The sequence below is a fragment of the Suncus etruscus genome, chromosome 11, assembly GCF_024139225.1.
Source record: "Suncus etruscus isolate mSunEtr1 chromosome 11, mSunEtr1.pri.cur, whole genome shotgun sequence".
NCBI classification, from domain to species: Eukaryota; Metazoa; Chordata; class Mammalia; order Eulipotyphla; family Soricidae; genus Suncus; species Suncus etruscus.
Window position 1 is genome coordinate 64,938,793 of NC_064858.1, and position 72,089 is coordinate 65,010,881.

Genomic DNA, 72,089 nt, shown 5'->3' on the forward strand with positions numbered 1-72,089 from the left:
TTATGTTGCCTAAAAGTTTTTGGAAATCATTAAGCGTTCTGAGGTATTTTTGATGACCAGAAAATTTTTGCAGGTGTATAGAAGTTCTCTCTAGACTAAAATCCAAGTATTGTTAAGGTGGCATAGTTTGTATTTTTGAAGCTATTTTTAATCCTGATGCTTGTAAAACAGTCAGTAACAAAAGAATACGATATCTGTAAATATGCCTCATTGTTCATTGTTAATAAAATATCGTCTGTATAGTGATAAATGATAGCCTAAGGGAACTTTTCACGAGCAGAGCACAAAATCTTATCTACAAAAATATGGCACATTGTTGGAGAGTTCAATATGCTCTGTGGGAAAATCTTCCATTGAAAACACCTACAGGGTTGAGTATTATTAAGAAAAGAAACTGAAAATGCAAAACGTGGGGCTGATGAGGTGGCGCTAGAGGTAAGGTGTCTGCCTTGCAAGCACTAGCAAAGATCCCTCGGAGTCCCATATGGTCCTCCCAAGCCAGGGGCAATTTCTGAGAGCTTAGCCAGGAGTAACCCCTGAGCATCAAGCAGGTGTGGCCCAAAAACCAAAAAAAAAAAAAAAAAAAAAAAAAAAAAAAAAAAAAAAGAAAAGAAAAGAAAAGAAAAAGAAAAAGAAAAAGAAAGAAAAAAGAAAAAAAGAAAATTCAAAAAATTTTCTATCATCTGGGTAGATAAGAATATGATAAAAACAGTCTTTTAGATTAATTATTATTAATGGTCAGTACTTTGGAATAATTACAGAAGAAGATAAACCAGTCTGCAATTTGCCCATGGGAATCATGGAAAAATTCACAGCTCTAATATCCATCAAAAGTCTCCATTTTCTGGATTTTTCTGTATTATAAATATGGGGGTATTTCACTGTGAAAAGGATGTTTCAATGTGTCCCAATTTCAACTGTTAATCCATTAATTCTTTCAGCACCTTCAATTTATCAGCTTGAAGGGGCAACTGATCTGTCCATATTGATTCATCAAACTTCCATTTTAATTTTATTGTTGCTAGATTTTTAATGACAGTTGCTTCTAGTAAAATTTTTGAGTTTTTCAATCAGAGGATGATTCAGGTTCTTCTGGATCTAGTGGGATATGGAATTCTGCATTCCACTATTTTTGTAGGTGACAACCCCACAAGGATGGTGAAAACAGGCCCACCTGAGGTCTAATTGTAGCTCTTTGATTTTCTGTGCCTTTGCACACCATAGTCTTTCTACTCAGCAAATGGGAGCTTAAACCTCCCACTCTCCAGAGAATACAGGATTTCCTGGAGAGGCCAAATTTATAGCCACTGTTTTTCAGAGATTACGGTAACCTGCACCACAGAATCCAGAATCCCTTCAAAAGTTTGCCTTAGCAATTCAAGTTTCAACATTAGATTTTAATCCCTCATTTTAGCAACCATAGCCACGAGTGGGTTGTGATGTTACCCAAATCAGTGCTTCCAAAACCTCTGATTCTTTTCTTATTTGATTTACCAGTCTTGACATAGTGAACTATCATGAGCATTCTTAAAAGTCCAAGTAACTAGTATGCTAATAACCACAATTATTTCTCCCATTGAGTCTGAATCAATGACTTTGTTAAAAACAGAAATTTTCTTGATACTGAGGCTGCTCCTGTCAAAAATCAAACCAACTGTCTTCGGGGATGTTGGGTCCATAATACCTGTTTTCAACATATAAGTACATTGTTCTCGGTAGATAATAATGTCTTCTGGACATGTTATGTCCAGACCACCACTTCCTGTGTTGTGAGAGTAAGATAATTTACAGTGAAGAATTTCCTTGGGCTGAGCCAGGGAGCATTATGGTTGAGGGGTTTTGTCCCTGATTTTGGTGGGGCTGAGGTGAGTCTCGATTCGTGTTTCCCTGCATCTGCATTATATACTGGTGCTCCTGGGCAATTGAATTTAAAAGGAGCCTGTAGTCTCTTATGAAATGCCCCAGCTTGGGTTTCCCACAATAAAAGTAGTTACTTTGCCTCCTGGGGTTTGTATTCAAACCTCTCCCCAGTTTGTTATAAGAGCAGTTTCTGGACTGGCAGTCTCATGCCCATTTTGGGTAAAAACCTGGTTTTCTGAATGTGTTTTGTTCTCTCTGGGGAGAACCCGTAATGCCCTTAGTCACTGTAAATATTTTTACAGGGTTTGTGTGAGTTGGGGGTTGAATTATATCTTGCACATTTTGAGAGGCTATGAGAAAATCGGTTATCACTTTTATCAATTAGAGGCAATAATACTGATTTGTACTAGCATTGTGGTTAGCCAATTTCTTTTCGAGAAATTTGCTAATATCCTCGTCTTTCACTTGCAATTTAAGTGCATCCTGGAGCCTTCCCACAGACTCTATATATGATCTACCAGTTTGCAGTTGGGGCTGGGTATGCATAGGTAAAGGCTCTTATTTTCTGTATTGGGAGGAGATTCACTATATTCCTTATCCTTTTATCCCTTAATACGCAGTAAATCAATAAACCCAGCAGGATTATATTAGTCAATTTGACATTCCAAAAATGATCATGGATATATACATAGTACAAGAGAGCCAATTATGTAATTATATACTTCTGTTTGCAATGTGGACCATGGCCAACTTAAAGTGAAAACTTTACACAACACAGAAGCAATCTGTTTGAAACAAGGTGGCATAATCTATGCAATTAACCACATAGACCATCTTAAAATTTCCGAGAGATTTCCAAGAAAGCATCTCACTTACTGTTGATGAAGGTTTGGTTGAAGTCTGTTCAAGTGACAGTTGAATAGTCATGTTCTCTAGGAGATTGGTTGATGCTTGATTCCCACTGAGATCTCAGACAAGAAAGGCAGTTCTCATTCCCCCGTCCAATTAAGACAACCGGAACAGTTCCAGTTGTAGAGATCTGCAGGAAATAATTCATGTAGTGAAGAGGTACAAGAATAATTCAGGAATCCAATGTTTAAGCAAGGAATTCAAACCACCAAAGCTTTCTGTTCCTAAGATGGAGTGAAGCTCAGTGTAAAAAATACTGAAGAATGAGCCTATGCTTTCTTCAGACCCCTACTTTTATTGACAAGAATCAGGTCCTACCATAGGGTGGGAGAAGAATAACAAGTAAAGAATAATTCAATATACTTTCACCAGATCATACCATAGGGTGGAGTACAATTATTGATTAGGGTAGGATCAGTAACCCAGCAGATATAAAAGCTCTTTATCTAAAAATAGTACAACACAAATGTTTAAAGGTAAACCTTGAAACTTAAGAAAACTATGACCTCTAAATTAAACTCCACCACTTTCTAAATAAATTACACCCCATACTATAAATCTCATTGATAACATTCTCTTTGTCCTATTTCTTTGTTCACTGGTAGATTTTTTTTTAATATCTACAATAAACTTGGAAATGAGCAATGAAATTTTAAACATTAGCAGCTGATACTCAATAGTGTAATTGATCCTATTGGGAACAGAAATGTGTATACTGTGAATTAGATTCTTTGTTATAATAAAAAATAAAATTCAATTTGTGATATGTAAGCAAATATTAATTTTTCTTATCACTTTAAATTTGTAAGACATCAAATTATTTTATCCTACTTTTTAAAATTTTATGTAATTAAATAACCACTATTTATAAAGTTATTGTTAGTTGAGTTTTAGACATATAATAATTGAATATTATTAGGTCTATTTCTGGCAGCCTAGTGATAAGACAAATAGCCCACATGATAATCTAAATAAAACAGTGGGGTTGATTATGCCAGCATACTGGGGTCCAACCACTCCAGACAAGCAAGATATAGGTTAGGCCCTGAGCTTGGGATCCATAGAGTTTTTATAGTCTCTGACATCATGAACATTATTCAGTTAGCCTCAGGAAACAGATAGCAAAGAATACACATTTCGCATAACACAAATAACATAATTCAAATAGATCAAGGCTGCCCTGGACAAGACATGTCCACCAGGTTCAGATGTGGGAGAGTAGACATAGATAAGTGTTATAGGGGCACCAAAGGTATCTATCAGTATTAGTTTTTGTACCAAATATACCACCCAATATCACAACAATCTAAAAAAGAATTCTGCATTAGGAGACATTAAATTATAGCCAATGAATAGAGGTCTGATTAGCCGTCGGTGCCATATTGTTGACCACTGGAAATTTTACTGTAGAAGTGATATTTATTATTTCAAGTTGTAGGATTCTGAGGTTCCCTCTTTCCCCATGAAAGCTTCTGCTTTTGCTAAATTAGTTTTGTATAACCCCTTATTAGCTTGTTAGCTTATGTGAATGTAACCTTCATATAAAAGTTTAAAACAAAGGGAGACACAGACCAGGAACATGGCACCCACATCCATGCACAGATTAACCTTGTAACATCTGAATTATGTATATTGTGGAATTAGTACTGTGTATCCTTTTAATCTTTTTCTGGATCTGTACATTTCACTCTGATGCATGAATGTTATGGCTTTTTAATCTGAGTGGAAAAATGACTCGGGGTTCTTGACTAAAAATCTGTTTCCAGGTGGAAGTGTTGGACTAAGACTAGCTAAACATAAAAAACACCATTTTTCTGTTGTCCTTTTCAGTTGACAGACTTCAGAAACTTCTAAAACTCCTCCTGTGCCTCCTTCCATGGGAGCAAGGGGTGTCTCGAGAGCATGCTTGAATCAGGTCCGTTAGGCTGGCACACTATGAGTGTTTTTTTAACTTGCAAAAAAAAGTGAGGTGGGTAATGGACCCTTTCACTGTGGGGTCAGATTAGACCAGCTTGCTGACTAGAAAAGTGGCTGCTTTGAGTGGTATACATTGGAAATTGGGGAACTTACTAAGTTCAAGTATGTCTAATGAATAAAAATACTCCAGAAAGAGAGAGAGAGAGAGTGAGAGAGAGAGAGAGAGAGAGAGAGAGAGAGAGAGAGAGAGAGAGAGCTGAGTAACCAAGAGGTAAGAACACTGAAATCTCTTTGTCCACTATTCAGAAATTTTTGAGCAATTTCATAATTCTTTTGTTAAGTTCCACCTGTAAAAACAGACTATCAGCCAAAAAACAACTTTGGACAGTTTAATTCCAGTGAGCTAAAAATGTACTAAAAATTGGGTATTTTGTATTTCCATTAAAGAAAATTTCTGATTTTAAAGGTATGTACAAATAGAAAATTGTGTGGAAAAGGTTTCAATTAGCTCTTTTTAGATTATATTGTTAATTTTGTGAAGATTTAACATTATTAAGATAACTAATTTCATGAGTGTTGCCACTAGGTATCAAATTTAATTTTGCTTTAAGATCTAAATGTGGAAATGCTTTAAATGTCTTTAAAATATATAATAAAGGACAATTTGATCTAGTCAAATGTAAGCAATTTGTTTTTCAAAATTGGAAGAGAATAAAATTATGAATATTTAGATAAAATGGAGGTTCTTCAAATTTAGAGTACAATTAGTCTTTTTCTATTTTCCTGAGACTTTACAACTTAAGATACTGTAATGTTTACATTTGAAGAAATCTACAGAGCTGTTTTCTAGTGAACTTTTTTTAGATCTATTGTTAGCAAACATGTTAATTTTAATTGTATAATTGTGTTACTTTTTTAGAAGTATTTATAGACTTATATGTATTGTCAGGGGGAAAGCAACCTCCTCTCTTCACATTGGTATGACATATTCAACTATATGCATTTATCAAATTTATCAATTTCCTAAGTGATAATGCAGTAGAAAGGCATTTAGCTTGCACATAGCTAATGCAGGATGGACCTCAGTTTGATACCCAGTGTCCCATATGGTCCCCCGAGCCAGGAGCGATTTCTGAGCACATATAATAATGACACAAACCCCAAAGTCCTATAAACAAAAATATATTGTCCTAGATATAGAGCCATAAAAGAACATGATGAAAAACCCTAGAAAAACCATAGACAACAGCCAACCAACTTTTAGGTCAAGACTTTCTGCTTTGGATTCTATGTAACCTGGCTTGTTAACCTGGGTTTGCCTGAGTTTGCCTCCTCTAGGAGATATACCTGATCACTTTGTAGTTTGTTGGTAGACAGAATAAAGCTTTGTTTTGCTTTAATATAAGAGAGACCAAATCTGGACTACAGGCACATTAGGTTGCCCTACCCTGAATCATTCTCTGTAGTCCCAGTGATTTTTTTTTTTTTTGCACAATTGCTGTTGTTGGTGTCAGGTGTCTGTAGTTAGAGATGCTAGTTTCTATGCTTATCCTACATCGAAGTCAGGATGATGTGGAGTGTCTCCAGTTTCACCTCACCATTACAGGGCAATGTGGATTGCCTTGCCCTGAAAGCAGGTTGATGCTGTTGCTATGTCGTCTGGGTGTTAAAAGAACTCTCTGTAGAATAAGGCAATGCCATGGCAGTGGTAGGGTCTTCCCTAATATAGGTTTGCTTTCTGATTATGTTATAGACAATTCTGGTTGTTTCTATAGATGGTATCTATAGTTCAGGGGTGAAAGGATAATGCTTGTTCTTCTGAGGCCTAAGTCAAGTCATTATGAAAATGTTCAGGGTGTAAGGCCCACTGCATTACAAAATTTGTGTGTTCCTATCTCTATTAGATAAGAACTTGCTGCATATGTAATATTTTCCCATTTTAATGTGCATATGCAAAAAAGGAACAATGCCACAAAATATTATTGGTGCATATGGGGGCCACAGGAACAAGTCTAACAATCCCTATAACTTGGTTCTAACATAAACTCTAAATAGAGGAACTTTTCTACCAGAATTCCTTATTGAACATATCACAAAGAAAAGGAGGGGGATTGCCACTATATAAGAGGATATTCAATAAGGGTTACACCTCTAAAATAATTAAGGCAGATATACATGTCCCACTTAAGTATTTAGAAATACTCAGGCAGGGGTGTGTAAAATCTTGAGCACCACCTTGATCTGTGATTTGGCCTTGTTGAGTAAAAAATTGCTCCCAGCAGTCCCATATCGGGAAATGCCTTCAAGCAGGGGACTTCTCAGTTACAGAGTCTGTTAGCAAGCAAAGGTACACAGTGAAGGGAGATTGAGGAAAGGAGGCCTCTGAGAGTAAATCAATAACAACAGATTATTCGTTTTTTCTAGGTCTGAGATTCTATCTTTTCTCTTTGGGAGTTGGTTGGCAGCTGGCTGAAGTGAGGATAATGATCTTCTTCATGAGGAGCCAAGAACTGAGGGTAAAAAAATGTGAGGTAATAGCAGGTGGGATGTGAGGGAATGAAAGACTAGAAATGAGCTAGCAAGTTAGTGAGAAAAAAGGTTAAGGACAATATATAATATAGGCATTCTGTATATTGAAAATGTATATTAAATAGACAGGTATGGTGAACCTGTATGCTCATGTGTGTACATCATCAGACCATGGGTTACAGTCGAATTGCTGACCCAAATAAAAAAATTACCGAATGCCTAAAAAATAAAATAAGATAAGTAAAAGCTGGCAAGTCCAATATAAAGATTTTCCATTTTCTAGGGCAGTCATGTTGGTGATGGTAGACTATACTAAAGAGAGGCTTTATGGATTAGATTGTGTATTGGTCTTTTCTAGAAAAAAATCATAGTATTTGTATCTAGAAAGCTAAGTGAAATGGTAATAAGCACTTATGTGAAGTGAATACCATGGAATAGACATATGTCACAGAGGACATTGGACAGACATTGATATGGCAAACTTATAGTGGCATACACTGAAGATAAATCCATAGGTTACAGTTGAAAAACGGACCTAGGTGCAGTAAAAAAAGGTCACTTTTTTCAAAGAAAAGAGTAAATGAAATAAAAATTAAAAATAAAAAGATAAATAGTTTGGTGAAATAAAAAGATATATAGTTTGGTGAAATAAAAAAGGTATATAGTTTGTCTAGTTTGGTGTAACAGTTTTCCATCTTCTAGATCAATCATGGTTAGTGATGTTAAACTTTACTGAAGAAGGCTTTATAGATTAGATTGTCTAGAATCTTTTTTTAAAGAATAGCCTGACACATTTCCAAAGTCATATATTTTCATGTGATAAAATTCAGTTTTAAGGTAGTTTTTAAAATGGGGTTTATAAAAACCTTGTAGAGCAGCTGGAGCAATAGCAGAGCAGTAGGGTGTTTGTCTTACACACGGCTTACCCAGGACAGACCTCGGTTCTTTCCCTCAGCATCCCATGTGGTCCTCCAACCCAGGATCTATTTCTGAGTACATAGCCAGGAGTAAGCCCTGAGTGTCACTGGGTGTGAATTAAAAAAATCTTGTAGAATGTTACTTTTTATATTTAGGCAAAGTTTTTACTGGTAGAGTTTTAGCCAGGCTAATGTTTGCATTATATAATCTTCCTCATGACCTTGGGCTGGGCTCATATCCTTTGGGCTATAGCCCTAGATGGCCAGGCTGGGGGGTCTTGTTGGCAGATGGACTAAAGTATTAAGCTTTATTCCAGTTGTGTGGTATTGTCCTTCTACTCTAGAACCCTACAGGAGTATGATTTCTTCCTGTTGTACATACATATACTTTGATTAGTAGAAAATGTGCATCTTTGTCAGTTATAAGTTTTATGAGTCTAAAGTTTGTGTCATCTAATACTAATATGACTCTCCAACTTTTTTAAGGGAGTTGTTTGCTTGCATGATTTTCCTCCAGGCTTTTTACTTTGAATATATATTTGTTCTTATTATTCTGTATTTTATATTATTCTGTATTTCTTGCATGCAGAAAAGGTTTGATTCAACTTTTTGATCCATTTTGCCACTCTGTGTCTTTTAACTGGTACATTTAGTTCATTGATGTTGAAAGAGATAATTGACATGGGATTTATTGTCATCTTTGTGTAGAAGTTTGGTGTGTCTGTTGGTTTGTATTATTATCTAAAGTAGAGAATTCAGTTTTTCTTTTAAGGCCTGTTTTGAGTCTGTAAAATTTCTGAGCTGTTGTACACTTCCTTTAAACCTGAAAGTGAGTCTGGCTGGGTCCATTATTTTAGGGGATGTGTTCATTTTGTTGAGTTTTGTCACTATATCCCACCACTGCTTTTGGCTTTGAAGGTTTTTGTGGCAGGTCTGCTGTAAATCTTAATGATGCTCCTTTGAATATAATTTCCCTTTTACATATTGCTGCTTTCAGTATTCTATACCTATCTGGGATAGGTATACTTATTATTATAGGTACATTTATTATTGTGACTAGGATGTGTCTTGGGGTGCTTTTATTTGGGACATTTAAGAGATATTCTTGGGCATACAGGATTTGGTTGCATGCAGTGTTTAGCTCTGGGAGTTTCTCTGTAATGATGTCCATGACTGTTGTTCTTTCTGGGGATTATCATCCTGGATCTCTGGCACTAAAATGATTCTTATGTTGTTCTGTTAAGTTTATCAAAGACTTCTACCTTCATCCGCTCACATTCTTTAAATAATTTTTTCAGGGGCCGGGAAGGTGGCGCTAGAAGTAAGGTGTCTGCCTTGCAAGCGCTATCGTAGGACGGACTGTGGTTCGATCCCCCGCTTTCCCATATGGTCCCCCCAAGCCAGGGGCAATTTCTGAGCGCGTAGCCAGGAGTAACCCCTGAGCGTCAAACGGGTGTGACCCAAAAACCAAAACAAAAAAAAATTTATTGTATGATCATTTGTTTTAAGGTAATTTTCCAATCTCTTCTGCATGATGTCATGTGGGGGGAGGTCAAACCCCTTGTTGATGGTCTCCAAGTCAAAGAATGATTCCCAAAAAGATAAATTGAATCCCATTCTTCTGTCCCCCCTTTTGGGGGAGACTTTGATAATAATATCCGACGTGAATAATCAACGAATGCAAAAGATCAGGGGACCAAAGGTTCAGCAAGGAAAGTCTTTTGTCAGTTGCAGCCAGCTCCAAAAAGCAAACCGAACCAGCAGTCAGTTCTGGCAAAAGAGCTCCCTATGCCTCCCCAACAAGCTTTTTATTTCATTCCTTAATCACCCCCACCTGGAAGATCCAGGTGGGATGACAGGCAAAAACAATATTACAACAATTACTCAACATGACTAGGATGTGTCTTGGGGTGCTTTTATTTGGGACATTTAAGAGATATTCTTGGGCATACAGGATTTGGTTGCATGCAGTGTTTAGCTCTGGGAGTTTCTCTGTAATGATGTCCATGACTGTTGTTCTTTCTGGGGATTATCATCCTGGATCTCTGGCACTAAAATGATTCTTATGTTGTTCTGTTAAGTTTATCAAAGACTTCTACCTTCATCCGCTCACATTCTTTAAATAATTTTTTCAGGGGCCGGGAAGGTGGCGCTAGAAGTAAGGTGTCTGCCTTGCAAGCGCTATCGTAGGAGGGACCGTGGTTCGATCCCCCGCTTTCCCATATGGTCCCCCCAAGCCAGGGGCAAATTCTGAGTGCGTAGCCAGGAGTAACCCCTGAGCGTCAAACGGGTGTGACCCAAAAACCAAAACAAAAAAAAATTTATTGTATGATCATTTGTTTTAAGGTAATTTTCCAATCTCTTCTGCTCTATGGAGTTGTTTTACATCTCATCTTCCAACTTGCAGGTTCTGTCGTCAGCTGCTTTTTTATGAATCTATATGGTTTTGTCTGTTTCTTCCTATTATATAGTAGTAGTTAATGTATATCTCTAACAATTTAAAATCTTTATTAATATCTTTATTTAAACACCTTGATTACAAATATGATTGTAGTTGGGTTTGAGTCATGTAAAGAACACCCCCCCCTTTATCACTGCAACATTCCCATCACCAATGTCCCAAATTGTCCCGTCCTGCAGGACTCTGTTATTCCTCAGGTTTAGAGGGGACCCAGCCTGAAAAGAGAATGGGGGAAAAGAAGAGACGGAGGCCAAGTAAAGTGCCTTATCAAGGTCTCGCTTTATTGATTGGTACAGGCTCTTTTAAGCATGATTAAACAGGGGGTGAAGAGGAAGCAAAATGGAACAGCCAGCATTACAGACAGTCTCTACAGGGAGCATACTGTGAGTGAACTTTACATTCTATCTTTACACAGGAACCATTTTCACCCTAAGATAGTAAAGCTTCAAAAATGTCTCAAACTTCCTGGAATGTGTGGCTGATAGGATGCTGCAGCATTTCTTTGAGCTCTTGGGCTAGTTAATAGCTAATGCCTAGGTTACATATTCAGGCCACACAAAATAGCTTGTCCTGAAGAATTCCATATCAGGTTTTGGTCAGTGGCAGTATCTGGCACTAAATGTCCCTCCTCCCCACTCCCCTACCTGTACTCAAGACAGGCTTTTTATATCCCTCATCTATTCATATTGTTATGATAGTTTTTGATGTAGTTACTTCTTTAACTGCACTCATCACTCTTTGTGGTGAGCTTCATATAGTGAGCTGGAACTACGAGCCCTCATCTCTTTTGTCTCAAAGAATTATTACAAAAATGTCTTTTATTTTTCATAAAACCCTTGGTGCGGCTCATCAGCCAGCCTGCCTTCCTGTGAGCTTTCCGGGGAGTCTGCCTTCCCGTGAGCCTTCCGTGGAGGTGAGTTGACACGCCCAGAAAGGGAGGAGCCACTGAACTTCGCTGGATCTCAGATGCCAGCACCCTTCTGCCTCTCAACTCTGCTGTCCTGCATTTTCGGCCTGATTTCACCCTTGGTGCGGCTCATCAGTCAGCCTGCCTTCCTGTGACACGCACAGAAAGGGAGGAGCCACTGAACTTCGCTGGATCTCAGATGCCAGCACACTTCTGCCTCTCTACTCTGCTGTCCTGCATTTTTGGCCTGATTTTATCCTGGGTGAGGCCCATCTGCCAGCCTGCCTTCCTGTGAGCCTTCCGTGGAGGTGAGTCGACACGCCCAGAAAGGGAGAAGCCAGAGGAGCACGGTTGCTCCGCTCCCCTTCGCGACGGTGCACAGCATTTAGCCGATGAATACAATCACAACACGTAGAAAAACACGCAGTACTAGTGTGACAATGGGGAAACAACACGGGCCAGTGCCAGACATAGAGAATGAAGATGGCAACTCTGATGACTTGAACATGACCAACCACCTAGTCAGTCTCTCAGATAAGGAGTTTAGAGTTGCAATATGGAACATGTTCAAAGAACTCAAACAAAGTATAGAAGAGAAAACTAAAAAGAATCAGGAGAATATGAAGATAGAAATGAGAAAACTCCAAACAGAAATTTCAGATCAAATAACAGGTCTGAGAAACTCAGTAGATGAATTGAAGAAAAACATGTTTGAGATTTCCCACAGGTTAACAGCAGCTGAGGATAGAATCAGTACACTGGAAGATGAGGTACATAACAATTACATACAGCAGAAGAAATTGGAAAAAAGCCTCAAAGCAAATGATCAAACAATAGAAAAATTACTCAAAGAATGGGAACAGATGAAAATAGAAGTCTATGATAAGCTCAACAGAAACAACTTAAGAATCATTGGAGTCCCAGAGACTCAGGAAGAAAATCTCCAGGAAGAATCAACAGTCAAGAACATCATTAAAGAGAAACTACCAGAGATAATGAATACATGTGATCAAATCCTGCATGCCCGAAGAGTGCCAACTAAAAGAGACCCCAGAAAAAACACCCCAAGACACATCCTAGTCACAATGACGAATCCCATAGATAGAGACAGAATTCTGAAAGCAGCAAGATCGAAAAGAGAAATTACATTCAAGGGAACATCCTTGAGATTTACTGCAGACCTGTCACCAGAAACACTCAAGGCCAGAAGGCAGTGGTGGGACATAGTGACAAAACTCAATGAAATAAATGCTTCGCCTAGAATACTGCACCCAGCAAAACTCACTTTCAGGTTTGAAGGAACAATACATAGTTTCACAGACAAACAACAGCTCAAAAACTTCACAGACTCAAAACCATTCTTAAAAGAAAAACTGAACGGCATACTTTAAGACAAGGCTTACCAACAGACACACCAAACTTTAATATAAAGATGGCACTAACTCCCAGGACAATTCTTTCTCTCAATGTCAATGGACTAAATGCACCAGATAAGAGACACAGAGTGGCTAAATGGATCAAAAAACTCAATCCAACTTTCTGCTGCCTACAAGAAACGCACCTGAATAGTCAGAACAAACATAGACTCAAAATAAAAGGCTGGAGGAAAATCATCCAAGCAAACAACACCCAAAAAAAAGCATGAGTGGCCATATTAATATCAGATGATGCAAACTTTATACTTAGGAAAGTTGTAAGGGACAAAGATGGACATTTTGTATTAATCAAGGGATATGTACAGCAGGAAGAAATCACCCTCCTAAACATATATGTACCGAATAAGGGGCCAGCAAAATATTTAATACAACTGTTGACAAATCTAAAAAATAATATCAATAACAACACAATAATTGTGGAAGACCTCAACACGGCATTGTCAACACTAGACAGGTCAACCAGACTGAAACCCAACAAGAATATACTAGACCTGAGGAGAGAAATGGAAGAAAGAGGCCTAGTAGATATATACAGGACACTCCACCCCCAGAAGCCTGGATACACATTTTTCTCTAATGTACATGGGACATTCTCTAGGATAGACTACATGTTAGCACACAAAACATACCTCCATAATATCAAGAGGATAGAAATTTTGCAGGCTGCCTTTGCTGACCACAAAGCCCTGAAATTATATATAAACTACAAAGGGACACAGAAGAAAAATTTTAACACCTGGAAGTTAAATAGCCTCATACTGAATAATCAGTGGGTCCGAGATGAAATCAAAGAGGAAATCAAAACCTTCCTGAAAACAAATGACAATGGAGACACAAATTATCAGAACCTATGGGACACAGCAAAAGCAGTACTGAGAGGAAAATTTATAGCTTTGCAAGCACACATCAGGAAAGAAGAAGGGGCATACCTGAATAGCTTAATGACGCAGCTCATAGAATTAGAAAGTGCTCCACAAAAGGATCCAAAAATAGGGAGGCAGAAGGAAATAACAAAGCTGAGAGCAGAAATCAATGAAGTGGAAACCAGAAAAACCATCCAAAAGATCAACGAAAGCAGAAGTTGGTTCTTTGAAAAAATAAACAAGATTGATAGACCACTGGCAAAACTAACAAAGAAAGAAAGAGAGAGAAACTTGATAACTCGTATTAGGAATGAAAAAGGAGAGATCACTACTGATATGGTAGAGATTCAAAGGGTAATCAGAAACTACTTTGAGAAACTCTATGCCACTAAAAATGAAAACCTGGAAGAAATGGATAAATTTTTGGAATCTTATAATCTTCCACGATTGAATGAAGAGGATGTAGCATATCTAAACACACCCATTACTATTGAGGAAATTAAGAAAGTAATCAAATGTCTGCCCAAAAACAAAAGCCCAGGCCCAGATGGATTTACTAATGAATTCTTTCAAACCTTTCAAGAGGAACTACTACCAATCCTGGCAAGACTCTTTCATGAAATTGAAAAAACAGGAAAACTTCCAAATAGCTTTTATGAAGCCAACATTACCTTGATACCTAAACCAGACAGAGATGCTACGAAAAAAGAAAATTACAGACCAATATCGCTGATGAGTGCAGATGCAAAGATCTTCAACAAAATCCTGGCAAATAGGATTCAATGCCTCATTAAGAAGATCATCCACTACGATCAAGTAGGTTTCATTCCAGGAATGCAAGGCTGGTTTAACATCTGTAAATCTATCAACATAATACACAACATCAACAGCAAGAAAAATAAAAATCACATGATCATATCAATCGACGCAGAGAAAGCATTTGACAAGGTCCAACACCCATTCTTGATCAAAACTCTCAGCAAGATGGGAATGGAAGGAACCTTTCTCAATATAGTTAAGGCCATCTACCACAAGCCAGAGGCAAATATTGTCCTCAATGGAGAAAAACTGAAAACCTTTCCTCTAAATTCTGGCACAAGACAAGGCTGTCCTCTCTCACCACTCCTATTCAACATAGCACTGGAAGTACTCGCTATAGCGAGTAGGCAAGAAAAGGATATCAAGGGAATCCAGATAGGAAAGGAAGAAGTCAAGCTCTCACTGTTTGCAGATGACATGATACTCTACTTAGAAAACCCCAAAGACTCTACCAAAAAGCTTCTAGAAACAATAGACTCATATAGCAAGGTGGCAGGCTACAAAATTAACACACAAAAATCAATGGCCTTTCTATACACCAATACTAATAAGGAAGAAATGGGCATTAAGAAAACAACCCCATTCACTATAGTGCCACACAAACTCAAATATCTTGGAATCAACTTGACTAAAAATGTGAAGGACCTATACAAGGAAAACTATAAAACTCTGCTCCAAGAAATAAGAGAGGACATGTGGAAATGGAAGCACATACCCTGCTCATGGATTGGCAGGATTAACATCATTAAAATGGCAATACTCCCCAAAGCACTGTACAGATTTAATGTGATCCCCCTAAAGATACCCATGACATTCTTCAAAGAAGTGGACCAGGCACTTTTGAAATTTATTTGGAACAATAAACACCCTCGAATAGCTAAAGCAATCATTGGGAAAAAGAATATGGGAGGAATTACTTTCCCCAACTTTAAACTTTACTACAAAGCAATAGTTATCAAAACAGCATGGTATTGGAATAAGGACAGGCCCTCAGATCAGTGGAATAAGCTTGAATACTCAGAGAATGTTCCCCAGACATACAATCACCTAATTTTTGATAAAGGAGCAAAAAACAAAGAAAGCCTCTTCAACAAGTGGTGTTGGCACAACTGGGTAGCCACTTGCAAAAAATTGAACTTAGACCCCCAGCTAACATCATGTATGAAGGTAAAATCCAAATGGATTAAAGACCTCGATATCAGCCCCAAAACCGTAAGATATATAGAACAATACGTAGGTAAAACACTCCAGGACATTGAGGCTAAAGGCATCTTCAAGGAAGAAACTGCACTCTCCAAGCAAGTGAAAGCAGAAATTAACAGATGGGAATATATTAAGCTGAGAAGCTTCTGCACCTCAAAGAAATAGTGCCCAAGATACAAGAGCCACCCACTGAGTGGGAGAAACTATTCACCCAATACCCATCAGATAAGGGGCTAATCTCCAAAATATACAAGGCACTGACAGAACTTTACAAGAAAAAAACATCTAATCCCATCAAAAAATGGGGAGAAGAAATGAACAGACACTTTGACAAAGAAGAAATACAGATGGCCAAAAGACACATGAAAAAGTGCTCCACATTACTAATCATCAGGGAGATGCAAATCAAAACAACGATGAGATACCACCTCACACCACAGAGAATGGCACACATCACAAAGAATGAGAATAAACAGTGTTGGCGGGGATGTGGGGAGAAAGGAACTCTTATCCACTGCTGCTGGGAATGCCGTCTAGTTCAACCTTTATGGAAAGCGATATGGAGATTCCTCCAAAAACTGGAAATCGAGCTCCCATACGATCCAGCTATACCACTCCTAGGAATATACCCTAGGAACACAAAAATACAATACAAAAACCCCTTCCTTACACCTATATTCATTGCAGCTCTATTTACCATAGCAAGACTCTGGAAACAACCAAGATGCCCTTCAACAGAGGAATGGCTAAAGAAACTGTGGTACATATACACAATGGAATATTATGCAGCTGTCAGGAGAGATGAAGTAATGAAATTTTCCTATACATGGATGTACACGGAATCTATTATGCTGAGTGAAATAAGTCAGAGAGAGAGAGAAAAACGGAGAATGGTCTTACACATTTATGGGTTTTAAGAAAAATGAAAGACATTCTTGCAATAATAACTTTCAGACACAAAAGAGAAAAGAGCTGGAAGTTTCAGCTCACCTCAGGAAACTCATCACAAAGAGTGATGAGTTTAGTTGGATAAATAACTACATTTTGAACTGTCCTAATAATGAGAATGTATGAGGGATATTGAGAACCTGTTTAGAGTACAGGCGGGGGTCGGGTGGGGAGGAGGGAGACTTGGGACATTGGTGATGGGAATGTTGCACTGGTGATGGGTGGTGTTAAGAAAAAAAATATTGTTATTCAATAATGGAACTCAATGTATATACAATATATTATTCTATACAATACATTGCATTATAAAAAAAAGAAGATTGTGAAGGAAAATAAAAAAAATAAAAAAAAAGAATTTCTTGACCCTTTATCAAAAATTAGGTGATTGTATGTCTGGGGAACATTCTCTGAATACTTGCCTATTACACTAATCTGAGGATCTGTCTTTATTCCAATACTATGCTGTTTTGATAAGTATTGCTTTGTAATACAGTTTAAAATTGGAGAAAGTAATGCCTCTCACTAATAAATTTTTTCAAACCTTTCAAGATAATCTACTGCCAATCCTTGCTAGGCTCTTTCATGTAATTAAAAAATGCGAAAACTTCCAAATAGATTTCCTGAAGCCAACATCACCTTGATACCAAAACCCAACAGAGATGCTGCCAAAAAAAAAAAATAATAACAGACCACTATCCCTGATGAACTCAGATGCAAAGATCCTCAATAAAATATTGGCAAATAGGATTCAATGCCTCATCAAAAAGGTCACTACAATCAAGTAGGTTTCATTCCAGAAATACAAGGATAGTTTAACATTCATAAATCTATCAACATAATACACAATATCAACAAAAAAAATAAAAACCATATGATCATATCAATAGATGCAGAAAAAGCATTTGATAAGTTAGTTCCAACACCCATTCTTGGTAAAAACCCTCAGCAAGATGGGAATGAAAGGAACCTTTCTCAATAGAGTTAAGGCCATCAACCACAAGCCAATTGCAAATTTTATCCTCAATGGTGAAAAACTAAAAGCCTTTCTTTTAAATTCTGGTACAAGCCAAGGCTGTCCTCTCTCACCACTCCCAAAAACATAGTACTGAAAGTACTTACTATAGCAATTAGGCAAGAAAAAAAATATCAAGGGAATCCAGATAGGAAAGGAAGAATTCAAGCTTTCACTGTTTGCAGATGACATAATAATATACTTAGAAAACCCTAAAGACTCTACCAAAGAGTTTCTAGAAACAATAGATTTATATAGCAATATATTACAGGCTACAAAATTCACACATAGAAATCAATGGCCTTTTTATACACCAATAATCATAGGGAGTAATGGACATTAAGAAAACAACCCCATTCATATTAGTGCCACACAAACTCAAATATCCTGGAGTCAACTTAACTAACGAGGTGAAAGACCTATACAAAGAAAACTATAAAACCCTGCTCCAAAACATAAGAGAAGACACATGGAAATAGAAACACATAACTTGCTCATGAATTGACAGGATTAATATCATTCAATTGGCAGTACTCCTCAAAGCATTGTACAGATTTATTGTGTTCCTTCTAAAGATACTCATGACAATCTTCAAAGAAGTGGATCAAACACTTCTCAAATTCATTTGGAACAATAAACACCCAAGAATAGCTAAAGCAATCCTTGGGAAATGGAGAGGCTGTCTTTTGAGTTTTTTATTTCATCTACTGAGTATTTTAGTCCTGTTATTGCAGTTTGAAGTTTTCTGATTTCTCTCTTTGTGGTCTCTCATCTCAATCTATGCTTTCTTTGAGTTTATGAACATTCTCCATATTTCTACTCAAAACTCCTTATTTGAGGTGCCACCTACCTGGTTGACACTTTTTGAGTCATCAAAGATGCCATCTCCATCCTCTATGCATGATATATTTCTCCATTGCCCCCCCCCATTGACCCATTTGTAGCATGAATTTTACTATGTGTTGTAATTGCGTTCATGGACTAGAAGATGCTCATGGCTATGAAGTGAAGCGGAGACCTGAAGAAATTAATTCTGTTCGGCTTTTCTTGGCGTGTGCTGGGTTCAGAAGATATTATGTCTTCTGGGACCTTTCTTGGCTGCCTTCCACATAAAAGCAGGAAACCAGGATGGGAGCAAAGCAGGAAACCAGGCAGGGAGCAAGCAGAGGGCTTTAATGTTTTTTGAGCCCAAATACATAGCAGGAATCAGGATCTGCCCTTCTTCTGTGGAGTCAGCCTATCCTGTGCAGAACTCTAAAGAAATTATATCCACTGGGACCTTTCTTGGCTTGTTCTGGGCCCTAAGGAGATTATGTCTGCTAGGCCCTTTCTTGGCAGCCTCATGCAGAAAAGCGGGAAACCAGGCAGGGAGCAAAGGAGGAAACTCCAAAGGAATTTTATTATGTTTACCACAGAGACTATCCATAGCAGAAGACAGTAGAGTGATAAATTCAAATTGCTGACTGGAAAGAACCTTAACCTAAGAACATAAATTCAACTCAGTCAGGTCATAAATCAAATACAAAGGAGGAATAAAGAACTTTGCATACACATTCCATTAGAAGAATTCATCAAAACCAAACTTGTGCCCCCCAAAATACTTAAAATGCTTTAAAAATAAAAAAGGAGGGGCCAGAGCAGTGTTGCAAGTGGTAGGGCGTCTGCCTGGCATGTGCTAACCTAGAATGGACTGCAGTTCATTCCCCTGGAGTCCCATATGGCCCCCCAAGCCAGGAGCAATTTCTGAGCAAATAGCCAGAAGTAATCCCTGAGTGTCACCGGGTGTGTCCCAACAACTTAAAAAATATTACTTACCTGTCATCTAACCTCAATAAAGTTAAAGAATTTAAAGTTTTAAATAATGAATCCTTTCAATTTGAAAATTATATTTATTTTTATAAACATATATATTCTCTGATTTAGTCAGATACACAAATTTCAATGCTACATATTTTCATTCCATTATTGTCTATGATTATTATTATGCTCGCTTTTTTTGTTCAGACATAATTGACTCAAATAATGTTGGTTTATATTGATTATTTTCTTTAGTGAATGAATGTTTTCTTAAGTCTTAATTTGTCAAATAATGTCATAATGATGGTATTTCTGACATTTTGTATAATTCCATTTGAGTCTCTAGAATCTTTTGTATTTCTAAATAAAATAAAATAAAATATATAGTGACAATTTCCTCTTTTCAATACTGACATTTTAGAATATACTTTCATTGCAATGACGTATTTAACTTTTTTATTTTGATTTTACTTTAATTTGATATGTATCTCTTAAAATTTTTCAATTTTGCTCATTCTTATTTGTAGACATATATTTGATTTATTTAATTTTTATATTACTCCTTGTTTCTCTTTTCCCCCTCACACCCTTTTGTAGTTGTAAAAAACCCCACCTAGGTCTGAGAAGGGACTCACCTAGGTTTAATTAACGTAAGTTCCCTCAGCTACATCAACCTGTTAATTTAAATGTTCTATTATCTCTCACTAATAAAGGCTGGCTGGGAAAGCAGGTTAGCTCAGCTTTCTGGCTGGCTCAGTTCGCTAAAAGATGCTGCTCAAACCTCTTGTCCTTATGCATCTCCTCTCATGACTTCATCTGTTTCTTGTGTGATGGCCCTGAAGCTGAGCTGTCCATTCTAAGATTGGAACAAACATGACAAATGTAGACTACAGGATGCAGGCAGCATCCCTCAGGAAACTAGCCCCCCCCCTCACTAAATCAATAAATATTCATAAATACAAATTTAAATTAAGATATTGTTTGAGGTAGAGGATAGTATAGTAGATTCCTTTGTGAGAGTATAGGGTACATTGTATCGTATCATTGTATGATGAAGCATGAGGATGATGACAATAGCAGGTATTACTCATAATGATCACGCTATAAAAATTCACTGATATTTTCTGCCTATATGATATGCTTCAATACAAGGAAATTTACAAATAAAAGAATAGTTTTTTTTACATCTGGGTTAAAAAATGGTGTGTAATGATGAGCTATACCCTTAATAATGCTTTATTCAAAAATGTTTAAATCAGTCTAAATTTGTATCAAGAAAATTTTTACAATAATTATCATATAGTAATATATAATTCTTATAAAATATTGTTAATTTTCTGATATGAACAATTATTTTGTGGCTATCTATATCAGATAAGTTTCCTTCTAAAAATATGTAATTTACAATCTTGTCCTCTGGTAAACAGACACCATGCTCCCAAATATTTATGATACTTTCTTCAAAGGCAATAAAAAGAATAGAAGCATATTTTAAAATGAGCTTTAAAATGTGACTTGGTTGAGAAATTAGGTGTTCGTAAAATGCCATCCTGTGTGGATTAGGGTTATCACATAATACTGGTGTAAAAATAATTTTATTTGATGTTGAATTCTTGATGAAGTTTTAACTTGTCAAGAGTTATGAGATTATAAAAGCATGTATATGGAGAAATTTTATTCAATTAAGCCTCATAATTCTCATAATTCGCAAGGTATTTTATTGTTGTGAAAAGGAGATCTCTTGAACATGTTGTTTCCTGTAGCTACAGGCTAATCCTTCCTGTGCACATTCATAACTCAACATTAGTCTACAATTTTCAAATAAATCTGATGGCACTTATTAGCTGAACGTGTTTTGTTTCCTATGTAATACAGCTTTTGTAGACATTTGTGGGAATATAAAATGGAATTAATGCCTTTTTAACACCTTTACTTAATTTAAGGATATAAAGAAACCTGACATTAAATAAATTTACCAGTGGATTGGAAATTAGTGAAACACTGTGAATGCATATGTACTTTAAGTTGGAAATATAGTGACCTTGTGTACTCAATATTATGCATGCATGTAAGTAATGTATATTCAACAGAAAAATTACTTGTAGATCTTTTTTATTCATCTCACTTTAAAAGAGCATTTCACCATAATGTAATTATTAAACAGTAGATAGATAATGTATACTCCCCATGTATTTAATTATGATATTTCATAATAAAATAATTGGGGCATTCAATTTTAAACCTTAACTAAATATGACTGACATTTGGCACCACATGGTGAAAAAAATAGCATCAATTCTTCTAATCAATGATATGTATCATGCAGGAAAACATTTCCCCAATCATATATGGTAAGAACAAAACCTATTGATGAAGTCCTTAAATCATATTATTACTATTTTAATTTAATAAAATATAGCCATTCTATACACTTTAATTACTTTATTATTGAGGGACAGACCCTGTAATCCTCCAGGCTTTTACTCCTAGCTACTCTCAGTGTTTGATTTTATTGGGAATCAAAGACCATTAGGGATGCTGGGGATCAAAGCTAGGTCAGTATCATGGAAAGCAAATGCCTTACATGTTGTGCTATTCCTCTGTTCTCAAGAACTTTCAAATGCTTTAAATTTGTGTTTATTTTACATAGATTTTACCAATCCTACAAGTGAGCTATATCACAATTTAAAACATTGTGCTAAAAAAGACAAAATAAACTATTCAAAAAAGAAATGCCTTATGTGAGGCACCTCAAAGCTTGAAATTTGAACCCAAATTTCACAGTACATAAAATATATCTTTAATATATAAGAATGTGGTCAGGAAGAGCTAAATGGGCTAAAATCCAGGCTTTGCTGAGAGGAGGCATGAAGTCTGCCTGCTAGTGTGGTAAGGTCCCTAGGTGCCCCTCATGGTGAACCTGTTGCCCTAAACACAGCTGAAGAAGTTTAATAAATGTATATGTATGCACATTTAGCCTATGTATACATAGTATATTTTAGACATATGTACATATAGTCATTAACTTTTTTATTATTATCGTTACATGATTTTAATAGTGTTAAGATTTAGAACATTGATGTATAAAATTGGTGTTTTCGAGTACAAATTGCCCTACACCTTCCACCATTTTGCCCACTAGTCTAGTCCACACAGTCTTCAATATTTTTACTGATAAACAATTTGTAATATAAGCTCAGACCAAGAGTTTGCTATTGTTTGATGCTTTCTCTTCTTTTATTTCATCTCTCAGTATTTGACAGATGAGTGAGACCATCGTGTACTCATTTTTCTCCCTCTGAATTATTTCCCTTAGCTTAAAGCCCTCTGATTCTATCCATATTGCATCCATTGCTTGATTTTTGTTTCTTTTTTCTTATAGATTTAACTGTGTATTATTTTAATGTACATATTTAACTAAAAGCTCTTTCTCCACTCATCTGTCATTGGACATTTGGGTTGTCTACATATTCTGGATATTGTGCTCAGCATTAAATTCTAAGTCAATCAATTTGAAATATGAACATCACAGTACTATATTGTTCACTTGAATTGAATACATGGATATCCAGAAGTCATCATGAGAAGCATCTGGGACTTCTAAGCTCTTTTTGAGAGAGTACCCCAACTCCAAATGATAATATATATAAAGATATATGAAGTATTTGCTAGTATATATCAAGTCCATGTTTATGACTATAAATAGTTTCATGTGAGCTAACATTTTATAATGCCAAAAATCTGTGGCTCATGATGTTATTGTAGCTATGAATAACAAGTGTCAGATCAGGAAAGGAATTGAAATTTTGGAGTTGGTAAAAAGAAAAATTAGCATACTTAGTTGAAAGAGATCAAGAATGACAAATGACTTACAAAACTACTGGAGTGCTAACCATTATTTTCCTAATTAACCTAGCATGGATTAGTTTATTAAATAAATATTTAGAAAATAAATCTTGCATGCTAGGTACTATGTTTAATGGAATCAAATATAAGGTAATAAAATGAGGTATTATACGAAGAAAAAATCCTGCATGTACAATAACAGGAATTAAATTATGGACATTATATAAGTAAAATAAGACAATCATGACATGGACAAATTTTGCATGCTTTCATTTGTGTACTGTTTCTATAACAGTCTTCTAAGTGGGGAAAAAAGTGTTAGGGTGTTGTTTGCCAGGTGTTGGGGCATCTGGAAGCTATTAATCAAAGCTACTTTCCATTAAATAAGATACATAAATTTTGGAGATCTAATAGACAAAATTAATGTATATGATTAAAAATTCTGTGTTCTTAATTTTGTTAAGGTATTATGTTTATTGGGGCCAGCGCTATAGCACAGCATTAGGGCGTTTGCCTTGCACGTGACTGATCAAGAACGGACCTTGGTCCCCCAAGCCAGGAACAATTCTGAGTGCATGCCCAGGAGTAATGCCTAAGTGTAACAGGGTGTGACCCAAAAAGAAAAAAATATTATGGTTATTTTTGAATATTTATAGCACACACATTACATACACATCTGAAAATGGAAAGGGTGGAGCAATAGCACAGCGGTACAGCATTTTCCTTACATGGTGTTGACCCAGGACAACCTGGTTCAATCCCTAGCATCCTATATGGTCCTCCAACCCTAGAGCAATTTCTGAGCTCAGAGCCAGGAGTAACCCCTGCGCATCAATGTGTGTGGCCCCAAAACAAGCAAGCAAAAAAAAATTGAGAATGGGGCCTTAGAACAACTTTTTGTGATCCTCTGCATCTTTGCTTTGGAAGTGTAATTTCTCTTCATTACTTTATGGAACTCTGATTTTTCTCTCTAGTCTTGTATTTTATAAGTCTAGTTTACTTTTCATAAGAGATGTATAATTAGTGCTTGCTTCGGCAGCACATATACTAAAATTGGAATGATACAGAGAAGATTAGCATGGCCCGTGCGCAAGGATGACACGCAAATTCGTGAAGCGCTCCATATGTAAAAAAAAAGAGATGTATAATTAATTTAAATGGAAGCATCTAACTTTCAAAACCATATCTGTATTGATAATAAAGCTTTAAAATCTGTATTTGTATCAATAACAAAAATACGCTTTAGTCAAAAGAAAAACTATCTTAGTATAGCTATGAAATTGGAAATTTAGGTGCTTATGACATGCCCAATAAAATAATTAACTATTGTCATTGTTTATTAATACATTTTTTATAAAGGAAGGCATCTTCTAAATAAACCAGTAAGTTTCGGTGAACACAGCACAAACCTATCTGAACTACCAATAGATTTTGGAGAGAAAGAAATGTAAAGTGTCTGAGCAAAGGAAACATGTATTTAGTCAAATGTCAATTGATAGTAGGATAAAAATTTAAAGTATGCTAAGAATCATCATTAAGGTACTAGGATTTTTTTCATTCATCTTTAAAACTGTCAATAATGTTCTATTATCTTTATATATTTTCATATTTTATATGAAAAACATCTATAATCATTTCAACTATTATCTAGGAAAACTCAACAAAAATAAGGATATTAAATATTACTGTAATGAGCAGCTTGGAAAAGAAAGAAAATAGCAGACACCAACCATCACTGATAGAAATAGAATGGTGGACAGCAAGGGGTGAGTAAATGAACATGAAAGAAGTCTATAGATAATCACATGACAATATATTCCAAGGGTAGAGAAACCCTGTATCTCTTAGGCCAAGGGGATTCCCGTTTCAGATGACCCCAATATTTACTGTACCTATGCAGGGGGGGAGACAAAAAAAAAACACTAAATAATCCTTTTTTTTTAATTTTTTACTTTTTTTTAATCTACTTTTTGTTGATTTCTTTGTTTTGGGGTAGATATTGAAGTAGTTGTCCATTTTTTTAATTATATATTTACTTTTTCTTTCTTCTTTTTCCTTCTTCCTCTTTGCACCTTGTCATATTTCCTATCTCAAGACCATGGCAACTATGTGGTGCATATTTTTATTGCTGCAGTGCTCACTGGATATCTTATTTGATTCCTCTTTTTGAACTGTTGTGGTGTTTCACCTTCTTTTTTTCTCCTTCGTCCCTCAAACCAAGGATGAGATCCTCTAGAATGACTCTGCTTATAATTGGCATAGTCGATTTTTACCCCATTATATTACCGTTCTCTTCCTCAAACAAAACCACATAACTTGAACTTTCTAGTCCTGGCTCTCAGTTAGAGGGGGCACCAAGACCAAACAGCTATAAGACCACTAAGTAATAAACTAAACACAGAAGGGACCACGAATTCTAGCAGCCCTTGGTGGGGAGAGTGGAGGATATGGGAGGCAGGATGGGAGCAGTTGTGGGAGGACAATTCGGTGGTGGGAATTCCCCTGATTCAATGTAAATATGTAACTGTACTATTACTGTGAATGATATGCAAGCCACCATAATTAAAATAAAAATTATATATAAAAAAAGAAATAGAATGGTGGAATTTAGAAGTGTATATTAGGAGAATTTGATTGTAACATCTTTTAGATTTTAGACTAAGAGTGTCAGGCAGAAATAGCCAAATGTTCTCAAATAAAAAGGAAAAAATCCTTCTATTTCAAACATAATGCACATTTCTGAGTAAAGTTGGCACTGGAGACAGGAACTGATGTGTAACTGGTCTTTCTAATGGAGTAGCCAAGGATTCTTAGGTTCCGTTACAGTTACTCTTTTTTGGTTCTCTGTTACTATAAATTAGGGATCTCAAACTCCTGGCCTATGGGCCGTTTGCAGCCCTCTATATGACATTTTGTGGCCCATGGCCAGCCTTCAAATATCGCAGTATTGGCGATTATTTGCTTACTGAATAATCGCAATACAAATCACATTAGTGATGGGGTTTGGGAAGACCCCATGTGGAAGGCCATCTCCCTAACTTGGGTGCGCTGGGACCCTTAATAGGCAAGGGGACTTCTGAGAATAATGTTACGGGTGATTGTCCTTCCACTGTAACTTTACATTGTTCTCTTTCTTTGCATCTTTGTTCTCATAATTAAAAATAAAAAATTGAAAAAAATCACATCAGTAAGAAAAAAAATCACGTTAAACATTGCATACCCCGAGCAGTTCCGTTTGGGATATGCAAATGTTTAATGCGATGTTTTGCAATTTTTTCTTACTAATATGATTTGTTATTGCAAATATTGGGTAAGCGAATAATCGCGAATACTTTGCACCTAGTGCAGACGATTTTCCGCTGCTCCTGCCCGCTGTCCCTTGCATTATCGGAGGCGTAAGGGAGAGAAGGGAGAGATGTTTATTACAGAATTAGATTTTGTCATACCTTCATCATGACTTCATCAAAGCCTGCAGTGAAGAGAAAGATTGATGACGAGCACAGACAATTTCAGGAAAAGTGGGAGATGCAGTATTTCTTTGTTGAGCACAGGGGCATTCCCACGTATCTTATTTGCTCAGAGAAAGTTGCAGTGCACAAGGAATACAACTTGAAATGCCATTATTCAACTAAACATGCTGAGGAATGTGCAAAATATCAAGGAAATGAGAGAGCCAAGCGGCTTGCAATCTTAAAGCATGTCTAATGAGGCAACAAGATTTCTTCAAGAACACAACAAAAGAGAATATTGCATCAGTCAAAGCTAGTTACATGGTTAGTGAGATGATTGCTAAGGCAGGGAAACCATTCAGAGAAGGAGAGTTTGTTAAAAAAAATGCATGTTACAGGCTGCAAGTATTATCTGCTAAGAAAAGAAAGGTCAGGTTAGCAAAATCAGCCTTTCTGCCAACAGTGTGGCAGAGCACATTTCTGCCATGTCAAGTGACATTTATCATCTACTGCGTGAGAAAGCCAAATGTTTTGATGCATACTCAGTTGCTCTTGAGGAGGGCACAGCTAACAGACACTGCACAGCTCACAATTTATGTTTGTGGTGTTGATTGCAATTTTGAATTGACAGAGGAGCTGCTCACAATAATTCCAATGCATGGCCAGACCACCGCTAATGAGATATTTGGGCATCTGTGTGATGCCATTGAGAATGCAGGTTTGCCATGGAAGAGGTTTGTTGGAATAATAACCGATGGAGCGCCATCAATGACAGGGAGGAAAAATGAACTGGTGGCACTTGTTCAAAAAAAACTTGAAGAGGAGGGTGTAGAGAAGGCCATTGCTCTTCACTGCATTATCCATCAGCAGGCCCTTTGCAGTAAATGCCTGCTGTGTGACAATGTGATGTCTGTTGTTGTGAAATGCATCAACCAAATCATATCCAGGGGCTTAAAGCACAGGAGGTTCTGTGCTTTTTTAGAGGAAATGAAGTCAGAATATGGAGATGTGCTCTGTTTCAGCGAGATACATTGCCTGAGCAGGGGAAATGTCCTAAAAATATTTTTTAAATTGAGAGAAGAAGTGAAAGCCTTGATGGAGAAGGATGAGAATGCTGTTTCTGAATTGAGTCATCACAAATGGCTTATGGACTTAGCTTTTCTTGTTGATGTCACACATAAGCTGAATGTACTAAACAAGAGGTTACAAGGCCCGGGGCAGCTTATCAGTGCTGCCTATGACAACGTGAGAGCATTCTCCACAAAACTTGTGTTATGGAAATCCCAGCTCTCTCAGAAAAACCTTTGCCATTTCCCAGCATGCAAGGAACTTGTGGATGCAGGCATACCATTCAGTGGTGAAAATATGTTGATGCTATTTTTGTTTTTGTTTTTGGTTTTGGTTTTTGGGTCACACCTGGCGGTGCTCAGGCGTTACTCCTGGCTGTCTGCTCAGAAATAGCTCCTGGCAGGCAGGGTGGACCATATAGGACACCGGAATTTGAACCAACCACCTTTGGTCCTGGATAGGCAGCTTGCAAGGCAAATGCCGCTGTGCTATCTCTCCGGGCCCTTGATGCTATTTTTAAGCTAGAGAAGGAATTTGATCACAGATTTGCAGACTTCAAAAAGCACAGAGCCACTTTCCAAATTTTTGTGGACCCCTTTTCCTTTGATGTGCAAGATGCCCCTCCTGTGCTTCAAATGGAGCTCATTGACCTGCAATGCAACTCTGATCTTAAAGCCAAGTTCAGGGAGATAGTGGAAAGGCAGACACGCATGAGCAATTTTTTAGAGAATTGCCCCCCAGCTTCCCTGAGCTTTCCCGAATATTCGCGTGCACCATGTTCCTTTTTGGGAGCACATATTTGCGTGAAAATTTATTCTCCACATTGAACTTCAATAAGTCAAAGTACAGGTCTAGACTTAATGATGATCATCTTCAAGCCATACTGAAGGTCTCAACTGCTTCCTCTCTAAAGCCGAATGTGGTTCAGATTTGTAAGAAGAAGCGCTGTCAAGTCTCTGGGAGCAAGGAATAGGCAAAAGATGCCATATTCAGAAGAACTGTTCATGATCTTCACTCATTGTTCTATTTATGTTTAGAAGAAATAATTAAAACTGTTAATAATGACGTTGGAGGATATATATATATATAATTTTTTTTTTAAATCCCTTATATGGTGCTGCCTCACCCTGACTTTGCCTCCTGAGGCCCCCAGGTAAATTGAGTTTGAGATCCCTGCTGTAAACTGTTTTTTTGTTTTCAGCTTTTAGGTGATAAGCAAATAGTTCCTGTCTTTCATGCATTTTACTATTGTGGCAGGCTGAGAAATTGTAGCAAAACTAGTTTCTCTTTCTTTGTTATAAGAATATCCTTTCTAAACTAGAACACCCCTTATAACACTTCCTTACCTTTTAGCTGGGGATTCTTTTCACCTATATCAGCTAGTTTTTTGATATGTAAATTCTAGGTTCTGGTACCATGTGTTGTTTCTCCTAAAGGTCATCCCCTTTGTTTTCAAGGAAATACTTTACATACCAGAGTTGTGCTTAAATGTCAGCAGCCTGAGAAGTAAAGTTGTCTCATGTCTATTGCATAGGCAGGTCCCCATACAATGTATTTTGTGTGGTGTCATTATTTCTTATTTCATATTCATTCATGTACCCGCTTTCCTTTCGTGAAAGAATCCGTCCCCACTAAAGATACTGAGATGCAAGATGCCTGCAGCAGAAATAAATAAAATAATTTTATTCATTGGTGAATTTGGTAACAACTATGCAGCACACCTACCTTTTAAGTCATACTATCATAGCTCTGGAATTTGCCTGCCTTTTCCCATGTGATGTTTGTATCATCTATTCAAGACAAACATTGTACTAATTTTTTACAAAAGAAGTTTTTATTTCTCTAAATTTTTATATAAATGAAATTATAGCATGGTTAATGTCTAGATTTTTAATTGTTGGAATAGACCATTGATATTTTATTGCTAAGTGTATTTTTGAGAATATAAGTATACTAAAATATCCATAATAATTGTGCATATCTGGAATATTTCCAGTTTGTTTTACCATGAGTACATTTGGTCTAAGCAAGCACTCCTGTTACACCACTTTCATTAACATATATTTCAATTTTTCATGGGAAAGTTTTCATGCGTAGAATTTCTCTGCCTCACAAAGTGTTTGCTTACATTTACTTTATGCATATGCTTAATTTCATAAAAATCTGATTTCACTTTTTCCCCAAGGAACTTGGTTTCAAATTCTTTACTCTCAGCCATATTGCTACAGAGTAAAATGGGCCTTACAAGAAAAATATAACTTCCAAAACGAAATAGTGAAAGGGACAAGAGTTTTTTGCTTTTCATAAATACATATAGTTTAAGTTTGAAGTTTCCCTAAGCTTACAAGGCATCCTGTTTCATGACCTTCAGAGACACAGGCTAGCATTGGCTGAAGGAGATAAGAATCTGTCTCTACTGAAGGAGGGCAGTATATGCCCAATTTGCTCATGCTTTTTGTTATCTTTGCTTGCAAAACTTTTAGTAAGGTGGAGTAAGGCGGCCACCCCCACCTCCAGCCTTTAAGGTAAAGAAATGTGACCTTAAGTTTAATATTTTTCAGTAGGATAAAAATGTAACTTTTAGTGGTGGTCTGTTAAGTTTTAGCAATTGTCTCTGTGTAACTTTTAGTGGTGGTCTGTTAGGCTTTAATGATTGTTTCTTTGTTTGCTAAATATCTCTTTCTTTTAACTGAGTTGTGCTGTATTCCTAATACTTAAAAAATACAATGTGGAAATGAATTTAAATATGGCAGGGAAATTAGGTATTTGTCATGGTAAGGATGCATAATTTAATATCATAAATGTGGAAGTCAGGGCCGGAGAAATAGCGTGGAGGAAAGGCGTTTGCCTTGCATGCAGAAGTGTAGTGATTCAAATCCTGGCATCCAATATGGTCCCCAGAGCCTGCCAGGAGTGATTTCTGAGCATAGAGCCAGGAGTAACCCCTGAGCGCTAATGGGTGTGACCCAAAAAAACAAACAAACAAAAAAAAAGTGGGAAGTCAATGGAATTCCTCAGATATCCTGAGCATCATTTGTGAGTTTCAAATCTCAAACACCCAATTAAAGAAATGAAAGGATTCGAGTATCTGAGGGTGAAGCATTTCCATTTAACCATTACTTCTGTGTTGTAACCATTTGCAAAATGACAAGATATGAAGCACTTATAGATTGCTACCATCATTGAAGAAGAAAAATGCTGAACAATGTAAGAGAAAAAGAATAATTCTAATCATGTATTTTGTGACTCATTGAATTTAATTTACTGAAAGACATCATTTATTAAAAAATTTAAATAATTAGGAAACACATTACCTTAACCATGACAGATAATTTGAAGAGCAATCAGACTAGGACTAAGGAGCCATTGAAAGAATGTGTTTTTGAAGACATACCTTTTAGTGAACATAGTAGTTCTCTAATACAACTACCTTATCATAAAAAATATATTTGTGGTCTATTATTATTGGATAAGTATACAAAAATAACAACAAATAATACAATCCACAAAATCAATTAAAAACAGGTAGGCTTTTCCAAGAAAAACGTAAAATGAGAAGAAATACATATAAAGGTGTTGAATATCACTGATGCATAAGTCTTCTGTACTAACTACAGCACCCAGAAATGTTGAAAGAGAACATTGACCAAAAAGGAACCCCCACTTCAGAGAACAAATTGAGATCAGAAGGTTTCTAAAAATTACAATGCTGACTTTGAATGGAATCAAGGGACAAGCAACCAAAATGCCTACAGTGGAGTCAGAATCCCTGGTCAGTAACATCATGGGGACCTCCCCCACATGAGCTGATAGAAGCTCTGGTGAAAGCCATTTTAGTTCCCTAGAACTATATTAAAGGACCCTAGGGGCAAATTCCTCAGGGATGCTCTGTCCATCCCTAGCAAATTCCTAACAGAGCTGGCCTGGCAGCAAAGAGACACAAAAATACAAACATTGCCTGCATCTTCAAATACTGATAGGCCTCCTTGAAGCCTCCCAAGGAGGAGGAGCACTGGAGTGTTAGCAAACCGCACTCTGTGAATCTCTCTCCACAGACCTCTCAATGCATAGTGATTGCGCAAAGCCTAAAATGTCCCTCTGTCTCGCCAGAGCTAATCTATGTTTGTGTCTGTGTCTGTGTGTGTGAGTGTGTGTCGCTGTATGTGTCTGTCTGTGTATGTGTGTGTGAGTGTGTGCCTGTATGACTGTGTATGTACGTGTGAGTGTGTGTGTGTGTGTGTGTGTCTCATGAGCGTGTGTTGGGGGACTGTGGTAGTTGGAGAAACACCAGTTGTGCTTGGGCTTTGCTCCTGGCACTGTGTTCAGGAATCTCTCCTAGCTAGATGTGGGGGACCAATATAACATGCCAAGGTTAGTCCTGCTTCAGATAAACCCCTACCTGTGTGTCCTTTCTCTCTCTGGCCAGTCTCTGCAATAGATAATCTCTGGGGTGTTGTTGCTATTTTTTTCTCAACAGTAGGGTCTGTGGCCCGAGGTAACAATCTAATCTAACACCCTCTTTTGCAATGCCCAGTCACTTGATCTCATAAAAGCTGCTGAATACTCTGACCTAGAAAATATCAGTCAAGGGATTCATCATACAGCTGCCATGGAATACCAGTGAGTGTACCCACATCCCCAGTCTGCTGATTTTGAACTTGTAGGAGTGAATGACTGTACTCTAGTGTATTTGCAAACTAATATGTTATCATTTTCTCATAGGGTGTGCGATCTGGCATTACACTCTTTTATTTCACTGTTAGGAAAGTTGACTGCTATATTTTCTATTAAAGCATTATACATAGTTATCTACTGCTTGGAATCAGCTAGATCTACTCCTCATTTTATGCAGCATTATAAAATTTTAGATTTAAATGATTTTTGGAAAGAAAGATATAGGTCTGGTGAAAGTTTAACAGCCAGGAGCATGTGTTTTGCATATAAGAGGTCTGAGTTTGATCTTTTATTACGATATGGTCCTCTGACTCTGCAGAAAAAACACTGAGCAATGTACTTGGAGTAGTTCCTGAGCATAGTCATATTTGACTTAAAATTGAAAGTATTTTTTCAGTTGAAGCTAAACTTTGTTTTCTTTTATGACAGAATTTATTATAACCAGAAACTTTAATGTTGAAATACTGCAAATTTTTTTCAATAAAACTTAGGGCAATTTAACCAGACAAGTGAAAATATTTATAATTAATAATGAGTAAATACTGGGTATGTATTATAATGATAATTATACAAGATAGTTAAGTATAGAACAATATGTATTTGAAAATTGCAAAGGATATAAATTTAAAAGTTCTATTATCACACAAAAATTTGATATCATGGAATCATTTTAAATATGCACATTTTACAAATATACTTAACAATGTTTACAAATATAAAAATATGTATAGTTAGGGACTGGAGTGGTGGCGCAAGCAGTAGAGCGTTTGCCTTGCATGTGCTAACCTAGGAAAGACCACAGTTTGATCCGCTGGCCTTCCATATGGTCCCTCAAGCCAGGAGCGATTTCTGAGCACATAGCCAGGAGTAACCCCTGAGCGTCACCAGGTGTGGCCTAAAAAGAAAAAAAAAAAAGCATAGATAATATGTTTACACATTAAACTACTATACTATACTATCTAGCAGTGGTAATCTAAATAAAAAAAGATGAAACATAGTAACTTCTTACATAAAAATTTGTTTTGTCTACAAAGCAAAATACCTGAAATATTTAACTATAAATTGTTATACTCTCTTTACACTTACAATTCTAATTAAATACTTTATAAAATAAATTTGTTATAAAATACATACAAGAAACTTAGATATAAACTCTTGTGTGTGTGTGTGTGTGTGTGTGTGTGTGTGTGTGTGTGGTTTTTGGGTCACACCTGGCAGTGCTCAGGGGTTATTCCTGGCTCCAGGCTCAGAAATTGCTCCTGGCAGGCACGGGGGACCATATGGCACGCCGGAATTCGAACTGATGACTTCCTGCATGAAAGGCAAATGCCTTACCTCCATGCTATCTCTCCGGCCCCAAATATAAATTCTTAATTTAAGAATTTAAGACAAGGTAACACATAATTTGTCAATGAGAATTCAATGTGCTGGGCCAGAGAGAGAGCATAGAGGTAAGGCATTTGCCTTGCATGCAGAAGAATGATGGTTCAAATCCCGGCATCCCATATGGTCCCCTGAGCCTGCTAGGAGCGATTTCTGAGCATAGAGACAGGAGTAACCCCTGAGCACTGCCAGGTGTGACACCACGCAAAACAAAACAAAACAAAACAAAACAGAGAATTTAATGTGCGATCATTTTTACAAATTACTTTGATAATCAACCTATAAAAAGATCTGTAAAATATGACAATTTAGGTTTCAGAAGAGAATCTATCTTACAAAAGTTCTGTCAAAATTGTCCCAATTAGGGACCAGGGTGATAGCGAAAGCAGTAGGGCAGGGGTCTCAAACTCAATTTACCTGGGGGCCGCAGGAGACAAAGTCAGGGAGAGGCAGCACCATATAAGGGATTTAAAAAAAAATCCTCCAACATCATTATTAACAGTTTTAATTATTTCTTCTGAACATGAATAGAACATTGAGTGAAGATCATGAACAGTTCTTCTGAACATGGCATCTTTTGCCTATTCCTTGCTGCCAGAGACTTGACAGCGCTTCTTCTTACAAATCTGAACCACATTCAGCTTTAGAGAGGAAGCAGTTGAGACCTTCAGTATGGCTTGAAGATGATCATCATTAAATCTAGACTGTACTTTGACTTATTGAAGTTCAATGTGGAGAATAACTTTTCACGCAAATATGTGCTCCCAAAAAGGCACATGGTGCACTCGAATATTCGGGAAAGCTCAGGAAAGCTGGGGGACAATTCTCTCAAAAATTGCCTCATGCATGTCTGCCTTTCCACTATCTCCCTGAACTTGGCTTTGAGATCAGAGTTGCATTGCAGGTCAATGAGCTCCATTTGAAGCACGGGAGGGGCATCTTGTACATCAAAGGAAAAGGGGTCCACAAAAATTTGGAAAGTGGCTCTGTGCTTTTTGAAGTCTGCAAATCTGTGATCAAATTCCTTCTCTAGCTTAAAAATAGCATCAACATATTTGCAACACTGAATGGTATGCCTGCATCCACAAGTTCCTTGCATGCTGGGAAATGGCAAAGGTTTTTCTGAGAGAGCTGGGATTTCCATAACACAAGTTTTGTGGAGAATGCTCTCACGTTGTCATAGGCAGCACTGATAAACTGCCCCGGGCCTTGTAACCTCTTGTTTAGTACATTCAGCTTATGTGTGACGTCAACAAGAAAAGCTAAATCCATGAGCCATTTGTGATCACTCAACTCAGAAACAGCATTCCCATCCTTCTCCATGAAGGCTTTCACTTCTTCTCTCGACTCAAAAAATCTTTACAGGACATTTCCCCTGCTCAGGCAATGTATCTCGCTGAAATAGAGCACATCTCCATATTCTGACTTCATTTCCTCTAAAAAAGCACAGAACCTCCTGTGCTTTAAGCCCCTGGATATGATTTGGTTGATGCATTTCACAACAACAGACATCACATTGTCACACAGCAGGCATTTACTGCAAAGGGCCTGCTGATGGATAATGCAGTGAAGAGCAATGGCCTTCTCTACACCCTCCTCTTCAAGTTTTTTTTGAACAAGTGCCACCAGTCCATTTTTCCTCCCTGTCATTGATGGCGCTCCATCGGTTATTATTCCAACAAACCTCTTCCATGGCAAACTTGCATTGTCAATGGCATCACACAGATGCCCAAATATCTCATTAGCGGTGGTCTGGCCTTGCATTGGAATTATTGTGAGCAGCTCCTCTGTCAATTCAAAATTGCAATCAACACCACAGACATAAATTGTGAGCTGTGCAGTGTCTGTTAGCTGTGCCCTCCTCAAGAGCAACTGAGTATGCATCAAAACATTTGGCTTTCTCACGCAGTAGATGATAAATGTCACTTGACATGTCAGAAATGCACTCTGCCACACTTTTGGCAGAAAGGCTGATTTTGCTAACCTGACCTTTCTTTTCTTAGCAGATAATACTTGCAGCCTGTAACATGCATTTTTTAACAAACTCTCCTTCTCTGAGTGGTTTCCCTGCCTTAGCAATCATCTCACTAACCATGTAACTAGCTTTGACTGATGCAACAATCTCCTTGGTTGTGTTCTTGAAGAAATCTCGTTGCCTCATTAGACATGCTTTAAGATTGCAAGCCGCTTGGCTCTCTCATTTCCTTGATATTTTGCACATTCCTCAGCATGTTTAGTTGAATAATGGCATTTCAAGTTGTATTCCTTGTGCACTGCAACTTTCTCTGAGCAAATAAGATATGTGGGAATGCCCCTGTGCTCAACAAAGAAATACTTTATCTCCCCTTTTCCTGAAATTGTCTGTGCTCGTCATCAATCTTTCTCTTCACTGCAGGCTTTGATGAAGTCATGATGAAGGTATGACAAAATCTAATTCTGTAATAAACATCTCTCCCTTCTCTCCCTTACGCCTCCGATAATGCAAGGGACAGCGGGCAGGAGCAGCGGAAAATCATCTGCACTAGGTGCAAAGTATTCACGATTATTTGCTTACCGAATATTTGCAATAACAAATCATATTAGTAAGAAAAAATCGCAAAACATCGCATTAAACATTTGCATACCCCAAATGGACTTCTCGGGGTATGCGAATGTTTAATGGGATTTTTTCTTACTAATGTATTTTTATTGCGATTATTCAGTAAGCGAATAATCGTGAATATTACGATATTTGAAGGCTGGCTGAGGGCCACAAAATGTTGTATGGAGGGCCGCAAATCGCCTTGTGCCTCGAGTTTGAGACCCCTTGTTTACAGGTAGCTGGCTGGACTCTTCTTGGAGTTGCAAATATAGTTAGCCAGCAGGGAACTTTAGCAGTTTTCGTACTGAAACTTCTTTGACTGCACATTGACTGAGGCTGAATTTTGGTCTGTAATTTTGCAAGGGAGACAAAGTCAAATACTGATCGAAAATGATATGCCAAGCTTCTCTTGGGAAATTCCTCAACCATCCATGCAGGGAAAAAGGCATCCACAGCAGGCCTTTTGAGGAACTCCGTGGTGGTTATTTCAGTTTTCCCTCCAGAAAAACCTGAGGATACATCTGGTGAGCTGAGCTTCCCTAAAAATTTATGTATGCCGTGGCATATTTCACTCTAATTTTTACTTAAAAAAAAAGCTATGAATGACTGATTTGTATGCCAAAAAGTTTGGAGGGAAATGTAATGATGCATACATTTAATTTTTTAAATGCTTCAATAAAAGTATATGGACTGATAATATGAATAAAATAATGGAAAGACTGATTTGTGAGAATTTAAGTGTAGGAAAGTTTTCATTGTGGATTATAGATATTAATTGATTAGTAGTCAAATTCTTTCAATATGTCTCAATTGTTTTAAATATTGGGAAACATTTTAACTATTTGTTTTAGATATTGTAGACAATTCTTGCAGAAATAAATTATTTATTTCTATTCTTTATTTTATTTTATTTTATTATTTTAAAAAACACAGCAAGTGGGCCCGGAGAGATAGCGCAGTGGTGTTTGCCTTGCAAGCAGCCGATTCAGGTCCAAAGGTGGTTGGTTCAAATCCCGATGTCCCATATGGTCCCCTGTGCCTGCCCGGAACTATTTCTGAGCAGACAGCCAGGAGTATCCCCCTGAGCACCACCGGGTGTGGCCCAAAAAACCAAAACAAAAAACAAAAAACCCCAGCAACTTTACATTTATTGGCAACTGGTAAACTCAAATTAGCAGTTATTCCCTCTTCCCCCCAGTCTCCCAATAGCTCTACTACCCTTCTAGATGATATGAACTAGAAACTCATAGTCGGGGCTTCCAGACTATTTATCACCAGCATTACTAAGAACAGACCCAGGTGGGTAAAGAACTAGGCCTGGAAATACATGCATGGTTTTTTTTTTTTTAATTAATATCTTTATTTAAACACCTTGATTACATACATGATTGTGGTTGGGTTTCAGTCATGTAAAAAAAATTCCCTTCATCAGTGCAACATTCCTATCACCAATGTCCCAAATTTCCTTCCTCCCCACTCCTGTACTCTAGACAGGCTTTCTACTTCTCTCATTCATTCACGTTGTTATAATAGTTTTCAATGTAATTATTTCTCTAAGGGCACTTATCACTCTTTGTGGTGAGCTTCATGTAGTGAGCTGGAACTTCCAGCCCTCCTCTCTTTTGTCTCTGAAAATTATTGCAAGATTGTCTTTCTTATTTTCTTAAAACCCATAGATGAGTGAGACTATTCTGTCTTTCTCTCTCTCTGACTTATTTCACTCAGCATAATAGATTCCATGTACATCCACGTATAGGAAAATTTCATGACTTTATCTCTCCTGATGACATGCAGCTCTTGACTGACATGCATGGTCTTAATAAATCGCATGATTATCCTTTTCTGATTATGACCAAATCAGAAAAGCAACAATATTTGCAGCCTATTCTTTATTTTTATTGGCAACTTTCTAAGTTCATGGTTCCCTGGTTCTTCAATAGTGAATATATAAACCTCATTTCTTTCCTTACCCCATATTTATGATGAATATGGCTCATATATTCTTGATTTCTTTAGTTAACTTGCATTACTATATATATATATATATATATTTAGAAAGTTGGAAAATTTTCATATATATTATTTTGCTAGTTATATATAAAAATATATACCTACACTTTTCTATAACAGATTTTTAAAAGCTCATCTTTTATGTACTTTGTTAATAATCTAAAGTCAATCATTTATTTTAGAAACACATTCATTTGAGCTATTTGATGGGACACCCAAGTAATGGTAGGAAATCCATGCTTTGTTGTAGATCAAACCTGCAATCTACATAAGCCCGATATTTTTCTATTTCCTTCTGCTCTCTCCCTTCCCAGCAGACACTGAAGTTCACAGTACGTCACAGGAAATGTTTATTATAGTAGAAAGTTATTAAAGTAGCTAGATTTTTACAATCTGTGAGATTAGATTCTGAAAAACAAAACAAAACAAAACCCCAAATGCTAATACATGATGAAATGGGCTTGAGATAAGGTAGTTAATTAATAGAATATATTGAGAAAACAGCAACTAAGTTTACACATGTGTAAAATATTGGACAAATTGTTGCTTTCATTAACTTAAAATAGACAATGTATCTAACAAAATTTGGCTTGATAATAGGAGTTTTGTAAACAGAATTATGTGTGTGTGTGAATTTGTTAGTGTTAGTGACAGCTTAATATAAATCCCTTGCCAAGTAAGAAATTTGGTCCACTTTTAAAGAAGAAATTAGAAAAATAGATAGCTTAGCCAACTTTCAGGATTTAGAAATCAACTCTCTTCTTCATATAGTGAAATGGCAAATAAATTCGAGAAAAGGGGTAGAATGAATCTTTTAATTACTTTCTGAATTCTAGTGGTGAATCCAGTCTGAAATAAATTAAAAATTGGACCCAAATTAAAAATAACCATCTCTTTTGGGCATAGTTTGGCTACTGAGAATGTCAAGAGTGTTCTGTTATCTATTATCTTAAGGCAAAATACTCATGTTTTAAACTTTTTTGAGCTAACTTAAGACATTGACATCATATCTCTTATTTTTTTATTTTTTTTTATTTTTTTTGGAGGGGGTCACACCTGGCAACTCTCAAAGGTTACTCCTGGCTCTATGCTCAGAAATCGCTCCTGAGAAGCTAAGGGGACCATATTGGATGCCAGGATTCGAACCACTGACCTTCTGCATGCAAGTCAAATGCATTACCTCCGTGCTATCTCTCAGGCCCAGACATCATATCTCTTATTTTAAAATCAGATTTAATAAAATCACTTCTGTTGGACACACTTTCTCTGGTGAAAGATATTGTAACTATAATTCCATAGTTAATCTTATAAACTAGAATAACCTATAATTGGGTCTACAGAGATTGCTTTTGAAAAAAATTCGATGATACTATTTCTGTCAACAAAATTACAGTTTTTAATGGTATTTTCACCTACAGTTCCATTTTCAAAATGTAGAAATATTAGAAAAATTCTATCTACTTTTTACAGTAGAATTACAATATCTTTTGACTGCTTCACTATTTTAGTCAATTGTTAGAAAATTGATTAGATTGTTTTGACACTTGTCAATGTACTTCATATGTTTTATAAATTAGCTAAATTAACTGCTTTAGTTTTGTTTCTGTTCCACTACTTTTGAAAATCCAAGATAAACAGTAGATCATATAATTTGGGCTTCAAAATTTTTTGCGATATACTATCAAATAGCAGATGATATGGAAAATGCATTTTTATTATTATGGCAAAAATAAATGTATTAGGTATTACAGCAAACTAAAAATAAACTACATCATCTGTTGTGAACTTATTTCAATACTTTAATATTATGGCTTAAAAGATTTTTTGGGGTAGGGATAGATTAAATCTTTTGTTTTCTGAATTCTGGTGGTGAATCCAGTTTGAAATAAATTAAAAGTTGGGCCAAAATTAAAATCAACCAGCTCTTTTGGGCATTATTTGGCTCATCTTATCCTTTTCCAAAAGCCTATAAAAGACTATAATAGTCTATATACCAAAGCCTTAAGCAGTAATCAATTTGGTTTAGATTTACAGAAGATACATTAGCACATGTATCAGATGATAGTCGTGAGGGAAAATGTCCTGTCTCAAAATATTTTTGTATTCTCCTCCTGGATAAGTTGTATTTTGTAACCGTGCTGACAAAATGTACTCTGGTACATAAACCCATCACCTTGGTAGTAATAAATCCTTTTCCCCCATCCAGTATCTTGTCTCGAATAGCTCCATTCAATTGTGCTGGAAGTAGATACTTGAGATTACAATAAATATCACATCCTAGGAATTTTGTTATGATTGAAGAAGCACCAAAATACAAAGGCTTGTTATATCCTTCCAGCATCACCAATTTCAATCTCTGCCCCACTCCCCTCAAAAGAGGAAGCGCATATACACATCTTTCATTAAGAAGTTTTGTATAACTTTCTCAAATGAGGAGTATAAAAGGAATCACTTGAAGTAGGTATCAGATTCTGAAATTGAGAGGGGCAGAGAGATAGGTCAGTGGGTAGAGAGTTGACCTTTCAGGCCCTAGACCAGGGTTCTAGGGAACCAAAAATTTAGGAGTGACCCCTGACTGCAGAACTAAAAGTAAAGCCCTGGTGTGACCCCCAAGCACAATAAAAGTGACACAAATTCAGATACTGATTAGCTTGGGACCACTTTTCACTTAAATTCTCCAAGATAACTTGGTTGTGTACATTTGAACCATTTCTTTTTCTTGAAATGTGTCATTAATTTGTGTCTACATCAGTGTGTAAGAATCAAGAAAACTAAGATACCTAATTATGTATATTGCAAAGGTGTACATTTACCACACAATAATTAAGTGCTTATTAAATATAGAATATATAAAATATAGTATGTATTTTAGAAAGGTTAACCCCCCTTGATTTGAAGGGTAAAATTTTCTCCCAAATTTTGTTGTTCTCTTTCTCTGGGCATGTCTTGTGCCACACCAAATCACATGATTGTTTCCCACTGTGTGATTATAGCACTGAACTATTTTACCTAAATGCTACCTGCCATTGAACATGGAACATTGAAGGTGTCTTGGATGAGTAAATTTTTGAATAAATAACTTTTCTCCATTGATTTTAGGGAGTTCCCAAGATTTCTATTGGGAGTAGCACTGCATCCCCCACTACAACTTTTCAGAGATGTGCCTCTTTATTGTTCAAATTGTATTCTTCCATCATATTAAAATTTGTATATTTACTAAATGCTTATATATACAATATCACATTTAATAAATCTGAAGCCAACCAGATCTGGGTTTAAATCTCCACTCAGTTCATAAATGAGCTCTGTGACTTTACTATATTTCTCCTCTGAATATAATTTCTCTCTAATCTTTAAATTACAAACAGTAACCTCACTGATTAGCATTAAATTGGTTTGATTTAAAGTTCCAGATAATTATTTGGAAGATCAATGCTTTCTCTGCTCACTAAGACATGAATCATTATGTCATTGTTGAGGAAATCTCTTCAATTATAATTTGAGACTCATATTTTGGGGCATTTAATAGGTATCAAGATTAGAGGGAATGTTAAAGTACAAAGGCCTTCGCAGTATTATTATTGTAAACTATTCTACAAACCTACAGATTTTACTTAACCTAATCCTGATGTACTTACCTTGGTTACTGAGTACAAAGATGGGCCAATTTTCTTAAATTCTTCTCAGTTGTTGTGTATTTCAACTCATAGTAGATACCTATCTTTATTGTGTTATGTAAACGCATATTTGTCTTTCATAAATATGTGAGGTAAAAAGCAGCAAATTATGCAAGATATTTAGTAAGGGATTTATTACAGTTTTAATTTTATTTTCCCATTGGGCATCTGTCAGATATCTATTTATACCGAGGGCAAGGGAGGGGAATCCAGAGAATCAAATTGAATTTAATTTAAAAAAAATAACTTAAATTTGGGTTTGGAAGAGAGCTGAGAAAAAAGGATTCTTGGCCAAGTTAAAAGCTAAGGATTAGTAGCAATGTTCTAACCTGAAATTTAGGTCTTGTGATTTCTTTCCAGATTTCTCACTATGAAAAAATCTGTCAGTAATGGCATAATTATTTAATTCCAACTTAATTGAATACAAGCCGTCAAGATCTGGGTTTTGTTTGGATGTGTTCGAAGTTCTATTAAATATATGTATGTATATATGTTAAATGATTCAGGAAAAAAGTGTTCTTCAGCGGATCCCAAAACTTTCAAGCTGTGTTTCAGGCTTATTTTTCTCTTCTCTCCAATTCTGAAGGTTTCAGGACATACCATCTGATGTCTTGAGTCCTATTTCCCATAATGCTTTAGTTAGGGAAAGATTCAATTTATTTTCCACCACTGGCTGGGTTTTCTGCTTAGTGATGGATGGACAATTTGGGGAATTCTCCTAGTGGCTGAATTATGAGTCTATTTTGCCAGTCCAGGACGCAGAAGTCTTCCTTCGAAACCTGAAGGAGACCACCCTCTGGACAAAGAGCAGATGCTACAGAGAAGGCGTGGGGTGCGGGTAAAAGGGCGTATAAGGTGACACAGAAGCTGGAGGTGAGGGGAGGTAGCTGAAAAGATCCCTCCCTTCATAACCTGGCCGGAACCACTAAGCTTTCCCCTGCCATCCTTTATAGAAACGGATGCTCTGGGTGCTGTTTTTGGCTAGAGATGAAAATAGCTTGTTAGGCGAGAAGGCTCAGAGACAGGGGCCATCTGGGCAACGAACCTCTCGGCCATACAGACTGTCCTGGGGGTCGCAGCAGGCTCTTTCCCATTGTTACCCCGGCCCAAGACAAAGGTGCGAGGTGAAAGCAGTGCTGACAGTGGACAAATGGTGACCGGATTTTTTTGTGGCGGCCCTTGGGGTCTGCAGGAGAGTTGGGTGCCATTTCCAGGGGTTGAGGCTTCCTTCCCTCCTCCCTCCCTGCGTCCTCTGGGAGAGGTGCGGGGACGCCCGCAGCCGCAGTGGCCTCGGCGTCTGGGTGGGCAGTGATGGGGCGGGGAGGTGCTGCGCCTGGCCTTGAACCCCGCATTTCCCCCACTCCCCACCCTCTGTAGCGAATGCGGACCGGCACGTGGGCACCTCGTCACACCCTCATACACACATGCCTATATATACACACATATACACACACGCACGCGCGCATTCACGCACACGCCTGTTCCTATCCTTTTGCTGACACGCAGCATTCGGGAATCTCAGCCTTGCCGTCTTTGCGGGACCAGCAAGATCCCCCCCCCTTTTTTTTTTACCCCGTCCACACATCTATGCGATTCAGCTCGGAAGGCTACTGAGGTGTACATAAACGGATCCGACCTTCGGGACTGGGAAGCCGGCAGAGTCTGCTCAGCGGCCGCCACTGGTGAGAACGCACTTGGGGCTGGGCTGGGCGCGGAGCAGCGGACCTGTGGTTGCCCTCACCGCGGTTGCCGTGAGACCCAGGGCTGGGTGCTGGGTCGAAGGGAAGCGAGCGAGCCTGCAGCTAGCGGGCTTTAAGTCCAGGACCGAAGCACCGCGCAGGGGGAGCTCGGTGGGAGCGAACATGCCGTCCTCCTCCGACTCCTCCGAGGGGAATCGAAAAGAAAATCAAAGTCTCCGAGTTCCGCCGGGGCTGCCCGCCTAGGTGGTGCCCTCCAGGACTAATCATTAAGAGAAAAGTTGGGAGGGTCTGTTTAGACTGAGGCGCCCGCGGCGCAGCAGGAGGGCGCAGAGGAGGAGCCGGTCCTCTTCCTTCCCCGCGGGGAGGCCCCTGCGGGACCACGTCCGAGTGTTTGCAAGTCACTCGGGTTCCCACAGACACCCTGCAAGAAGGGGGGAGGTCGGGGCGCTGCCCTAGGGGCCTCCCGTCTACGCGCGGCACGTGGCCGCGTTTGCAAGTCCCCCTCTAGGCGCTTCGGCGGGGCTACGCGGCTGGCAGCGGGCTGTACAGCGTTGGCAGATTATGCCTGGGGCCGGGGTCTGGCAGGGCCAGATCGAGGGACAGGGGCAGCCTTTGAAGGAGCACCGATATGCATGCCCAGGCAGCTCAGAAAAAAGACGGAATGGTTCGCCGAGGCCGCGGAGCCGCAGATCCTCTCCTAGGGGCCAAGCAGTAGCGCCCCCAGCAGCCGGGAGCCGACTCACGCTTGTTACCCAGGCGGCGGACGCCGCGAGGGGCGGGGCGAACTGCGCACGCGCGCGCCGTGACGACACAGTGTGTTTGGGTGCTTATGCAAATGCCATCGCGGCCGTTGCCTGGGCCCCAGCCAATAGAATCGCTCTCAGTTTTTTTTTTTTCGCGTCCCCCAGCTCTCAGTTCTTAAAGGGAAACACCCGCAGCTCGTCCTCGGGTGCTTCCAGATTGTTTAGCATCCGCCACTTGGCCCCTCCCTAGAGGCTTTGTAGTCTGTTTGGCCTTTGGGCAACGTCTCTTCCTGCGGGAGTTTTCGTTTGTGTCTTTGCCCCGCTGCTGTTACAAGATACGGGCAAGGTGTGTTTGCTCTAGCAAAGAATTTTTGTCCCTGGAAGCCTGGACCCTACCTACTTCTTTGCTGTTTCATCCCCTGAAGTCATTGCTTAAATACACTTTATGGTGCACTTTTTTCTTGCACTGTCGAAATATCTTTCTTAAATAATGAGTATTATTGCACCATCTTGCACTTTCTTTTTTGGTGAACATCTGTCTTGTCTGGCCACAGGAAAAATATTCCACGTTCTATGTGGTAGATCTTATTTAGTCAAATTTCAGAACGAATTCATTGATTCCTTTTAAGTGAAACATTAAATGTTATTTTTTCAGGAATTATCAAAGTATTATTACTTTATATTAAATTATAAATTATAACTTTGAAAGGAAGTTCATTTACTGTGTATTGACAATAGTCATGAATGTTGATTTTTTCTGATGAAATTTTTGTACTTAATTTACAAATTAATTTACGTACCATTAATAAATAAACACAATATTATTAATGTGATCAAAATGCATATTTTAATAGCATGAAGGAAGTTGCATACACATGTTTCTAGGATATAAATTCTGTGTTAGCCAATACATAAATAGATAAATAAGAGTCATCCAGGGCTAGGAATCCCTTCCAGGGTTAGGGTTTTTCTGCTAAGGGCATTTAATAGATGAAACCTCATTCTTGGTCCATAGAAAACTGACAAACAGGCCCCCTACATCCTCTAGATCCTGTCATGCACCAGGCCCAGAGATCCTTATTTGGGCTAGACTGAGGATTTGCAAACAGTTCTAGATGCTGTGAAGACCAAGACACAGGTTTAGCAAGTTCTGTGTCAGGCCTTTCATGGTCAGTCTTGTCCAGATGGAAAATGTAGCTTCTAGCTCATAGAGGTCCATGCTAACACCCAATGAAGGCTCCATCTGTTACTACCAATAGTTGGAATTTCAATTTGTGAATTGGAATGGGGAAGTGGTTACAAACATTCAAGTCATAGTAAATCTTTAAAAAGGGTATTGTTAGTGTATAAAAACATTTTGAGATTTTGAGCCAGGGGGGAGTTTTACGTTTTTGGAAAAATAGAAAGAATTAAAATAATTATAAAATCAAATAGTTAATTGAAATTTTAATGTTACATATTAGAAAGTCTACTTCTCCTGCCTAATATAAGACTTTAATGTGACTTTATCTTCCAAGTAATCAAAAGATTATTTTCTTTTTTTCACTTTTTTTTGTTTTTTGGGCCACACCCAGTGACGCTCAGGGGTTATTCCTGACTCTGCTGTGCGCAGAAATCTTTCTGGCTTGGGAGACCATAAGGGACGACAGGGGATCGAACCACGGTCCATTCTAGGCTAGCTGCTTACAAGGCAAACGTCCTACCGCTGCGCCACTGCTCTGGCCCCAAAAGATTATTTTCTTAGAATAAAAGAAATCTTTCATTTTAATTAACTTTTTTAAATTTTCAATTAATTTTCCAACTTCTCTTGAATATGCCAGTGCTTTACTACTATAAAAATATATATGTTTAGATATGCTGATAGCTAGAATGGATTTTTTAAAGTAGTTTCTGAACAAATGATATTAATAATTTATGGCATAATCACATGCAAATATTGCGGTTACATGCAAAATATGTGTGTTTACTTAAAATTTGCCATAATAACGTCAAATATGTACCACCTACTCTTCTAGAATAATTTGGTAAATTTTGCTAAACAAAGTATCTACTTAAATGTTAATTTTGACTAAAGCATTTTCTATTATTTCTTGTTTAGTAATGATTTCTTTCAGTATTTTTAAATCACAATGCTACTTTATATTAGATGTAATTCTTTTCAGGTTTGAAGTTCCCCTTATTTACTCATGATCAATATGTTAAGAGATCCTTTCACATAGGAAGTTGATTATTCTCTTTGAATAGATGAGTTAAACTAGAAACTTGTTCACCTATCAGATTATTATTTAAGTTGAAGGAATCAAATTATTTTCATGCATTACTTGTTGTAGTGCAAAAAGACAACATTTTATCTACCAAGGGCCATTTATCAGAATTATAAAAGTGCATGAATTACCACTTCTATAAATTTATTCCATAGATGTAAAAATGTCAGACATGCAGAGTCACATGAACTTTGTAGAAAATAATATTGATCTAAATTTATTATATATGCATTTATCACTATGAAGTAGCATAGTTACTTTTAGTAAAGCAAAAGTTACACATTGAGAGCAAAATCCCTTGAAAATTTTGGGGCATACCCAGCAATACTCAGATGTCACATTTTTTTCTTTGAACTCAGTGGAATGCTTTGGAAACCATTTGGGTCCCCAGATCAACACAGGCTGACTACCTGATAGTCAAGTTCCATATTTGCCCTATTTCTCTGTTGTTTGATGATTTTTTTAAGTAAAATCATATAGGCAGATTTATAAGCACAATAATGATTGCATAAGAAGAAATGCATTGGTCAAGTGGGCAGAATTCAGATTAGACTGAATTGGTATATATTAATTTAAACAAAATATCTTGAAGAACTTTGGCAACTATTAGGGAAATAGTGGTTATAATTCTGAGAAGAAATACTGCAGATATATTTTCACTTGATGCTCTTCAACCCTCTATTTCTATCTTAGTTCTTAAAAATAAAGATGAAACTATTCTAATGTAAAAGTTATTGAAAATAAACAACCTCAGGATACTAATATCACAGAAAATTATGTCAAATTGGTAAGATATGAAAGTCAATAGTTATTTAGTCTCCTACTTTTTCACTTTCTAAGGAGGTTTTCTTTTTCAATAGTTTTAGTAATGCTATTAAAGCAGCAATTAAGATTTGGGGGTTTCCATAACTTTGGCTGTTATATCAACATAAAAAATGTCTACTTTTGTCAGAGTAACTGAGTTTTAAAAACATTTCAGAAGATTTTATTTTACTTGTGATTATCCTTTCAAATGTAGTTGTCAAGAAATAATCTAAATTTGAATAAAAAGAAATTTCAATATTGTCCCTTGAGAACCCAAACCACTTGACTCTACCTCAATTACTCCTGTATTTTAGAAACCACTAATTTTTATTTACGTTTATCATTACAAGAACTTTATATAAAAGTAATCATGCACTATGCAATTGCCTTTTTCCAACTCAACACAATCCTCAGGGATTCATCTAAATTGTGCATATTACTAACTTAATAAATTTGAGTTTGGATGAACCAAAGATTGTTTAACATTTTCCCCTTTGAATGGCATGATATTTATTTTAACAATTTAAAGTTATAATGAATAAAGCTGTTCTTAGGATGCATATTTGAATTTTGGAAACATTGCAGCACTCTAAATTTAAAGGGAACAACTGATCAATGTCTAAACTGTCCTTTCATTGTATAACTCAGCATACTGCTTTTATTAAGATGGGAAGGTAGACTATGAAGGCTGTTTCTCTGACTTAATGAAAACCTAAAAGTAGTTCAATAAAAATTTAGTTTATTCTAACTATAAATGACAAAATCTTGTAATATTATTTATGATGTTTCATAGCCAACTGAAAAGATGCACTCATTTATTTAATTGATTTATCACATTTTATAGAGTAGGGAACATACCTTGTATTTTTGTTTTGTATTTTGTCTGAATAGAAAACAATATATTAGTCATAATATACAAGGGAAGAGACAAAATTATGGTAATAATTTTCTTGAGTTATTTGTTATTTCAAACAAGAATCAAGATTTTTTTTTCTTTTCTTTTTTTTGCTCTTTGGGCCACCCCTGGTAATGCTCAAGGATTACTCCTCTCTATGTAGTCAGAAATCGCTCCTGATTTGGGGGATCATATGGGAAGCTGGGGGATTGAACAGTGGTACAGCCTAGGTTAGCATGTGCAAGGCAAACGCCCTACCACTTGCACCACTGCTCCGGTCCCAAGAATCAAGATTTTTAAATTCTTCTTCTGTTTATTTGTGTGATTATTGCCCAACTATATGCTTATTCTCATACACAGCATTGCTAAATTTCCTATTATAAAGGTATTGGCTCACTTAAGTTATACAACATATATGATTTAGATGCTCTTTTCTATTATTAGCTCCAGACTCGAGATCTACCCCACAAAGACTGGGGGAGATGACAGCACTACAAAAGCAAGGGACTTTACTAGATACCAGTATGCTGGGGCCACACTCTCCCAGGTGGTGACTAGGCAGATGGAACTTGCATACCCTTTAATAGGGCTGCTGAGGCTTCAAGTTAGGAGTAAAATTACAGGCTCTTAGTACATGTTGCATTAGCTAGGTTTCAACTGGTAGGCTGAAGTAATAGAGGAGGGGTTTGGGCACCCATGACCTTGGCATGCAGTTACATAAGCTTTATCTCCTGCAGTCCTCAGGGTGTTGTTAGTTTATCTAACTGTCCTGGTACATGCCTTCGAAGTTCCTGAAACTGTCCTGGCCTAATCAAATCTGCCACTTATCTGAAGCCTGTTATGTCATGGCAGTCCTCATTTCTAAAGAAAAGCACGGTTATGTAAGCAAAACAGCTGCAGTTAATTCTAAATTTACATTTTATTATAACACTATTAGAAATACACTTTTTAATAGAGCATCCCCTACATGTTTTACTCATGTTTGTATTTCTTAAGGTCACAATTAGTATCCCATAGATGAGCAGTTTCATATTTGAAAGGGGGATATTCTATGTACAACAAATTTGTAGGTTTGACATGCACATATGCATGTTATTCTGTAAGAGATCAGATAAGAAATGTACATTAGTTAGGAAAAATTGAGTTAAGTGTTGTAAAGTTTTAATTACTGAAGAACAAAATAACTTATTCATGGGAATTTGAGTCAGTTTTGCATGAAGGAAGAAGTTGAAAGATCCAGGTTATGTGTAGGTAAGCTGGATAGGGGGAATTTTGAGGAGAGGCCAGGAATAGGATAGATTAGAAGTGACGTAGGATAGTGGAGAAGGGGCAGTGATATTAATATGATCATAAGCCATATAACTCCATTAAATTATACCAACAGTCATAAAACTACTTTAAAAAAAATAGTAATTGTTTCAGTTGAAAGTTAGGCCAAAATAAGGGGGTAATTGATGTGAAACTTGTGTGAATTGATGTGAAACTTTAACATATTTTATACTCTTAAGAAAGAGATTCTATTATAAAAATGAATAAGAAAGGTTATTCATTATTTGAAAGTGTTTTTCAGTTTAACCTTATCATGACTCAACTTAAATTTTTACAGGCACCTATAGACTACTGGGAGACCAGACCCAGGATTCATACAACTTGATCATCTTATACATTTTTGGTATTTATTTTTTATCAAGTAACACTTTGAAAAAAGAATTGACTCATTTGCCGGCAGGGGATTTAAAACTAGAATCCATCCTTCCCAATGCCTAAAAATAGCAAAGTGGTAAAAAGAGAATTAGATGATGAGGTTATTGAGTCTGTCAAAGACCTTCTTTCCAATGAAGACTCAGCTGATGAAGCTTTTAAGAAGAGTGAACTCATTGTTGATGCCCAGGAAGAAAAAGACATAGATACCAAAGAAGGCTCAGAAGTGGAAGATGAAAGACCAGTGTGGAGCAGTAAATTACAGTACATTCTGGCTCAAGTGGGATTTTCTGTAGGTTTAGGGAATGTGTGGCGATTCCCCTACCTCTGCCAGAAGAATGGGGGTGGTAAGTACTTTCCTTGTTCTTTATAAATTGTAATTGTTTATATAATATAGATTTTATTTTGTACTCTATGTTTAGAAACTAATTTCCATTGTCAATTAAGAGAGACTGCTGGAATTGAGCTCAGCTTGGAGTTCTGCTAAGCTTTCCATAAGAGCAAGTTATTTTCTATTGATACTCAATTTTGTGTAGGGGTAAATTTATCTTTCTTTGCTCTCTTTGCTTTTTCCTGAGGATGTTGTGAACATCTTTTAATTTACTAATTTTTTTTTTAAGTTTGGGCCACACTTGGTTATGATCAGGGGATACTTCTGGCTATGGACTCAGAGATCGCTCCTGCTTGGGGAACCCATATGTTTCGACTGGGGATTGAACCGTGGTCTGTGCTGGGTCACGTGCAAGGCAAATGCCTTATCGCTGCGCCACTGTTCTGGCTCCTAATTTACTAATTCTTTTATAACAAATGCTACATATACCTATATGCCTCTCTGTTAAATCTCTTCTAAAAGAGTGCCTAAAATTTCTAATGTCAAACAGTGTTGGTGATCAAAGAAAGAATTTTTTTCTGTGATTTATTAACCAAATTTTAAGTTTTTTCAGTTTCCAATAAGTTAAAATAACTTAAATTTAGCAATATCAGTATCAAAAAAAAAACCCTACGATAGTGAATATAATGTCAGACATTTTTTCATAGATATAATCATATATTTGATTTTCTGTTATATAATGTTTTAGGCAGTATTCACGTTTAGAAAAAATTTGGAATAAACATATGAAATAAATTAGCTTCATTCATTTGAAACAAAAGTAATAATCATGATGTTTATTTTAATTGGATAATAACAAAAGCTGTCAAAATTCAAACAAAAAGGGCCTATTAAAATCTGATTGCTCAGGGCTGGAGTAGTGGTTCAGCAGTAGGGCATTTGCCTAGCATGCAGCTGATCTAGGATCAAATGTAGTTTGATATCCCAGCATCCACCAAGCAGGAGCGATTTCTGAGCACAAAGCCAGGAGTAAGCCCTGAGCGTCACCAGGTGTGGCTGAAAAAAATTGATTATTTTAATTGAAATGAAGTTATCCTATCTTTTGAATAATGTGACACTAAGATTATTCATTATTATCCTTCCTTCATCATAATTTTATGAGAACCTTATTTAATTCATATTCTACAAAATGCCATCTGTAATTATGGCATTAACTCTTATAGCATTGATATTAAATCACTAGCATACTTAATAGAAAATATATTTTCATTAGATAATCAGAAGTCATGTATAACATTTGTAACATTTGAAAAGAAATAAAATATATTTTATTTGTTCTTACCTCTGTAGGTGCTTATCTTTTGCCATATTTAATATTGCTTCTGATAATAGGAATACCCCTCTTCTTTTTGGAACTTTCTGTGGGTCAAAGAATTCGGCGGGGCAGCATTGGTGTATGGAATTATATAAGCCCTAAATTGGGCGGAATTGGATTTGCAAGCTGTGTAGTAAGTTTTCTCATGTGTTATATGGTGCAATTTTTTTATTTGAAGTAGAAAGTTTTGAGTATGCTTGTGAGTATTTCTAATTAGTTCTTTAATTAGTGGGTTTAAAAAGGTCCAACTAGAACTTGATCTTGTTAGTGTTTTCTTATAAACTCTGATAAACATTAATTTTAAGTTAGAGACTGTATGATAAATAAAAATGAAACAGAGATATTTATAAATGCATCTGCTTTTATTTGGTTTGTTTTGAAGGAAGGAACCCAAGCCTTTTCATGTAACCAACCCTGTTTTATTATTTTGCAGGTGTGCTATTTTGTGGCACTCTACTATAATGTCATTATTGGCTGGAGTTTGTTTTATTTTTCTCAGTCATTTCAAAATCCTCTACCTTGGTATCAGTGCCCTTTGGTGAAAAATGCTTCATTCGCTTGTAAGATATCTTTGTTTTTCTAATATATTGCTATTTATATGTTGTCAAGATGATAAAGTCATTCTGTTTGAGCTATTTATTTAAATAGTATGGGAGCATATTTAAAATTATTTTATTTAAATTTCCTTTTATATCTTCAGTACTCACAGAGATTTTGGCATTCTTTGATTTTATTAATTGTTCTCAAGTTTTTTTAATTGTGTACGGCAAAATATTATATCTATCAGTTGTTAACTTGAAAAGTTATTACTTGGTTGATCTTTATTGATCCTTTTATTTTTGTTAAAACCGGAGGACAAATAGGAGTTTTTATATGTAAATTTGTTTGAGAATAACTAGGAACAGAGAAGGTACTAGAAAAATATTTTAAAACAACATATGAATATGGAGGGTTAAGGTTTAGTTGAATGGGTAAATGTTGACTTAAATAAAATATAATGTTTAATGTTCACGAGTCTGCGTGAGGCCTTTCTAGGCTCTGCAGGGCAGGCACCTTTAGCCCCTTTGGTGGACGGTTATGAAGAAGCAGGATAATAGTGGAGAAATAATAACAAGCAGTCAGTTAAAGTTTCATTGGAGTCAGCCAGCTATTCCAAGTATCTATCCACCATATGCTTTTCCTCACATGGCTTCAATGCTAAGCTTATTCCAAGCAGCTTCTTCTCTGCTTCTTCTACTCTAGCTCTCTGACTTTTTCCTCTCCCTTCCCCACAGCCATACCCTTTTCTTTATCCTCTAGATCCCGACCCACCAGGGTGGGAGGTGGCTCTGTAATCCAGATGTGATGAACATTTCAACAGAAAGTTTAGGGCATTGGGGGAGGAATACCTTACAGGTAAAAGAAGTTGAAAAATTGGTATTCAAAAGAAGAATATCTTTAAACTTTAGGTTTGAAGTGAGACTAGCTTCCTACACTTGTAAAACTATATATAAAATTATTAAATGCAGAGTTAGTGAGTTATAGTGAATGACATTTGTCAAAGGTGCCTCGTTTTGTGCACTGTTTAGAAACAAGATTTCTACTTTTTTTAATAAATATATAATTACTTCATTTAAACACTGGTTACAAAATTGTTCATGGTTGAGCTTCAGTTATAGTTGTACACCACCCTTCACCAGTGCACATTTCCTTCCACCAGTATCCCAGTGAGAAAAAGGAATTTTGATAGAGCTAATTGCTTTCATGTCTTCTGTTGTTTTATATTTTTTATAGTTTTCCTACCAATAATTTTATATACTAAAAATTAAGAACATCTCTTTTACTTGTGATGTTCAATTAATATAGACTGCAACTCATCTGTGTAGTAAAAATTTTGTAATATTCACATTAAAAATTAACAGAGACATGGAACATTTTATTTAATACAATATATATCATTTTTACCACTCACCATGTAATTAATATAAGCATCATTAATGTAATAATCTTATTTAATTTCTCATACCAAATGCCCAAATCTGATTGCTATTTTATATTTACAGAATATTTTGTGTGTAGACTAGCTTCATTTCAAAATGTATTAGTGTTCAGCAGCCTGCATAGTTATTTGGACCCAGAAGTAGTCTGGTAACTATTCAGGGTAAAAAGTCTGATAGGTTTTTAGTACTTTTAACAAAAAACATTGGATCCTTCTTTCATAAGTAAATCACTAAAATATCAAAGATTATTCTTGTCTTTTTTTTTGTTTTTCACAATTGAGTTTTTAGGAAAAGTGATTTTAAATGCTTTTGTGGAATAAAATAACTGAATTCAACAATAATTTTGTGACTCTGTAGTGTGACATGTTTGTGAGACCTCTTTTCTAAAGTTGTAGAGCCTGAATGTGAAAAAAGTTCTGCCACTACTTACTACTGGTATAGAGAAGCTCTGAATATTTCCAGTTCCATTTCCGAAAGTGGCGGCTTAAACTGGAAGATGACCATCTGTCTGCTGGCTGCCTGGGTCATGGTCTGCTTGGCTATGATCAAAGGCATTCAGTCTTCAGGAAAAGTTAGTATATTAGAGTCTTTGTTCTGTTCACCCCCATTTCTTGTCTAATGCTTCCCTCCAGATGTGCTGTAAATTGTTGGAAAATATTAGTAAGTACTTTATTCTAAGTAGTCAGTAAAGAACTTAGGTGTGGGCAAGTGTTGCTTTTAGGAATGTATGGGAATCACATAAGAGATGATTTCTGTAGCCATATTCTAAGTCACTTATCAGCTTTTCTTGTTTCATAAAGGTCTTTATTGTCATGGTTCTGTAAAGTTATTTTGCTATTTGTTTAGTTGATCCAAATATAGTTCTGTGATTTCAATGGATTTCAGTTCCAATGGATTTCAATTCTGGAAACTAGACCAAGTGGTAGAATAAAGACTTTTTTCATTTTATTAGTTTTTATAAATTTCTTCTTGGGTCTATGTGTCCTTAGGATTAGTTGCATTAATATCTCCTCACAGTTGGAGAGGTAGTGAAATGGGTAAGGTGCTTGCCTTGCATGGGGCTGACCTGGGTTAAATATTTTGTACTGCATATGGTTGGTCCCTTGCCCACTTTGTGAGCTCTGAGCCAGAGCTCAGTCTTGAGCACAACCACATATGGCCTCAATTCAGTATATATACTCATAGATGGCACATTTGTCAAAGATCTGAACTTCATCAGGAATCTATGATAAACATCAAGAGGAATTCAGACCAATATACTCACTCAAGGAGTAAAGGCAAACATTTTAAAAGATTTTAAAATACATTAATGGCTAAAGTGATAGTATAGCAGGGAACCCCACCAAGTTCAGAGTGCAGAGCTAGTAGTAACCCCTGAGTAAGGGCAGGTGTGGCCAAAAACAAACAAAAAATTATTGGTATAAAGTAATACATTAAATAAAGTCTAGTTATAACACATGCATGTAGGAAGTAATTCCAATTTTTCTTTCAAATGTAATCTCCCATTATTAAGGTTATTGATTTAAAGTGCTCTCAGCTGGACTGAATTAAGAATTTATTGTTGGCTCGCCTTTCTGCACTTTATAAATTCACTTCTACTACTTTCCTTCTTTCCTGAACCATAAATTTTATCAAGTATATTTTCTTTCTGACTTTTTACCAGTCACCCTGATATAACAGCAGGAGGGAGAATAATGGTGTAGTACTAATAGTAAGTGATGAGAGTGGCTGTGTTTCTGATAATAATTAGAACAAGAACAATAATAAAAGCCAATGCTAATAACATGCCTATTTTGTGTTGGGCACTGTGATAAGTATTTTATAGAATTCCATTTAATTCTAAAGATAAATTGAAGAAATAATTGCTCCTCTTAGTACTGTTTTATAGAATAATACAATTTTGAGAAATTATAACTAGCCCAAATTATAACTAATAAGTGCAAACCCCAGGAGGCATGTTGGGTTTTCCACATTTATGACTTCTGTTCTTTAATTATAATACAACACTGTTTCTGTCTGTCATACTTTTTACCCAACAATCAGTAAACTTGAGGGAAAAAATGCTGCCTTAAATTTAACTAATAGGTAAATCAGTCTTTAAAAGTTGCTAAGCAAATTTCTAAATTTGCCTTTCTGCTGATATATATACACATATATACATATATATAAGTTATTTTTCATTCACAGATGAGTGTTTCTCTAAAATTTTTAATTTCTGTGAATATTGTATGATGAAAAATTGTGTTAGTAATTTTGGAGATACTGAAGTTAAATTACATATGGCCGTTTAGTTCTTTACTCAGATCACTCCTGAATTTGTACTCAGGGACCACTTCAGGAGACGATAAAGTGCCTGGAATAAACCAATGTCCATGACAAGCAAGGCAGATGGATGCCTTAGCCCCGGCCCCTTAAAAATCATATTACATCATTAAATGAGTTCAGTTTTTCAATTGCTTATAGTATTTTCCTCACATTAAGTCCTTGGAATCTAATTTGTATTTTATGTTTTCATGACACTCTAGTCTAGACTAATTGCAAAGAATTCTTCTAGTATATCAGAATCAAACAGGTTGAATGTACTAGAATAGGTCTTGAAACCAATTTAATCATATTTTAATGCTTACGAAGATACTGTCATTTGTTGGCAAAAGAATCAAGTATAGTCAGCCAGAGGACTCCAGACACACTCTGGACCTGAGTCTATCCTGTTTTATTACTTCTCTTGCTGAGGCTGTGTCTTATTCTCACAAGGGGAAAGAATATTCATTTAGCATAGATATTTTAGAACATTTTGAGAGTCGTGTAGTATTAATTTTACATACTATGACTTTTACAGTATATCTAATTTATTATTTTAAAGTAAAAATCTCAAGGGAAAAGTGGCTTTTGTGTGAGTGAGTGAGTGAGTGAGTGAGTGAGTGAGTGAGTGAGTGAGTAAAGACTGAAAAGTCTAGTGTCACAACACCTCTGTCTGAAACAGAGAGGGAAATAGTTAAGGGGAAAATTTTTAGGGATAATACAAAAGTTTGTGTGTGTGTGTGTGTGTGCATGTGTGTGTGTATGTTCGATTGTTTTTGGTTGGTGGTCACAACTATTGGTACTCTGGGCATATTCCTGGCTCTGTGCATTGTGCTCATATTTCCTGGCAGACTAGAAAAACAATCTGGGGTACCATATCAAACCCAGTTAGTTGTGTGCAAGGCAAACGCCACACCCACCGTATTGTCTTTCTGATCCAAAGGTGTACTTTAGCAGTGGGCCCCAAATGTCTGTAGCTGACTGCCAAATCCAAAAGGCTTCACACTTGTATGGAAAAATGATGCCTAAAGAAAATATATGAAAAATAGAGCTACTATAAGAAGACAAGGAATCAATTCATTTTCATTTGCCTTTAAAATTGGATGGATGAGATCTATCAGGGAGACAGCACCTGCAAACGTATTTTACTGAAATTTCCAGTTTTCTTTATTTTTCATTTTTCTTTATTATGCAGAAAAAATAGCCCTGTGACCACAATCTTCAAGTAGCTGAATTAAATTAAAGGGAAATTAATTTAATTTAATTTAATGTTTTCAGTGTTCTGGGTGGCTCCAGAGACCAGAACTATGAATGAATGTAATTTTTTTCTTCAGATTATTCTGCACTTTTAAGTATAGCTATACAAATTTTGTTTGGGTCATGGTCTTTGTTTCTACAGAACTATTATTCCAGTAATGCAATAAACAAACCAACCCATGAAGAAATTTTAACAGTGTTAAGTGCTGCCAGCCACAAAATAATGATTGGTTATTGAGAGGAGGGAAGGTGGGAGTTAAATACCAGGTGATCTGGTCATAAGGATGCTAGGCAACTATTGTCCTAACCAACAGCTCCCCAAAGTTATTTTGGAAATCTTGGGAAGATGAACAGATAAAGAGGATACTGAAATAACCAAAGGGAGTTCTTGCAGAATGGGGGAAAGGGAGACTGGAGAAGTTCTTTTCTGTGAAGGCCTCCTAGGATGAAGATCTGCTGGATTATAGAGGAGAAGGTGAGCATGAGAGCACTTTCCCGTAGGGCTGTGCAGATCACAAGAAAGAATTTTACATTGTATTCTAATTGCAATTTAAAAGTTTTCCTTGGCATGCCTCACTATTTATTTTTTTCCTTTTCTTTGCAGGTCATGTATTTCAGTTCTCTATTCCCCTATGTGGTCCTTTTTTGCTTTCTGATCAGAGCATTTCTGTTAAAAGGTTCCCTTGATGGTATCCGTCATATGTTTACCCCCAAGGTATGTACCCAAGCTTTGACAGGACGGTCTTCTTGAAATGCTCTGTTTGTTCCAGTACTATCCCAGCACGTACCGTCCAGGAGTAATCTCACAGATATATGAGACATACTAGCCTTTTTATTAGTTATATAATATAATATTACATTATATCATATCATATTGTATTGTATATCTGACAAGAGCAAAAGTTTTCTTCTTTTACTTTAAAAACCATGATTACAAGGTTGTTCATAATACAGTTTTTTTATAAAGTTGTTCGTGATTGAGTTACAGTTATACAATGTATAAAAACCTTCACCAATAAGCATTTCCTGCCACCAATGTCAATAGTTTTTCTCTCACCCTCCCTGATTCCCTCTTCCTTCCCACACACCATCTCCTGCCTGCCTCTAGGGCAGGCATTTTACTTCACTCACTTCATTCTCTTTCTGTCTCTCTCTCTCTCTCTCTTGCTTGCTCATCCACTTACTCTCTCTGTCTCTCTTTGTCTCTCACTCTCCCTTTCTTCTTTCTTTTCTTTTTGACATTGTGGTTTGTATTACTGCAAATGAAGTACTCTACTCTGTACTCTCTGAGGGGCAGAAATTTACTAGGCTTCTAATTTTATGATTATAACTTTTATTTGCAATATTTTATTTTAATTCTAGGGGATCAGTTGTCTTCTATATTTTCGTAAGTAGAAGGTATAGATTTTATTTGTAGCACGTTTTGTGGCTTTGGCAGAAAAAGATGCTGTGATATTTGCTGAAGTGAATATTTTGAAGTGAATAGTGACTATAAATACAAAGAGAAGGAATAATGACCAGCATAATATTTTTAAAGTGCAGTATTAAGCTGAAACAATTTAATTGTGATAAATGGAAACCAATGTTTATACTGGAAACTAAAAAATAACTATTTTTTCTTTCTACTCTATTAGTTTTTAGCATATTATGTCACCATACCTTTGAAAAACTGCCAATAGGATCTTTTTTATTTTAGAAAAAATCAGGAATATTAATTTTCATAATGTCTCAGGAGGATGACAGATCAGCTAAAATATACAAACCCAGAATTAGAACTCTATTTGTATCTTAAACTGTCCTAGGGAAAAGAAAAGAAACCTCAACATTTTGTGTTGAGGTTGCTTCAGAGTTGAGAATACTATTTCAACTTGTGAGTTTGGATAATTCTGTAACCTTTGTGAATGCATATACATTTCAGGGATATTATTATCATTCAGTTTCACACAATAAAATATGTTATGTCATTATACAAAGAAATGAAGTCAGTAGAGACACATTGAACCTTATTAGTTAATATCAGCAAAGTTTTTGAGTTGATTGATAGGAAACAAAAATAAGTTTGGAAGTAGAATTGTATTTTGATTATGTACTAGAATTAAATTGCACCTATCTGCTTTGACTATTCTAGTGATACTCAAGTTATAAAGAGCTAATCAAAATTCCCTCTGAAATTTCATGCATTCTAAAATATGAATATCCAATCCACATTCAGATTGGGAAGATGAAATTATTCCTGGATTTCTTGGTCACTGATGCTTTGGCACTTCTGTGTTGATGCTTGTTGAAGAAAATGTGTTCATTCAGTGACTAGTTCTTATTGGAATCCAGTCTATAGAGGAAAAATTGCTGACAATATTTTCTGCCTTTCCTAACTACTTTGGGGCGGGGTTGGGTCACATCCAGCAGCGTTCAGAGGTTACTCCTGGCTCTATGCTCAGAAATTGCCCCTGGCAAGCACAGGGAACCTTATGGATGCCGGGATTCGAACCACTGTCCTTCTGCATGAAAGGCAAACGCCTTACCTCCATGCTATCTTTCCGGCCCATCCTAACTACTTTTAAAATCTTTTTGAATCTTTGGAGCTGGAGTTGCTATTCTGTGAATAACTTGCTAAGATCTACAAATTTCAGGGCCAGAGAGATAGCATGGAGGTAGGGGATTTAACTTGCATGCAGAAGAATGGTGGTTCGAATCCCTGCATCCATTATGGTCCCCCAAGCCTGCAGGGAGCAATTTCTGAATGTAGAGCCAGGAGTAACCCCTGAGCGCTGCCAGAAGATCTACAAATTTCAGCTATACAAGAATTTAAATCGCATTACAATAGACCATAACTAATTAGCAAACACATCTGTATTTGTTATATTAACAAAGTTTTTATGGTTTTGTAATCAACTAATTCTCATGTGAATTTCTACATCTTCTTTCTTAATTGGGGAACTTCTTGTATTGTTATAGAATATTTCACTTAAAAATTTTAATATTTAATTTTTATGGGTATATCCCTATTGATTCTGTATTTAAAAGTTCAGTGATTTAATTTCATGAAGTATTTAATTTAAAATGACATTATTTGTAATATTTTTAATTTTTATTTTGACCAAAGTGGATTACAAATCTTTCACAGTAATATTTTAGGTACATAGTGACATTGAATCAGGAGCATTCCCACCACCGGTGTTGTCTTCCCTCCATCCCTGTTCAAAGTATGCAATCCATATGCCCCTCTTTTACCCCCTGGGCTGCTAGTATAAGTGGTCCACTCCGTGTTTAGCTTGTTGTAGATTGGGTATCAATTCTATTGTCGTTGGCTTTGGATTTGCTATTTAAGTCTGATTTTTTTCTTTTTATTTCTACTTAATGTTCATACAACTGTTTGATCTTGGTACCCTCCATTGTTTCCCCCTCAATTTGTGAGGCGGGACAAGATGGTTCAATTTGTGTTGTTCTGTTTGAAGGAAAGAAGAAAAAATAAAATAAAATATGATAAAAAATCAAACAAGCAAAAAATGGGAGGAGTCCTTCTAGACTCTAGAAGCTATGAATATCAATTTAAGAAAAGAAAGAGAAAAAGAAAAAAAAACATATCAACAATACAAAAAAAATCAAACAAAAAACTTAAAAAGCACCATAGCAATAAAGACAACAACCACACAATAACCACGGTCCTGAAATAAAAAACAAAATAAAACACAAAAGAAGAAAAAAAAACCACGGGAAAAAAAACAAACAACAATAACAAAACCAAAAGAAATTAATCTGTGCTTTTTTAATAATTTTAATTTTTTAATATTTTAACTCCAAACTAGGGATTACTACTTAAAGTTAAAAAATCAAATAAAAATAATTTTTTCATTTTACTTTTACTTGACTAGTAGTCATCCTATAATAGAATGTGCCAGTTAATATAAAAACAATAAAAATTTGTCAAAATTGTTATATTTATGTTTGTTTATTGAGGGAGTTTTTCCAACCTCCCTAAACATGAAGGTAGTTCTTGAATTGGAGGTGATGAAAATGTTTTTAGTAAATAGGTCCTTTTTTTTTAATATTTAGCCATTTTTTAATGCTATAAAAACCAACTGATCTTACCTGATTTTTTTTTTTATTTAAACAACTTTATTACATACATGGTTGTGCTTGGGTTTCAGTCAAGTAAAAAACATCACCCATCACAGTGCAACATTCCCATCACCAATGTCCCAAATATCCCTCCTCCCCACCCAACCCCCACCTGTACTCTAGACAGGCTTTCTATTTCCCTCGTATATTCTCATTATTAGGATAGTTCAAAACGTAGTTATCTCTCTAACTAAACTCATCCTTGTTTGTGGTGAGCTTCATGAGGTGAGCTGGAACTTCCAGCTCTTTTCTCTTTTGTGTCTGAAAATTATTATTGCAAGAATGTCTTTCATTTTTCTTAAAACCCATAGATGAGTGAGACCATTCTGCGTCTTTCTCTCTCTCTCTCTGACTTATTTCACTCAGCATAATAGATACCATGGACATCCATGTATAGGAAAATTTCATGACTTCATCTCTCCTGCCAGCTGCATAATATTCCATTGTGTATATGTACCACGGTTTCTTTAGCCATTCATCTGTTGAAGGGTATCTTGGCTACTTCTAGAGTCTTGCTATGGTAAATAGTGCTGCAATGAATATAGGTGTAAGGAAGGGGTTTTTGTATTGTATTTTTGTGTTCCTAGGGTATATTCCTAGGAGTGGTATAGCTGGGTCGTATGGGAGCTCGATTTCCAGTTTTTGGAGGAATCTCCATATTGCTTTCCATAAAGGTTGAACTAGACGGCATTCCCACCAGCAGTGGATAAGAGTTCCTTTCTCTCCACATCCCCGCCAATACTGCTTGTTCTCATTCTTTGTGATGTGTGCCAATCTCTGTGGTGTGAGGTGGTACCTCATAGTTGTTTTGATTTGCATCTCCCTGATGATTAGTGATGTGGAGCTTTTTTTCATGTGTCTTTTGGCCATTTGTATTTCTTCTTTGTCAAAGTGTCTGTCCATTTCTTCTTCCCATTTTTTTGATGGGATTAGATGTTTTTTTCTTGTAAAGTTCTGTCAGTGCCTTGTATATTTTGGAGATTATCCCCTTATTTGATGGGTATTGGGTGCATAAACACAGGCCCTCAGATCAGTGGAATAGGCTTGAATACTCAGAGAATGTTCCCCAGACATACAATCATCTAATTTTTGATAAAGAAGCAAGAAATTCTAAATGGAGCAAAGAAAGCCTCTTCAACAAGTGGTGTTGGCACAACTGGCTAGCAACTTGCAAAAAATTGAATTTAGACCCCAGCTAACATCATGTACAAAGGTTAAGTCCAAATGGATGAAAGACCTCGATATGAGAGCCGAAACCATAAGATATATAGAACAACACATAGGTAAAATATTCCAGGACATTGAGACTAAAGGCATCTTCAAGGAGGAAACTGCACTCTCCAAGCAAGTGAAAGCAGAGATTAACAGATGGGAATATATTAAACTGAGAAGCTTCTGCACCTCAAAAGAAATAGCGCCCAGGATACAAGAGCCCCCCACTGAGTGGGAAATAGGTGCTCTCTGCCCCTAGTGGAATAAATATAGACAGTTATTATGTGGTCTCACAGATCTGTATTAACCTTGTTAAAATAACTAGCAGTGGTTGTTAGTAAATAGTGTTTCTTAATTGCACATAAATTTTAATAATAATTTTTAATGAAAATATTGCATGAATGTCAATCAACTTGAATTGATTGTTAAATAACTAATATTTGAAAGAATAGGGATATTTCATAATATAAATTTTAATAATAATTTTTAATGAAAATATTGCATGAATGTCAATCAACTTGAATTGATTGTTAAATAACTAATATTTGAAAGATAGGTATATTTCATAAATATGAAATATTTATGGCATATTTCATGTCTTCCCAGAATTGCTCTGTAAGATAGAAACAAAAGGTAAGGGAAATAAAAAATAAGATAGAATGAAAATCCTCAGCTTTGCAGAATTTCAGATTGTCAGTTGAAATTTTATGTATTTAATATATTGTAAATAAAATATAATAATTAAAAATGTTTACTTGGGTGCCTTGCACTGTAGTCAACTATTGATATATAGCAACTATTGATCACATTACTGATAGGCCATAAAATAAGAAATAACTTGTCTTGTTACCTTCTTTGCTTGTGGATATTGAATAAGCCACTTACTGTTTTACACTTTTTGTGTTATTAATTAACATAATCAATATGTGAAATTGTGTGTGGAATCTTTCTTAATCATGTTAGATTTCTCTCAGTAAAGGTAGTTGCACTGCAATGCAATGTAAAATATATCTGTTTAAATGCAACTATTAAAGAAATAAACTGTTCTTTAAGGTAGATGTCAGATAGGACTATTTTATCTTTTTTATCTATGTCTTATATACAGTGGTGTCAGTATGAAGTGAGGCAGAGCTACTTGATGTATTGTACAGATTCAGTAATTTAAAACATTAAAACATTAAATGTTAAAGATGTGAACTCAATTTTTTTAGTTTGCTAAAGAAGCTTTTTGAAAATTATTGAGTAAATGGGGACTATTAACATGAACTATAAATAATTCATTAATCAACTTTATAATCTAAACCTTCTTTGGCCATTACATTTCTAACAAAATGAATAGAATTTAGAATCTTAACTATTCAACTTTTTAAATAATTGATTTACCTTACTTTGTAAAGAAAAATACATAAAAGGAAATAAATACATAAAAATACATTTCTTCGGTAATTTTTATTAATATATTAAAATTTCAATTGAATTAGGAAATGTCTATAGAAATAACATCTTAATCTAAAGGCTTGCCAGTCTGATTCATATTGCTTGTTTCATTCCTAAATGAAAAATTGGCAATTATTGCTTAATATTACCTTACTCACCAGACTTGGCTAACCTTAGGATGAACACATGCCATTATCATATTACCATTAGAACTAATTAAATTTTCTTGAACTGTTATGTTGGCAGCTTACTTTTTCTGCTGTTTCTTTGTAACAGATTGAAATAATGCTGGATCCCAAGGTGTGGAAAGAAGCCGCCACCCAGGTGTTCTTTGCCTTAGGTCTGGGATTTGGGGGCGTCATTGCCTTTTCAAGCTACAACAAGAGAGACAACAACTGCCACTTTGATGCTGTCCTGGTGTCCTTCATTAATTTCTTCACTTCCGTGCTGGCCACACTGGTGGTGTTTGCAGTGCTGGGCTTCAAAGCTAATGTAGCCAATGAGAAATGCATTGCTGAGTATGGCTCATTAACTTTATCTTGCGATGATCTAATTATGAGCAAAATGAACCCACCACAGCCCTCTTTGCTGACTAATGTGTTGCTCTGTTTTTCAGAAATGCAGAAATGATCATGGGATTTGTGAAAATGGGCAATCTTAGTCAGGATATTATTCCTCATCACATCCAACTTTCTGCTCTCACAGCAGAAGATTATCATTTAGTTTATGACATTATTCAGAAAGTGAAAGAAAACGAGTTCCCTGCTCTTCATCTCAATCCCTGTCAAATTAATGATGAGTTTAATAAAGTGAGTAAGAGAGAGTTAAGCAATGAAAGTTCATTAAGTTGAAATGGGTTTTATCCAGAAAACAGTCTTTGATAAAGTCACCTTGGGAATGACTATGGAAGATTATACCATTTAAATTTTATTTCAGAAAATATTCTTTTTTGAATAGTATAGATTTGCTTCACTTTAAAAAGCAATTACATTGATGAAACTCTAACAGCTTAAAATGTAAATATAGCTCCAGCTGGAGTGATAGTACAGTGTGAAAGAGAGTTTGCCTTCCATGCTACCAACTCTGGTTCAATTCCTAGATCCCCAGATAGTCTCCCCAGACCTGCCTGGAGTGATCCCTGAGTGCAGAGCCAAGAGTAAACTCTGAGTATAACTAGATGTAGCTTAAAAAAGACCAACAGATATTTTTTGTTTCAATATTCAGACCAGAGTGAAGGTACAGCAGGTAGGGTTCTTGTCTTGCATGCGGAAGATCCAGGTTCCATCAGAGTCACCCCAAAAAAGCAAAGAAAAAAAATATATATACATATATATTAAAAATATAAAGTTCTTTACATCATGGAACAGGAAAATTTATTTGATAATTTTATTGTTAAACATAATAAAATATTCAAACCATTATTTGCATAAAATGTAACTGCTTTAATATTGTGATTGATATGTAGTCATTTTAATAATTATGTTTATAGCTCATGATGAAATCTTTTTTTCTTAGCTGTGGGCCATATATTTAAATAAACACAAATAGCTGAGATTAATAAATATCCCGTATTACTTGTAATCCTCCTCCCTGATTGTCAAAAAAATGGAACTATTACTGATCTATTAGCTAAGATGAGTTGATGCTGGAAGTAAAAAATGATGTGAAAATAAAAATTATTGATGGAAACCATTATTAAATTTAAAATACTCCTGATATCTGTAAGAAGAATGTTAATTACTATCTTACCTTTAAATACTTAAAATCTGGTCCATCTGTTATCTTTCTTATGTGATATATTCAATTTAAAGTTATTTTGAAAGGTATTTTTCTTGGGAAAAAAAAACAAGAGGTCAGTTTATTTAATTCTAGTAGCTGTTTGACACCATTAAGAGGTTCCATTTTGCCTACAACTAACCTTCAGTATTGCTCTGTAATAATATTGATGCTGTGTATCTTTCTCAGACAGTTCAAGGTCCTGGATTAGCTTTTATTGCCTTTACTGAAGCCATGACACATTTCCCAGGATCTCCCTTCTGGTCAGTGATGTTCTTCCTCATGCTCATAAACCTTGGTCTTGGCAGCATGTTTGGAACAATCGAAGGCATCATCACACCCATTGTGGACACCTTTAAAGTGAGGAAGGAAATTTTTACTGGTCAGTCTCTATGTATTTTATTTTTCTGCTGTTGTTGTCGAACTAAAACCATTTTATTCTTGGTGAGAAATTAGTATGGAATCAGGGAAGTTTTTATATTTGATATTTTATTATTAACCATTAATATGTATAGCTATTATTGTTAGTTATACTTTATCAGATGCAAAGGCTTAGTTATAATATTATATATTATATATTGTTATTTTTTAATTCATGTTATTATCATAAATTAATAGTCAAGTCTAAGGATGCTCATTATAGTTTTTATACATAATTATAAAGTAAGACAATATAAAATGAAATATTACAAATATGTACTAACCTGATCTTGTATTATAAGTTATGTTTACTTATCTTCTGACATTATAAAATGTTATTAGAGGTAGAAATAACTCACCATTCATTTCTTGACTAAAACTACTCATTGCTACTACCAGAGCGAGCAGGTTATGGGCATTTATATTTAAAAATATTTCCTTTCAGGGCTGGAGTGGTGGCACAAGCAGTAGGACTTTTGCCTTGCACGTGGCTAACCTAGGTGGTCTGCGGTTCGATCCCCCAGCATCCCATGTGGTCCCCCAAGCCAGGAGTGATTTCTGAGTTCATAGCCAGGAGTAACTCCTGAGCATTACCGGTGTGGTCCAAAAAGAAAAAAAAAATTTTCCTTTGAGGAATAGTACAGAACTTGTGATTCAGGGTGCCTGCCTTGCAAGTAGCTGATCGAGGTTCAATTCTAGGAACCCAGTGAAGTCCTCTCAGCTCAGCCAAGAATGATTCCTGAGTATAGAACTCTGAGTATTGCCAACTGTGATCCCAAAATCAGTTTTCTGATATTTATTAATTAGTGCTCAGTAAATATGCATCTATAGACTCACACTCCTAGCTTGCAATGCACTCACCATATTACACTTGGAACTAAAGCTTGGGAATCCCCAAAGTGTTCGTTTCATAAGATTAGGGAAACTATTTTCTGTTCATGAAAAGCTAGGCATGTTAAAAAATTAATGTTTAAGTCGGGGCCGGGCGGTGGCGCTAAAGGTAAGGTGCGCCTGCCTTGCTTGCGGTAGCCTTGGACGGACCGCGGTTCGATCCCCCGGTGTCCCATATGGTCCCCCAAGCCAGGAGCAACTTCTGAGCGCATAGCCAGGAGTAACCCCTGAGCGTTACCGGGTGTGGCCCAAAAACCAAAAAAAAAAAAAAAAAAAAAAAAAAAAAGTATAACATTTAATGAGGTTTTTTTTTTCCCCCAGTGGTCTGTTGTTTTTTGGCATTTTTTATTGGCCTGATATTTGTGCAATGCTCTGGAAATTACTTTGTCACCATGTTTGATGATTATTCTGCTACTCTGCCTTTGCTCATTGTTGTGATTTTGGAGAACATTGCTGTATCCTTCATTTACGGCATAGATAAGTAAGTCTATTTGTTTTCATGAACTAATTTTTCATCTGCTTTGGAAAGAACAGTTGTTGGTATCAATTTCCTTGAGTGGCAAATGACTAGAGAGATGTTTTCTTTACTACAAAGATCAACTTTTGTTTAGTTTTCTTTATTCAGAAATTATAAGGCAGTGTACCACTATATTAGGTGATTAGTTTGAGTTATATAGATGATAATAAAGTTTAGGATACTAAACTTTGTATTTAATTTTTAAAAACATATTTAATGACTTCCAAGACCTAATGAGTATTGGTTTTGTTCTAAATACCTCATTGTATTGAATTATTTCTAAGTACTCACAGAGGATGTAATTTCTGTAATTCTAAATTGAATGACATGAGGTATATTTTTATCATACAACTAGACAGACACCCCAAATTTATAGTCATTTTAGTTTAACTCTAAAATCTATACTCATAATTGCTTTACTAATCTGTTTTATGAAAGAAATCTGGATCTCACAATATATCACAAAATATAACAATTTTAGAAAAGTGTGAAGTCTATATGGCAGTTTTCTAACCAAAAATATTTATAGAATTATTAGTTTAATTTTAATAACTAAACTTTGCAATTATATACTTTCTAGATGCCTGTGTGCATATATATAATAGATATCTTTAAATATGATGTAAATAGTGGGCACTAGAGTGATCTCAGATGAAGAAAAATCTGTGGGTATCTTGTACAATATTTATTTATTCATTTAATTTAGGCTCTTCAGTTTACAATAGAGTTAACTATTATGAAAACACATACTAGATCTCACTCTCTTCCAAGTGTCCACTTTGCCTCCACCAATGTTCATTTTCCCCCATCCTGATCCACCCATAACTCTCCTTTACTAACCTTCCTTCTGAAGAACAGTTATCAGTTTCTAGTTGCCTTTGAGCACTTGCTTATTTCATGTTACTATGTTTTTTAATATCCCACATACAAAAGATATTTTAAAGTTCTTGTCTCTAACACATTATTAAGGAAATAAGAGTTTTAAACATGGAGATATATGTAAAGTATAATTAATTACACTGAATAAAAGCATTCCTCTTAATCTACATAAAAGGTGGTATTGGTATTATTCAGTTTTATTGCTATCACTAGTTTCAGGCAAGGAAGAATAGAAAAATGTGTATTTATTAATCATTTATTGTTAACTAGTAATAGCTGTTTACATGAATTAAATATTAATCGCTATATAGTGCTTTGGTAACGAATATTACTTAATTTTATCTAGGTCCATAGAACTTAAAACAATGTTATAAGTTATAAGGTCTAAAATCGTTTATATCATCATTTACATTTTTAAAACACATAAATGTTAACTTGAGGAATAATCAAATATTTTCTCTTAATTAGGTTTATGGAGGACCTAAAAGATATGCTGGGCTTTGCACCAAACAGATATTACTATTATATGTGGAAATACATTTCTCCTCTAGTGCTAATATTACTGTTAATATCTAGTGTTGTGAACATGGGATTAAGCCCACCTGGCTATAAAGCATGGATTGAAGAGAAGGTAGAGTACAAAATAAGCATTTTGTTAAAGATAAAGATACATATAAAATGCTAAAAATACTTTTCAGATTTTTGATTTTTTTCTTTCTTCATAGTATAATTTAACCTTTATTTTTTTATATATGTCTGATTTTGGGGCCAAACCCAGTGGTGCTCAAGGCTGATTTCTGGCTCCTTTCTCAAGGATCACTCAGTAGAGTTTGGGGACCATATGGGGTACCAGGGATATAACTGGACTGGACCACATGTGAGGCAGGCACCCTGTATCCCAGATCATATTTTTTATGTTTAATAAATGAAATTTAATTATGCTGAGGATCCTGAGACTTTTAGGTGAATGCTCCCAAAGCAATATTCAGGATTCCCATGGTCTCTTCCCAATGATTCTCAGCCAAAAGTACAAGATTTAATGTGGAGGGTCTGACCATACACAATGTTTAGTACTGTCATACGGAGGATGACCTGGGATGACCTGAGTGATGTTCAGGGATTGGGACATCTGGTACTGGGGATTGAACTGGTTAAGATTCTCCACCTTTACCACTGTATTAACTCTCTGCTCTCAGGCCATTACATTTACATTTTGTTTGGTCCCAAATATGTGTGGTTTTGAAGACATAGTGTTTTTGAAATATATAATTTGGTATGGTCTAAGTAACGCTCAGGGTTACTCCTCGCTCTGCACTCAGGAATTATTCCTTGCAGGCTAAGTAGTTTTGAATATTGAAGATCAATCTAGGTCAGCTGCTTGGAAGGCAAATGCCCTCCCTGCTATGCTAATGCATCGGCCACTAAATAAAGATAAATATACATATATCTTGCTCAACAATAACAGATTGCCCTGTAAGTTAAAATGGAAAGAATGCAATTTTATCATCTTAGAATTCTTTTACTGTTCTCACATACTCACATTTAAAGTCATGCAAAAATTGCAAAATCTGAAATATCTTGGCCTTCTTGCAAGTCATGAGGCTGGCACCATGTTTAACAACATGAGACTCATATTTCATGAATTCCTAGAAAATGGAATCTATCTTAATATCTATGTATTTGTTTCTTGTTTGTTTTAAACAGGCAGCTGAAAAATTTCTTATGTACCCAGTGTGGGGAGTAGCTGTGTGTGTCTCTCTAATAGTCTTGGCAATACTCCCAGTCCCAGTGGTCTTCGTCATTCGCCATTGCAATCTTTTAAATAATTCTTCAGGGAATTTAGCCACAGTGACCTACAAGAGAGGCAGAGTCCTGAAGGAACCCGTCCACTTAGTTGGCGATGATGCCACTAGACTCATTCATGGGAAGATACCAAGCGAGACATCGTCCCCACATTTTGGTCATAATATCTACAGGAAACAGAGTGGATCTCCAACTTTGGACATGGCCCCCAATGGACGATATGGGATAGGCTACCTGATGGCAGATATACCAGATATGCCAGAGTCTGATTTGTAGCTTAGGTGGATGTCAGTGGGAGTTACAGTGGAGGTTCATTTTTATCAATGAACTCTGGCACTTCACTTAGAGAAATAATAGGCTTTGCTTCTAAGATGGTGATCTCAGGTGTTCCATGGCTGTGCTCTTTAGCCCTAAGTATCTGGAAATACAGCTCAGATATTCCTTTGAACTCCTTTGGTTTACATTTGTACACACATAAATACAGGCTAAGTTGATAAGGAATGAGGTCCATTCGTGTTTGTCAGAATTTTTAAAAATACTTTCAATGTTTTTGCCAACCTTTCTATCTTTACATACATACACACACCAGTTATTACCTCAGTTTCAAAGAGTTTTTGGATGTAACAGTATTGGCAATTTAAAAATAATATACTTAAATCTTTTTTTCAAGTTTACCTTCTGGGTAAATTTTCAGTATTGCAGCAAACAGTTCTGTAAATTGGTGCCTGTCAGCATATTTTTATGAACATATTGTATGTGGGCTGTACTTATTTTGTTAGCATTGATACCTTCTAAAGTAGTTGATCGAGGGAAATGCAAACTATTTTCTTATGTGATAGCTGTAGAGAGCAATAGTATTCATAGGAAGGCACTAATGCTGGGAGGAAGTTAGATTTGGAGGAGAACGAGGATCATATATGATGTGTGAAGACTGTACATATTGTTTAAAATAATTAAATATTGAGTTACTCAGCACTCTCAAGAATCATGCAGGTTCTGGATTTTTCTATGCCGAGTGCCTAATAACTTACTTGATATTTATTGTGGTTTCCAGGTTACTTACAGTATTTTATATAATATATTTGTAATGTATATACAATATATATGGATGTTAGTACTCTAAGTACTGACAGAAAACTTGAATTAAGATGGTATTTTATTTCCTATATCTCTTTGAGTCAGTCTTATGCAAATATAAAGCCTTTATAAAGACATTGTTAAATTGTACGTCATTAAATTTTAAGCTGAAAATAAAGAAAGTTAAAAAAAAAGTGTGTTTTCCACCTGGTTTTTTTCTTGTATCACCTGAACTGGATTATCTTGCATTTAGACATTTCATAATGATTAAATATCACATTCCAAGTGGATTAATGAATTCTGAATAGTGTTAGCACTGTAAAATTAGAGGTAAGGGAAAAA

General features: G+C 36.2%; 1 protein-coding gene, 1 non-coding gene and 2 pseudogenes across 2 annotated transcripts; 2 read left to right on the forward strand and 2 right to left on the reverse strand.

The window, feature by feature from the left end:
* Positions 1-24,447: 24,447 nt before the first annotated feature.
* On the forward strand, positions 24,448-24,554 carry LOC126023539 (U6 spliceosomal RNA). Its single transcript, XR_007500654.1, has one exon. It is a non-coding gene; the product is annotated as a U6 spliceosomal RNA (small nuclear RNA).
* A 13,291-nt stretch (positions 24,555-37,845) lies between these two features.
* Positions 37,846-37,948, reverse strand: LOC126023068 (uncharacterized; annotated as a pseudogene).
* Positions 37,949-38,291: 343 nt separating this feature from the next.
* On the reverse strand, positions 38,292-38,460 carry LOC126023067 (uncharacterized; annotated as a pseudogene).
* Positions 38,461-50,290: 11,830 nt separating this feature from the next.
* On the forward strand, positions 50,291-71,570 carry SLC6A15 (solute carrier family 6 member 15). Its single transcript, XM_049783153.1, has 11 exons — positions 50,291-50,720; positions 52,055-52,212; positions 52,513-52,639; positions 54,448-54,629; positions 58,221-58,331; positions 64,661-64,902; positions 65,001-65,193; positions 66,350-66,542; positions 67,793-67,952; positions 69,336-69,498; positions 70,572-71,570. Exons 1-11 carry the CDS (start codon positions 50,432-50,434, stop codon positions 70,944-70,946), a joined length of 2,193 nt encoding a protein of 730 aa, XP_049639110.1. The 5' UTR covers positions 50,291-50,431; the 3' UTR covers positions 70,947-71,570.
* The last annotated feature ends 519 nt before the right edge of the window (positions 71,571-72,089 follow it).

Excerpts from the sequence above, each read along its gene's own strand:
- SLC6A15 (XM_049783153.1), top strand. The coding sequence starts at position 50,432 with ATGCCTAAAAATAGCAAAGTGGTAAAAAGAGAATTAGATGATGAGGTT. Across the intron at positions 50,721-52,054 it reads CTGCCAGAAGAATGGGGGTG|GTGCTTATCTTTTGCCATAT; the intron begins GTAAGTACTTTC and ends TTACCTCTGTAG. Across the intron at positions 69,499-70,571 it reads AAGCATGGATTGAAGAGAAG|GCAGCTGAAAAATTTCTTAT; the intron begins GTAGAGTACAAA and ends TGTTTTAAACAG.